The sequence below is a fragment of the Megalobrama amblycephala genome, linkage group LG22, assembly GCF_018812025.1.
Source record: "Megalobrama amblycephala isolate DHTTF-2021 linkage group LG22, ASM1881202v1, whole genome shotgun sequence".
NCBI lineage: Eukaryota > Metazoa > Chordata > Actinopteri > Cypriniformes > Xenocyprididae > Megalobrama > Megalobrama amblycephala.
In genome coordinates, this window is record NC_063065.1 from 21,544,543 (window position 1) to 21,616,631 (window position 72,089).

Consider the following 72,089-nt stretch of genomic DNA (forward strand, 5'->3'; position numbering starts at 1 on the left):
GTATTATATCATAGAGACTTTTAGGGTTAGGGTTAGTAGAATAAGTTGACATGTAGTTGCAAAGTTACTTATAGTCAATAGAATGTCTGTTGAGGACCATAAAAATAAAGTGTTAGCAGATATTAAGCAGAAGGTCTATTAATACTCTAATAATCCAATGAGATTTAATTGACAGGTAGGTGCAATATTACTTATAGTCAATAGAATGTCTAAAGCCGAATTCAGACTGCACGATTTTCAAAGTAGTCGGGTCATTGTTCTTTTCACACTGCATGACTACCTTGGCCAGCATTCAGTCGCTGCTGTGTTCACACTGCACAATGGATCGGCGACAGAGAGTTTCACACTGCATGACTTTACAATAGGAAGAATCGCCGACAAGGAAACAACGCGATATCACGCGTGCAAGACCGGAGTTCTCACGTGAGACTGGGATTATTATTAAAAATGGTAACCCGCAAGAAGCTTTCAATACGAATTATCTGTGCGCTGATTTGCAGCGAAAACAAGAAAAAGAAAAGAAGAATATGAAACGAAGCCATGCTTGCTGATATTGTGGTCTATAACTTCTCCCCGAACTCCCTGCTGCTCTGTATCTTGCTCTCTCATTGGCTGTCGGTCATCGGCGATGTAGTTTTCAGTCAGAACACTTTTCACACAGCAGGATTTTGAACCGCCGACAGGTCCAGATATTTAGCATGCTAAATATCTCACGGGCATCGGCGACTTGTCGGCGATTCTCTCAGATCGTATCTTTGCTCATTCACACTGCGTGATTGTCACTTGCGTGAACGAGCACCGATTTGCCTGTGATTTCGGGCATTTGTCGGCGATTTCTCAAAACCTGTCGGCGAGCCAAAATCTGGGCTAACATCCTGCAGTCTGAACTCGGCTTAATGCCGATTTTCAAAGTAGTCGGGTCACTGTTCTTTTCACACTGCGTGACTATCTTGGCCAGCATTCAGTCGCTGCTATGTTCATACTGCACGATGGATCGGCGACAGAAGGTTTTACACTGCATGACTTTACAATAGAAAGAATCGCCGACAACTCTGTCTGGCACGCAAACTACGTTTCACAACCAAACACACGCGAGACATGACAAGGAAACAACGCGCGCAAGACCAGAGTTCTCACGTGAGACTGGCCCTGTGTCTCAATCAGCTCCCTAGCTCCCTAGGTCGTGAATCAGTATATAATGAAAGCGAATGTGGCTGATTCCCTGATCAGTGCCCTGACTGCTGAACTAGGGAGCTGATTGAGACACACGGTGGGATTATTATTAAAAATAGTAGCCCGCAAGAAGCTTGAAATACGAATTGCCTGTGCGCTGATTTGCAGCGAAAACAACATAAAGGAAAGAAGAATATGGAGAAGGAAATGTTTGGGGAGACGCGAAGAACAAGGATTGTGTGTTCTGCAACGACAGTTGGAGCAAAATACATAACTTTTCAATGTGCTGCTGTTGATGGTCAAGCAAATGTTTGTGCTTTGCTTCTGTATGATAAAATTGTAATGTTTATCTGAAACGAAGCCATGCTTGCTGATATTTTGGTCTATAACTCCTCCCGAACTCTCCGCTGCTCTGTATCTTGCTCTCTCATTGGCTGTCGGTCATCGCCGATGTAGTTTTCAGTCAGAACACTTTTCACACTGCAGGATTTTGAATCGCCGACAGGTCCAGATATTTAGCATGCCAAATATCTCACGGGTGTCGGTGACTCGTCGGCGATTCTCTCAGATCACGTCTTTGCTCATTCACACTGCGTGATTGTCACTCGCGTGAACGAGCACCGATTTGCCTGTGATTTCGGGCATTTGTCGCCGATTTCTCAAAACCTGTCGGCGAGCCAAAATCGGGGCTAAAATCGTGCAGTCTGAACTCGGCTTAAGATGGACCATCAAAATAAAGTGTAACCCATATTTTAAGTGAAATTAGGTATTTTTCATGAAGATGGAGTGTTACACCGTGGTTTGCTGTTTGTCACATGACCATACTTTTGGATAGGCTATTCAAACACAGCAACATATAGGCTAAATAATTCATGCTTGCTGAGGTAGTTGCTGGGGGTTATTTTCTCCATCTTATTCAGCTTCTCTAGCCCAGATACACATAGATCAAGCCACTAGATCGCCAAAAAATTAAGAAAATGTTGGCGTTCGCTGACGAAAAGCAAAAAATAAGTAATAGATAAACATAACATCTGATGTTAAAGTTTGTTTTTAGGACTCGCCACCATCTCAGAAGTGACGTCAAATGATGCATCTCACTGAGGTCAGGGTTGATCGATCTGCCCTGAGTTCACAGGTTGGATGTACGACTTGGAGCAGCGTTCCAGATGTTTTTCCCAAGTAGGAGATAGGGAAAATCTGAGTTCCTTGTTGTTTGGAACTCGGATCTGACATCTGAATTTCTCCCAACTTTTTATTATCATCTACAACTTTAACACATTAAAACTGTTCTTACGAGAATACTCACAAAAACCGGACATTTTGACAATTCTGTGTGTTTTGTACACACAGAACCTGTTAAATTTATGTTTGTATTTAACATAATTTAACATTGTCCATTGTAGAGCAACCTAAATTTGGGTCACAAAATCCTGATCTCAAGTTTAATTCAAAACTGTGAAATGTAAAACTAATTAAACAGACAAGCAGTTTGGAGATATGATGGATTGAATGGATGGTTCTAATTGAAAATCCTTTTTCTGTTGGAAATGAAAGCTCTAGCGTAAGTTCTGACTCTAGTAAGTAAGACTCTATTGTTACGTCATTCATTAGATCAGATCTAACCAATCATTATTGAAAACTAAGGTATAAAGCATCGGTACTTACACTTATCTGAGTTCGCAGATGCTTACGCCAATCTCCACCTCCATCCTCCCCACCACCACCAGGATGGTCCCTGTCCATATCCCTGTGGGGGGTCGGCTACGCCCCTGCCTTTATTCCGGGCAGCATATGCTGAGCCTACAACCCTTCGGATGTGTGCTACGGACGGGGCCTATGCCAAAGAAATTTATCTTATTGTATAGCTTTCTGGTTGTTAGTAAATTTCATCATTATGTTATTTTGCTCCCCCGAGTCTTTCTGGTAGAAATACTTCACTGAAAATCTACTGTGAATGGGGTTTCACAACAACTTCATTTCAGTTTATTCCATTATATTTAACTATATAACTCCTTGTTAGTCAAAGGTTCTGTTGAGTAAATTTCTAATCTGATTTTTCACTTGCCTCATTGTTTCATAGGCCTCATTACACTTATACAGTACAATACAGCCCTGTTTTGCTTCAAACTCTCAGGTCAAAATGACCAATAGTATGCATTATAAAGTCCAGCTCAAGTGGAAATTAAAGTTTCATGTCTTTAAACAAGAGGCTTCTTGGACCCGAGACTGTAGCTGCAATAAAAATGCCCCACCTGTGTGAATTACAAGATTCACTGTGCACTTGTTTGTATTCAACAAAATCTATTTGACATGATCCATTTTAGAGCAACCCAAATTTGGGTCACAAAATTCCAATCTCATAGTGCAAAACGGCACATTTTAAAACTTTTTCTCATGAAATACAGAAACATTATGGCTTTTACTTGGAAGATGTGAAGAACAGGTGATAAATTATAAAAGTATGTGATCTTTCAGCAATTTCTTTTTTTCTTTTGCAAACATGCCCTCATACTCTTCCAGCTAAACATCAGGTGAATGGCTGACGGCAGATCAGAAGAAAGATCCAGTGTGTCTTTGGCTTGAGACTATGCATGACAGACCAACAACCTGCTGATGAAAACTTGGCTCCCGCTCATTTTCTTTCATGTCTCCCGGGAGCCATCACAGATAGCATTTTTTAATTCTTTGTGTGCTTTTTCTCTTTCCCTCTGTCTTTGCCATTCCCTCTGAGGAACCCACAACAAATCTGTTCGCTCGACAACCGTCCCTCCTCCCCCTCTCCCTGCGCCTCCTTCCTCTCATCTGAGGTGGCTAAGTTCAGACTGGCCTCTACTGTCCTCAGCCTGCCTCTTCAACACTGTCCCCACTTTCCATGACTCTTGAGAAAAAAACAGCTGTTCATCATAATAGAGCTTTAAGCTTAACATAATGCCAAATACAGCTTGGAAGAAAGCTTGTAAATGCATTTATGGACACTATCAAAACTCACCTTTTAATTCTTGGGGGAAAAAGAAGAAAGGAAAAAAAAATAGTTGAAACGGAGGATGACCGAGTCTGTGGATAAAGTCCTGCATCTGGTGCACTCCACAGCTAGATCTGGTCTGCTGCAAAAGCAACAGAAAAGACTTTAAACATCCCCTGTGCAATGCCAAACCATCTCTGCAAATGCAGATGCTGCAAAGAGCTGAAAGTGTTAAAGGGACAGTTCACCAAAATATGAAAATGTCCCACCTGTTTGTGATTCCAAACCTGTATGACTTCTGTTGTACACAAAATATATTTTGAAAAATGACTTGAAAAAACAGTTGAAACATTCTTCTAAATATATTTTAACTTACATTATGCTACATATCACGTAATGTTATCATTAAAATGGTTACTGTTACAATGATTAACTTTTAAACAACAATCAATACTGTGGTTAAAGTATCAAATTATAGTTTCCTCTCAAACTGAAGCAACATATGGAAGTTAGTGAAATATTTTGAAAAAAAAAGAGCATTTATTTTTTGACTGCAGTTTATACTGATCACAAGATAATAACCCTTTACAATGAGGTCCCATAGTACATGCATGACATGCTGCTGCATATATGAATTATAGCGTACATATATCATACATGAACATCAATGTAGCATACAGGATTTACCCACAGCAAATCTATACAGGTGTAGCTGGGGAAGGTGGGGGGTTTCTGAAAGCATGCTGCATCTGCTACAGCAAATGCTGACCAAGTTTGTGAAGGTTGAGCAATGAGCTCATTGCTAATACAGCAGGAACCAATCTGCCCTATAGAGAAGGATGTGACTGCAAGCAGATTGAGTTAAGGACCTATCAGCCTACGCCATCTAGAGTTTCATGACAGAACTTTGTATTTTTACAGCATTTATTAACCTTTTCTAACGTTAGTTAATAAAAATGTTCATGTTCATTCACAGTGCATTAACTAATGTTAACAAATACAACTTTTGATCCTAAAAATTTATTGCCAAATTATTAACATTCATGAAGATTAATAAATGCTTTAGACGTTTTGTTAATTCTTAGTTCGTTAACTAAAGTTAACAAATGAAACCTTACTGTAAAGTGTTACCATTAATCTTAACAGATACAACTTTTGATTTTAGTAAAGTTTTGTTAAATGTTGATATTAACATTAACTAAATTTAATAAATGCTTTAGAAGATTTTTTATTATTATTATTTCCTGTGTAGTTGACTAATGTTAACAAATGGCTCCTTGCTGTAAAGTGTTACAGATAAACTGATAAATTTTGCAAGCCTTTGTTTAGGAAGCATGCTGGCAAGAAAAAACAACAACAGAATGAGTCGTTGAAGAAAACCGAATGACCCCCGTATCGGAACCAGGAGTGAAACAACTAAAGCAGAGGTTCTCAACCTGGGGTCTGGAATCCATGAGGGGGCCTCTGCAAACTTCCAGAGTGATTAAAGTGACCACACTTGATGTCGTAATTATGACTTCCCAACTCGTAAATATAAACTTCATAATATGAAGACTTGAATGCACAAATACCTTCACATGCTGAGCTGTGAAGAAAAGACAAGGCAAGAATGTGCTTTTAAAGCAACACCATGGAACATTTGCTCACGGTTCCCCCATGTGGTTGATAAGTGCAATACATGTGAATTTGTTGACTAAGCTGACAGAACTGGCGAATGCAGAAACCGTGTTTGGAAATCATGTCCACCGACCAGGTAAAGTAGCCCGTGTTACAACCTGTTGCCTCTTTCAGCTTGTGCCACCGAGTGTAATCCCGTCCAATATTGATTCGTGTTCGGGCTCGTGTCTGATCACTCTCTCTCTTTCTTTTCTTCACTTCCTCAGACAAAACCCACTTTGGTTTATTTGCTGGCTCTGCCATGGCGTTGGTTTTGAGACTTGCATATTAGACCATTTCGTCTTATAGTTGGCTGTTGGCTAACTCCAGGCTACATGTAAAATATGTGACGGATGCCGTAAAGCAGGTCGCACTCTTCCATTGGCAGTTGATGGGTGGGGCTGTGTGTACCGACCCGAGCACGAAACTTGAAGAGAGTGGTTGCAGCTGCTGGGAGGCTGCTCAGGTAGCATAATTTTAGAGACATTATTTTAAGGTAAAAAAACTACATAGTGATGCTTTAAGAGCTCTCAAAAACAAAACAAAACTTGTCTCTGATGAAACTTCTGCAATAAAATAATGAAATATTTGCAATATTTTCTAAAAAAGCACATCTTGTCAGAATATACAGCTATTTTTCAAAAGATGACAATGGAGACAGATGCTGTTTGGCATTAGAATGGTGTTAGCATGAGGGCTAATGACTTAAGCTAGCAACCAAAGACACAGTACATGGAACTACTGTGCTGACATGATTACAGCAATTTAGAAGATATTTAATGTTTAATGTAAATGTGAAACTGGTTAGGACAGATTTACAAGAAACAGCTTTTATTGCTTGTCACTTTGTCACATGCTGTTTGTCCCCCTTAGCAATGAATCATGCTGATGAAAGTCTGAGGAGGACTGTTGAAATTATAGAACTCTGTTTTGGTGGTTTATGATGGCTGTGTGAATTTGCACACATCTGTTTGACAGATAGCGAGGGCTCTGACTGTTTGGAGTTCCTCACAGATGTTGGCGCATGGTTGTTAAAAGGTTCTCAGTTGTAAATCTGCAAAGTTTGGTTAGATAGCACTCAGAATCCGTTCTGAGGATGCAACCTAGTGAGCTGTGTCTGTTTTCAACAAGAAAAATAAGCCGTGGGCAGTTTCACCATACATGGTGACATGTCATCTACTTCATGTTGTTTGCTTAAGCCTGCTCTCTCATAACACAAAAGCAGATCAGTCTGTTCTTTAGCTGAAATGGCCCATGACATCCGGCGATGGAACTTTTAGATAAATCTTGTAGGCTTGGTGTGATTTCTTAATAATTGTAAATTAACAAATGAGATGATAGACTTTAACATTTAGATAATATGACCTTAAAGTCACTATGAAATCAAAATTGACAATTCAAATTTACAGAATGTTGCACAAGTATGACTATTTAACTATTTAGCATTTTTCCAATCATGTTTTTTTTGTGTGTACGTGTGTGTGTGTATGTTCACATAAGTCACAAAGTTTCAAACTATTTCAATAAAGTTATGTTTTAAAATCAAAACATAACATTTTGGGGTCAAAAGTTACCCAAAGAGCACCATTCGGGTTAATCAAAATGGTATACAGTAACTTCTGATGAAAATGTCAGACTTTTCTGTGACATAATGCAGGACTTCAGTCATTTAGGCTAAGTTCCACTTCACTTTTTTATGCCCTTCCCTCACTAACTGCCCTCGTTGACTCGGATGTACGTCATGCTTACGTTGCATGAATGCACACAATTGGCGGAACCCTTGATCACTTTATCACTATGAAACTGATTTATTTACTTTTTTTCTCATTAAGAATTTGTTTGATGCATCATTCTATATGCCTGTATGTATGCTTGGGCTATTGGAGAAAACAAAATAACACAAACTATTTAAAATATAAAAATAAAATAATGTATCAAACTATGACCGTGTAACAAACAATCAATTTAAGACAGCAACAAGTATTATGAGATTACAAATTTATACATTACATTAGAGCTGTGTAGGATGGGAGTAACTTAAGGCCTTGTGTTCACCAAAGAATTTTTTCCTAAGTCCAGCATATTATCAATTGGTTTCAATGGGAGCGCTGCGTATTTAGCAACGTTTGTCATTTAAAATGTATTTGACTGTTTCTTTTGTAAACTTAACTATATTACGAACTTCATTAAGCTTTTTTTTTTTTTTAATAATTGACCCTTCGCAAAGACCTGCCCCCCTTAATTACTGTTGCTTTGTCCGACAAGCCGTGGCGCTGTCACGCCACACGCAGTGAAAAATACATTGTGGAGTGAAGAGAACACTGACAACACGTCGACAGACAAGACAAAGCAGGTTACTTATGACATTAAACAAAGTCCCGGCTTTCAAACTGTGTAGTTTTTTAAGAAATTCAAATAATAAAAACCATTTTGTGGCTCTTTAATGTGTCGTGACCATGGTCGTGATAGATTGCTGTAGCGCCTCAGCTCAAGAGGCTCGTAAACCGATCATCTCTTCCTACTAGTTCATTTATAGCATCAAATAAACATGAATGAACATGAGAAGGAATGTTGTTTCAAACACGGAAAGACATAAATACAGACCATTTTTCAAGTTTAAGTCCACCTCCTGACTGTTTTGTCGGACAAAATGGCGGATTCTGCATTCTGATTGGTTAGATCGCTTGTCAATCAAACTTCCGGCAAAGGGTCAATTGTTTGTCTTTTTTTCTTTTTTGGCAACCTAGGGTGCGGCCTGTGTCCCACCCACCGCAACCTTACAGGACGCACCCTAGTCCTTACTCCAAGTGTTACTTGGGGTGAACTGACAGCTTTGCCAAAATATCCAACTGGCCAGGGTATGCAATGCGCAGAGTGCGCTCTTGGTCCATTGCTAGTTGTCCTGCACATAGTTCAGTGCCACAACTTCCCTACATTCCTGTCCTGAAAGGGCAGCTTTTCCCTAATGGTACAGGCGGTTAAGAGTTTTCTGGATTAGCAGACTACAACTGACTGCGCGATGGGCACATAGCTGGTCAGTCCTGCCTAGAGTGCTGCACCAAAGCTAGGAACCGATATAAGGAAAAGGCCAATTCACCACAGATTTCATATTTTAAAATCATTATATCTCCGCATTAGTTTTGCTTTGTCACTTGAAAATGTGTTTGACTATGTTTCATTATAAATTAAACTATTTCAGATTTCATTTAGCTTTTTTAAATAATTTTTTGTCATTTTTCTTGGCAACCTAGGGTGCGGCCTGTGTCCCACCCACCGCAACCTTATAGGACGCACCCTAGTCCTAACTCCAAGTGTTTACTTGGGGTGAACTGACAGCTTTGCCAAAATATCCAACTGGCCAGGGTATGCAATGCGCAGAGTGCGCTCTTGGTCCATTGCTAGTTTCCCTCACATAGTTCAGTGCCACAACTTCCCTACATTCCTGACCTGAAAGGGCAGCTTTTTTCTAATTGTAAAGGGCGGTTAAGGGGTTTTCTGGGTAAGCAGACTACAACAGACTGCGCGATGGGCACATAGCTAGTCAGTCCCGCCCAGAGTGCTGCACCAGAGCTAGGAACCAATATGAAAAAAAAGGCCAATTCACCACAGATTTCATATATTAAAATAATTATATCTGGGCATTAATTTTGCTTTGTCACTTGAAAATGTGTTTGACTATGTTTCATTATAAATTTACCTATTTCAGATTTCATTTAGCTTTTTAAATAATTTTTTTGTCATTTTTAGTGGCAACCTAGGGTGCGGCCTGTGTCCCACCCACCGCAACCTTACAGGACGCACCCTAGTCCTAACTCCAAGTGTTACTTGGGGTGAACTGACAGCTTTGCCAAAATATCCAACTGGCCAGGGTATGCAATGCGCAGAGTGCGCTCTTGGTCCATTGCTAGTTGTCCTACACATAGTTCAGTGCCACAACTTCCCTACATTCCTGACATGAAAGGGCAGCTTTTTTCTAATTGTAAAGGGCGGTTAAGGGGTTTTCTGGGTAAGCAGACTACAACAGAATGCGCGATGGGCACATAGCTGGTCAGTCCCGCCCAGAGTGCTGCACCAGAGCTAGGAACCAATATGACAAAAAGGCCAATTCACCACAGATTTTGTGTTTTAAAATAATTATATCTGGGCAATAGTTTTGCTTTGTCACTTGAAAATGTGGTAGAGTACGTTTCATTATAAATGTAATTATTTCAGATTTAATTTATCTTTTTTTTAAATAGTTGTTTGTTATTTTTTTGGCAACCTAGGGTGTGGCCTGTGTCCCACCCACCGCAACCTTACAGGACACACCCTAGTCCTAACTCCAAGTGCTTACTTAGGGTGAACTGACAGCTTTGCCAAAATATCCAACTGGCCAGGGTATGCAATGCGCAGAGTGCGCTCTTGTTCCATTGCTAGTTGTCCCGCACATAGTTCAGTGCCACGACTTCCCTACATTCCTGACCTGAAAGGGCAGCTTTTCCCTAATTGTACAGGCAGCTAAAGGTTTTCTAGATAAGCAGACAACAACAGACTTCGCGATGGGCACATAGCTGGTCTGTCCCGCCCAGAGTGCTATACCAGAGCTAGGAACCAAAATGACAAAAAGGCCAATTCACCACAGATTTCATATTTTAAAATAATTATATCTGGGCATTAGTTTTGCTTTGTCAATTGAAAATGTGTTTGACTATGTTTCATTATAAATTTAACTATTTCTGATTTCATTTAGCTGTTTTTAAACAATTGTTTGTCATTTTTTTTTTGGTAAAAAAAATTGATGATGTGACGGCAGCCATATTGCACCAGAACACCTACCACACATCAGCTTATTGGTGGCGAGGAGACAGAGTGATGAAGCCAATCAGTATATGGGGATGATTAGGAGGCCATGACTGACAGAGGCCAATGGGCAAATTTGGCCAGGATGTCGGGGTTACACCCCTACTCTTTTCGAAGGACATCCTGGGATTTTTAATGACCACAGAGAGTCAGGACCTCGGTTTAACGTCTCATCCGAAGGACGGTGCTTTTTGACAGTATAGTGTCCCCATTACTATACTGGGGCGTTATGACCCACACAGACCACAGGGTGAGCACCCCCTGCTGGCCTCAGTAACACCTCTTCAACAGCAACCTACTTTTTCCCAGGAGGTCTCCCATCCAGGTACTAACCAGGCTCAGCCCTGCTTAGCTTCAGTGAGCAAAGTCTTGGGCTACAGGGTGATATGTCTGCTGTTATAGTTCAGTGCCACAACTTCCCTACTTTCCTGACCTGAAAGGGCAGCTTTTCCCTAATTGTACAGGCGGTTAAGTGTTTTCTGGATAAGCAGACTACAACACACTGTGCGACGGGCACATAGCTGGTCAGTCCCGCCCAGAGTGCTACACCAGAGCTAGGAACCAATATGACAAAAAGGCCGATTCACCACAGATTTCATATTTTAAAATCATTATATCTCGGCATTAGTTTTGCTTTGTCACTTGAAAATGTGTTTGACTATGTTTCATTATTAATTCAACTATTTCAGATTTCATTTATCTTTTTTTTAAATAGTTGTTTGTCATTTTTTTTGCCAAAATATCCAACTGGCCAGGGTATGCAATGCGCAGAGTGCGCTCTTGGTCCATTGCTAGTTGTCCCGCACATAGTTCAGTGCCACAACTTCCCTACATTCCTGACCTGAAAGGGCAACTTTTCCCTAATTGTACAGGCAGTTAAGGGTTTTCTGGATAAGCAGACTACAACAGACTGCGCGATGGGCACATAGCTGGTCAGTCCCGCCCAGAGTGCTGCACCAAAGCTAGGAACCAATATGACGAAAAGGCCAATTCACCACAGATTTCATATTTTAAAATCATTATATCTCGGCATTAGTTTTGCTTTGTCACTTGAAAATGTGTTTGACTATGTTTCATTATAAATTCAATTATTTCAGATTTCATTTATCTTTTTTTTAAATAGTTGTTTGTCATTTTTCTTGGCAACCTAGGGTGCGGCCTGTGTCCCACCCACCGCAACCTTACAGGACGCACCCTAGTCCTAACTCCAAGTGTTTACCTGGGGTGAACTGACAGCTTTGCCAAAATATCCAACTGGCCAGGGTATGCAATGCGCAGAGTGCGCTCTTGGTCCATTGCTAGTTGTCCCGCACATAGTTCAGTGCCACAACTTCCCTACATTCCTGACCTGAAAGGGCAGCTTTTCCCTAATTATACAGGCGGTTAACGGGTTTTCTGGGTAAGCAGACTACAACAGAATATGCGATGGGCACATAGCTGGTCAGTCCCGCCCAGAGTGCTGCACCAGAGCTAGGAACCAATATGACAAAGAGGCCAATTCACCACAGATTTTGTGTTTTAAAATAATTATATCTGGGCAATAGTTTTGCTTTGTCACTTGAAAATGTGTTTGAGTACGTTTCATTATAAATGTAATTATTTCAGATTTCATTTATCTTTTTTTAAAATAGTTGTTTGTCATTTTTTTGGCAACCTAGGGTGTGGCCTGTGTCCCACCCACCGCAACCTTACAGGACACACCCTAGTCCTAACTCCAAGTGTTTACTTGGGGTGAACTGACAGCTTTGCCAAAATATCCAACTGGCCAGGGTATGCAATGCGCAGAGTGCGCTCTTGGTCCATTGCTAGTTTCCCTCACATAGCTCAGTGCCACAACTTCCCTGCATTCCTGACCTAAAAGGGCAGCTTTTCCCTAATTGTACATGCAGTTAAGGGTTTTCTGGATAAGCAGACTACAACAGACTGTGTGATGGGCACATAGCTGGTCAGTCCCGCCCAGAGCTGCACCAGAGCTAGGAACCAATTTGACAAAAAGGCCAATTCACCAAAGATTTCATATATTAAAATAATTATATCTGGGCATTAGTTTTGCTTTGTCACTTGAAAATGTGTTTGACTATGTTTCATTATAAATGTAACTATTTCAGATTTCATTTCGCTTTTTAAATAATTTTTTGTCGTTTTTAGTGGCAACCTAGGGTGTGGCCTGTGTCCCACCCACCGCAACCTTACAGGACGCACCCTAGTCCTAACTCCAAGTGTTTACTTGGGGTGAACTGACAGCTTTGCCAAAATATCCAACTGGCCAGGGTATGCAATGCGCAGAGTGCGCTCTTGGTCCATTGCTAGTTGTCCCGGACATAGTTCAGTGCCACAACTTCCCTACATTCCTGACCAGAAAGGGCAGCTTTTCCCTAATTGTACAGGCGGTTAACGGGTTTTCTGGGTAAGCAGACTACAACAGAATACGCGATGGGCACATAGCTGGTCAGTCCCGCCCAGAGTGCTGCACCAGAGCTAGGAACCAATATGACAAAGAGGCCAATTCACCACAGATTTTGTGTTTTAAAATAATTATATCTGGGCAATAGTTTTGCTTTGTCACTTGAAAATGTGTTTGAGTACGTTTCATTATAAATGTAATTATTTCAGATTTCATTTATCTTTTTTTAAAATAGTTGTTTGTCATTTTTTTGGCAACCTAGGGTGTGGCCTGTGTCCCACCCACCGCAACCTTACAGGACACACCCTAGTCCTAACTCCAAGTGCTTACTTGGGGTGAACTGACAGCTTTGCCAAAATATCCAACTGGCCAGGGTATGCAATGCGCAGAGTGCGCTCTTGGTCCATTGCTAGTTGTCCTGCACATAGTTCAGTGCCACAACTTCCCTACATTCCTGTCCTGAAAGGGAGCTTTTCCTTAATTGTACAGGCGGTTAAGAGGTTTTCTGGATAAGCAGACTACAACAGACTGCGCGATGGGCACATAGCTGGTCAGTCCCGCCCAGAGTGCTGCACCAGAGCTAGGAACCAATATGACGAAAAGGCCAATTCACCACAGATTTCATATTTTAAAATAATTATATCTCGGCATTAGTTTTGCTTTGTCACTTGAAAATGTGTTTGACTATGTTTCATTATAAATATAACTATTTCAGATTTCATTTAGCTTTTTCAAATAATTTTTTTGTCATTTTTCTTGGCAACCTAGGGTGTGGCCTGTGTCCCACCCACCGCAACCTTACAGGACACACCCTAGTACTAATTCCAAGTGTTTACTTGGGGTGAACTGACAGCTTTGCCAAAATATCCAACCGGCCAGGGTATGCAATGCGCAGAGTGCGCTCTTGGTCCATTGCTAGTTTCCCTCACATAGTTCAGTGCCACAACTTCCCTACATTCCTGACCTTGAAAGGGCAGCTTTTCCCTAATTGTACATGCATTTAAGGGTTTTCTGGATAAGCAGACTACAACAGACTGCGCGATGGGCACATAGCTGGTCAGTCCCGCCCAGAGCTGCACCAGAGCTAGGAACCAATATGACAAAAAGGCCAATTCAGCACAGATTTCATATTTTAAAATCATTATATCTGTGCATTTAGTTTTGCTTTGTCACTTGAAAATGTGTTTGACTATGTTTCATTATAAATTTACCTATTTCAGATTTCATTTAGCTTTTTAAATAATTTTTTTGTCATTTTTAGTGGCAACCTAGGGTGCGGCCTGTGTCCCACCCACCGCAACCTTACAGGACGCACCCTAGTCCTAACTCCAAGTGTTACTTGGGGTGAACTGACAGCTTTGCCAAAATATCCAACTGGCCAGGGTATGCAATGCGCAGAGTGCGCTCTTGGTCCATTGCTAGCTGTCCCGCACATAGTTCAGTGCCACAACTTCCCTACATTCCTGACCTGAAAGGGCAGCTTTTTTCTAATTGTAAAGGGCGGTTAAGGGGTTTTCTGGGTAAGCAGACTACAACAGAATGCGCGATGGGCACATAGCTGGTCAGTCCCACCCAGAGTGCTGCACCAGAGCTAGGAACCAATATGACAAAAGGCCAATTCACCACAGATTTTGTGTTTTAAAATAATTATATCTGGGCAATAGTTTTGCTTTGTCACTTGAAAATGTGGTAGAGTACGTTTCATTATAAATGTAATTATTTCAGATTTAATTTATCTTTTTTTTAAATAGTTGTTTGTTATTTTTTTTGGCAACCTAGGGTGTGGCCTGTGTCCCACCCACCGCAACCTTAAAGGACACACCCTAGTCCTAACTCCAAGTGCTTACTTAGGGTGAACTGACAGCTTTGCCAAAATATCCAACTGGCCAGGGTATGCAATGCGCAGAGTGCGCTCTTGTTCCATTGCTAGTTGTCCCGCACATAGTTCAGTGCCACGACTTCCCTACATTCCTGACCTGAAAGGGAGCTTTTCCTTAATTGTACAGGCAGCTAAAGGGTTTTCTGGATAAGCAGACAACAACAGACTTCGCGATGGGCACATAGCTGGTCTGTCCCGCCCAGAGTGCTATACCAGAGCTAGGAACCAAAATGACAAAAAGGCCAATTCACCACAGATTTCATATTTTAAAATAATTATATCTGGGCATTAGTTTTGCTTTGTCAATTGAAAATGTGTTTGACTATGTTTCATTATAAATTTAACTATTTCTGATTTCATTTAGCTGTTTTTAAACAATTGTTTGTCATTTTTTTTTTGGTAAAAAAAATTGATGATGTGACGGCAGCCATATTGCACCAGAACACCTACCACACATCAGCTTATTGGTGGCGAGGAGACAGAGTGATGAAGCCAATCAGTATATGGGGATGATTAGGAGGCCATGACTGACAGAGGCCAATGGGCAAATTTGGCCAGGATGTCGGGGTTATACCCCTACTCTTTTCGAAGGACATCCTGGGATTTTTAATGACCACAGAGAGTCAGGACCTCGGTTTAACGTCTCATCCGAAGGACAGTGCTTTTTGACAGTATAGTGTCCCCATTACTATACTGGGACGTTATGACCCACACAGACCACAGGGTGAGCACCCCCTGCTGGCCTCAGTAACACCTTTTCAACAGCAACCTACTTTTTCCCAGGAGGTTTCCCATCCAGGTACTAACCAGGCTCAGCCCTGCTTAGCTTCAGTGAGCAAAGTCTTGGGCTACAGGGTGATATGTCTGCTGTTATAGTTCAGTGCCACAACTTCCCTACTTTCCTGACCTGAAAGGGCAGCTTTTCCCTAATTGTACAGGCGGTTAAGTGTTTTCTGGATAAGCAGACTACAACACACTGTGTGACGGGCACATAGCTGGTCAGTCCCGCCCAGAGTGCTACACCAGAGCTAGGAACCAATATGACAAAAAGGCCGATTCACCACAGATTTCATATTTTAAAATCATTATATCTCGGCATTAGTTTTGCTTTGTCACTTGAAAATGTGTTTGACTATGTTTCATTATTAATTCAACTATTTCAGATTTCATTTATCTTTTTTTTAAATAGTTGTTTGTCATTTTTTTTGCCAAAATATCCAACTGGCCAGGGTATGCAATGCGCAGAGTGCGCTCTTGGTCCATTGCTAGTTGTCCCGCACATAGTTCAGTGCCACAACTTCCCTACATTCCTGACCTGAAAGGGCAACTTTTCCCTAATTGTACAGGCAGTTAAGGGTTTTCTGGATAAGCAGACTACAACAGACAGCGCGATGGGCACATAGCTGGTCAGTCCCGCCCAGAGTGCTGCACCAAAGCTAGGAACCAATATGACGAAAAGGCCAATTCACCACAGATTTCATATTTTAAAATCATTATATCTCGGCATTAGTTTTGCTTTGTCACTTGAAAATGTGTTTGACTATGTTTCATTATAAGTTCAATTATCTTAGATTTCATTTATCTTTTTTTTAAATAGTTGTTTGTCATTTTTCTTGGCAACCTAGGGTGCGGCCTGTGTCCCACCCACCGCAACCTTACAGGACGCACCCTAGTCCTAACTCCAAGTGTTTACCTGGGGTGAACTGACAGCTTTGCCAAAATATCCAACTGGCCAGGGTATGCAATGCGCAGAGTGCGCTCTTGGTCCATTGCTAGTTGTCCCGCACATAGTTCAGTGCCACAACTTCCCTACATTCCTGACCTGAAAGGGCAGCTTTTCCCTAATTATACAGGCGGTTAACGGGTTTTCTGGGTAAGCAGACTACAACAGAATATGCGATGGGCACATAGCTGGTCAGTCCCGCCCAGAGTGCTGCACCAGAGCTAGGAACCAATATGACAAAGAGGCCAATTCACCACAGATTTTGTGTTTTATAATAATTTTATCTGGGCAATAGTTTTGCTTTGTCACTTGAAAATGTGTTTGAGTACGTTTCATTATAAATGTAATTATTTCAGATTTCATTTATCTTTTTTTAAAATAGTTGTTTGTCATTTTTTTGGCAACCTAGGGTGTGGCCTGTGTCCCACCCACCGCAACCTTACAGGACACACCCTAGTCCTAACTCCAAGTGTTTACTTGGGGTGAACTGACAGCTTTGCCAAAATATCCAACTGGCCAGGGTATGCAATGCGCAGAGTGCGCTCTTGGTCCATTGCTAGTTTCCCTCACATAGCTCAGTGCCATAACTTCCCTGCATTCCTGACCTAAAAGGGCAGCTTTTCCCTAATTGTACATGCAGTTAAGGGTTTTCTGGATAAGCAGACTACAACAGACTGTGTGATGGGCACATAGCTGGTCAGTCCCGCCCAGAGCTGCACCAGAGCTAGGAACCAATTTGACAAAAAGGCCAATTCACCAAAGATTTCATATATTAAAATAATTATATCTGGGCATTAGTTTTGCTTTGTCACTTGAAAATGTGTTTGACTATGTTTCATTATAAATGTAACTATTTCAGATTTCATTTCGCTTTTTAAATAATTTTTTGTCGTTTTTAGTGGCAACCTAGGGTGTGGCCTGTGTCCCACCCACCGCAACCTTACAGGACGCACCCTAGTCCTAACTCCAAGTGTTTACTTGGGGTGAACTGACAGCTTTGCCAAAATATCCAACTGGCCAGGGTATGCAATGCGCAGAGTGCGCTCTTGGTCCATTGCTAGTTTCCCTCACATAGCTCAGTGCCACAACTTCCCTGCATTCCTGACCAGAAAGGGCAGCTTTTCCCTAATTGTACAGGCGGTTAACAGGTTTTCTGGGTAAGCAGACTACAACAGAATACGCAATGGGCACATAGCTGGTCAGTCCCGCCCAGAGTGCTGCACCAGAGCTAGGAACTAATATGACAAAGAGGCCAATTCACCACAGATTTTGTGTTTTAAAATAATTATATCTGGGCAATAGTTTTGCTTTGTCACTTGAAAATGTGTTTGAGTACGTTTCATTATAAATGTAATTATTTCAGATTTCATTTATCTTTTTTTTAAATAGTTGTTTGTCATTTTTTTTGGCAACCTAGGGTGCGGCCTGTGTCCCACCCACCGCAACCTTACAGGACGCACCCTAGTCCTAACTCCAAGTGTTTACTTGGGGTGAACTGACAGCTTTGCCAAAATATCCAACTGGCCAGGGTATGCAATGCGCAGAGTGCGCTCTTGGTCCATTGCTAGTTGTCCTGCACATAGTTCAGTGCCACAACTTCCCTACATTCCTGTCCTGAAAGGGCAGCTTTTCCCTAATGGTACAGGCGGTTAAGAGTTTTCTGGATAAGCAGACAACAACAGACTGCGCGATGGGCACATAGCTGGTCAGTCCCGCCCAGAGTGCTGCACCAAAGCTAGGAACCAATATGACGAAAAGGCCAATTCACCACAGATTTCATATTTTAAAATCATTATACCTCGGCATTAGTTTTGCTTTGTCACTTGAAAATGTGTTTGACTATGTTTCATTATAAATATAACTATTTCAGATTTCATTTAGCTTTTTCAAATAATTTTTTTGTCATTTTTCTTGGCAACCTAGGGTGCGGCCTGTGTCCCACCCACCGCAACCTTACAGGACACACCCTAGTACTAACTCCAAGTGTTTACTTGGGGTGAACTGACAGCTTTGCCAAAATATCCAACCGGCCAGGGTATGCAATGCGCAGAGTGCGCTCTTGGTCCATTGCTAGTTTCCCTCACATAGTTCAGTGCCACAACTTCCCTACATTCCTGACCTGAAAGGGCAGCTTTTCCCTAATTGTACATGCATTTAAGGGTTTTCTGGATAAGCAGACTACAACAGACTGCGCGATGGGCACATAGGTGGTCAGTCCCGCCCAGAGCTGCACCAGAGCTAGGAACCAATATGACAAAAAGGCCAATTCAGCACAGATTTCATATTTTAAAATCATTATATCTGTGCATTAGTTTTGCTTTGTCACTTGAAAATGTGTTTGACTATGTTTCATTATAAATTCAATTATTTCAGATTTCATTTATCTTTTTTTTAAATAGTTGTTTGTCATTTTTTTTGGCAACCTAGGGTGCGGCCTGTGTCCCACCCACCGCAACCTTACAGGATGCACCCTAGTCCTAACTCCAAGTGTTTACTTGGGGTGAACTGACAGCTTTGCCAAAATATCCAACTGGCCAGGGTATCAATGCGCAGAGTGCGCTCTTGGTCCATTGCTAGTTTCCCTCACATAGCTCAGTGCCACAACTTCCCTGCATTCCTGACCTAAAAGGGCAGCTTTTCCCTAATTGTACAGGCGGTTAACAGGTTTTCTGGGTAAGCAGACTACAACTGACTGCGCGATGGGCACATAGCTGGTCAGTCCCGCCCAGAGTGCTGCACCAGAGCTAGGAACTAATATGACAAAGAGGCCAATTCACCACAGATTTTGTGTTTTAAAATAATTATATCTGGGCAATAGTTTTGCTTTGTCACTTGAAAATGTGTTTGAGTACGTTTCATTATAAATGTAATTATTTCAGATTTCATTTATCTTTTTTTTAAATAGTTGTTTGTCATTTTTTTTGGCAACCTAGGGTGCGGCCTGTGTCCCACCCACCGCAACCTTACAGGACGCACCCTAGTCCTAACTCCAAGTGTTTACTTGGGGTGAACTGACAGCTTTGCCAAAATATCCAACTGGCCAGGGTATGCAATGCGCAGAGTGCGCTCTTGGTCCATTGCTAGTTGTCCCGCACATAGTTCAGTGCCACAAATTCTCTACATTCCTGACCTGAAAGGGAGCTTTTCCTTAATTGTACAGGCGGTTAAGAGTTTTCTGGATAAGCAGACAACAACAGACTGCGCGATGGGCACATAGCTGGTCAGTCCCGCCCAGAGTGCTGCACCAAAGCTAGGAACCAATATGACGAAAAGGCCAATTCACCACAGATTTCATATTTTAAAATCATTATACCTCGGCATTAGTTTTGCTTTGTCACTTGAAAATGTGTTTGACTATGTTTCATTATATATATAACTATTTCAGATTTCATTTAGCTTTTTCAAATAATTTTTTTGTCATTTTTCTTGGCCATCTAGGGTGCGGCCTGTGTCCCACCCACCGCAACCTTACAGGACACACCCTAGTACTAACTCCAAGTGTTTACTTGGGGTGAACTGACAGCTTTGCCAAAATATCCAACCGGCCAGGGTATGCAATGCGCAGAGTGCGCTCTTGGTCCATTGCTAGTTTCCCTCACATAGTTCAGTGCCACAACTTCCCTACATTCCTGACCTGAAAGGGCAGCTTTTCCCTAATTGTACATGCATTTAAGGGTTTTCTGGATAAGCAGACTACAACAGACTGCGCGATGGGCACATAGGTGGTCAGTCCCGCCCAGAGCTGCACCAGAGCTAGGAACCAATATGACAAAAAGGCCAATTCAGCACAGATTTCATATTTTAAAATCATTATATCTGTGCATTAGTTTTGCTTTGTCACTTGAAAATGTGTTTGACTATGTTTCATTATAAATTCAATTATTTCAGATTTCATTTATCTTTTTTTTAAATAGTTGTTTGTCATTTTTTTTGGCAACCTAGGGTGCGGCCTGTGTCCCACCCACCGCAACCTTACAGGATGCACCCTAGTCCTAACTCCAAGTGTTTACTTGGGGTGAACTGACAGCTTTGCCAAAATATCCAACTGGCCAGGGTATCAATGCGCAGAGTGCGCTCTTGGTCCATTGCTAGTTTCCCTCACATAGCTCAGTGCCACAACTTCCCTGCATTCCTGACCTAAAAGGGCAGCTTTTCCCTAATTGTACATGCAGTTAAGGGTTTTCTGGATAAGCAGACTACAACAGACTGTGTGATGGGCACATAGCTGGTCAGTCCCGCCCAGAGCTGCACCAGAGCTAAGAACCAATATGACAAAGAGGCCAATTCACCACAGATTTTGTGTTTTAAAATAATTATATCTGGGCAATAGTTTTGCTTTGTCACTTGAAAATGTGTTTGAGTACGTTTCATTATAAATGTAATTATTTCAGATTTCATTTATCTTTTTTTAAAATAGTTGTTTGTCATTTTTTTGGCAACCTAGGGTGTGGCCTGTGTCCCACCCACCGCAACCTTACAGGACACACCCTAGTCCTAACTCCAAGTGCTTACTTAGGGTGAACTGACAGCTTTGCCAAAATATCCAACTGGCCAGGGTATGCAATGCACAGAGTGCGCTCTTGGTCCATTGCTAGTTGTCCCGCACATAGTTCAGTGCCACAACTTCTCTACATTCCTGACCTGAAAGGGCAGCTTTTCCCTAATGCTACAGGCGGTTAAGGGTTTTCTGGATAAGCAGACTACAACAGACTGTGCGATGGGCACATAGCTGGTCAGTCCCGCCCAGAGCTGCACCAGAGCTAGGAACCAATATGACAAAAAGGCCAATTCACCACAGATTTCATATTTTAAAATAATTATATCTGGGCATTAGTTTTGCTTTGTCACTTGAAAATGTGTTTGACTATGTTTCATTATAAATTTAACTATTTCAGATTTCATTTAGCTTTTTTAAATATTAAATAGGTATTTGTGAAATCTTACTTTTCGGTGACTCTTCTGTTATCTGTTGCAGTCTCATGCCTACTTGTCTTGTTATTGTAGCGATACTATTTCTTACTTTCCACTTGACTGAAGTTCTCGTTGCGCAAATATGTGACCAAAATTATATTATTCCATAACAGTTGAAGAAAAACAAAATCTGTGCATGAAACGCAAGTTACTTGTGAATGTGATCCATATATGTAGCCTACGCAACGTCGAAAGACTATCTCCAAAGGGAACTGCGAAACACTCTAAACTAATGCACTTTATAAAGGTTTTTCTGCTGTGACGTCACAATGAAACAGGCCCCGCCCATAAGTCACGACAGAAACCAATAAGCACTTGTGAATGTGATCCATATATGTATGCAACGCCGAGAGACCGCGAAACATTCTAACGCGCTTTATTTATAATGTTTTTCTGCTGTGACGTCACATGGAAACAGGCCCCGCCCATAACTGGTGACAGAAACCATTAGCTCCTCCCCTGAGTGCGCTGGCTGTATATGGTCCTCTATGATTTTCTCCTTGCTAGAGAATATTTGGGCAAGAAATTGGTGCTAAAGGTATTCAGACAAGAGCAGTGAGTAATTTTCTGTTTTTGATTCTCATAACAGAATAGGGCTGTGTTTTCCATAAAAAGACGTCGTCTGTACGATCAATTTAGCTCAATGCTTTTGAGAAATGCAGCCTAGGATGTGCTACCAACACTATTTTTGCATTTTTTCACTATACATTAGAAGTTTGAATTGATATGGCTTTAAAACGCATGCAAATAATACAAACTCATGAGTGGCCAATTCACCACAGCAATGTCACGTGAGCTTATATAGATGATATTCAAAAACAAACAGATGTTTTGTTTGTTTTTGGCAGAGAAAGAAATCTTATATTATTTCCTTTTTTACAGTCTATGATCTTCTAGCTTTATACATTGCAAAAATAATAATAATGTATTAGCAGATACCTAAAAACAACCTAAAAAAACAACCTGAGTATACCTACTTAAGTAAACATTAAGTTTCCTTTGTAAAACTATTATATAACATTATTCAAATGTATTTTAAACAGTGTTTCCCCCGCAATTTAGGCAAAACTTGACCCCTGCACACCATTCTCCATGGCAGCTTCACTCTGTTGACATATTTTTGTGGTCAGTCTAAAAAAATATAATATTTGCTGTTTGAGTCCTGAAGAAATCCATGAGTTGCTCAAAAATGAAGCGGCATTTTCATTGTTGGCCCTCATTGTAGTTGTCTGTTGTCTTTCTCTCTGTCTGTTAGATGATCTATGACCTATGAAAATAGATGATCTTGTCTTTTGAAGGCTGAATCCAGTATCCAACAGTTTTACACAACACAATTCCCATAGACGAAAAAAGTTTTTAAACAGTATATGCCTTATGAGATTTTGGTTGTTAGGACTTTTGACTTATATCTTTTGTTGTTTTTAATATTTTATAGGCTATACTTTATATTTTGCAGGCAGAAATTCTTTTAAAGAAATGGTTTGATTTCATGTGATAGGCTGGGATGTTAATCATGAATGAAAACCATTTGGCTATTGACATTCTGCTTTTGTGACCTATGGAGCAAGTCCTCTATCAGCCTTTAATGGCACTGCTTCTTCATTCATTTCACTGATACTGGCTCTGTGCCTCTAAATTAATTCAATGATGCTGCAAATATTTTATGATAAGCAAGAAATTCTTGATTTCTGTAACAGTCATTAATTATATGGTCATAAATTAATTTTAATTGTTGTTTAACTGAAATACTTTGCAGTTTCAGAAGTGTTTTAATAAACCCATGAACGGGTTATTTTGGTATTTCAACATTTTGCTGGCATAGTTAAATGTAATTAGGGTCTAAGACTTTGCATTGTCATTTACAGAATCAAGAAGTCTTGCTCTTTGTGGGACTCTTTAGGAAATCAAGACTTTCTAATAAAATTAACACATTTACAAAATTAATTTTGAACATAAATTAATTTAGTGGACTGATAACAGTGTATTTTGTTTTTCATCTCTGGGGTGACTGTGTCAGACATCGGAGCAATATCCAATATTATTCAGGGACACACTCGACTCCTCCCAGTCCGCATGGGTCTTCTTTGGGTCAGAAGTCGCAGTCGCTTCATCAAGGTTTGTACCTTAATGTCGGTCACATGACCAGCTGTGCCATGCATTTGTTACTCACAATAAAATAAAAAATAATATTTTTCATTCATGAACCATTTCTTATCCCAAGATTTTAAACACAAACTTGTTTGAAACAGAAATCTTCTTTAACATTATAAATTTGTTTACTGTCATTTTTTTATCCATTTAATGCATCTTTGCTGAATAAAAGTATACATTTCTTTAAAAAAAAAAAATTTTCTAAACCCAAACTTGTAAAAAGTATATGTCATGTCAAAGGGAATTTCAAAGTGTTTATTTAGTTCATGTCTGACAACCAGTTCTCAACATATCAACTTTAAGGCATTAGCCTACAATGAGTTTTGTCCCAATAGGAAGCTGATTTTAAAGGCAAAATGGGCCTTCAATAAAACTTGGCTGCCTATACAGTAGAAAGGTGAAAAAAAATTGAAATCGGCACTATCTAAATAGACAAAACAGAGAAAAAAAAAGACTGTTGTCTTCCCTTTTGCCAAAAAGGTAGGAAAACTTCAACACTCATAATGCGCTTGTTGCAGTCCAAGGCCACTCCCACCAGTCTGCTTTGGATACGATTACCAGAGTCAAATACTTCCTTCTGTGCATTGCTTTGGTAGGAAATACTTATTAGCAAACTTTTAGTCATAATGGTGATGAGTTGTATTGTTCCCGGGCACAAGAATATAAAGAGTAAATGTTTAGCGGGAGTGAGTTACTTTCGGTTTCTAGTGAATGATCCAGCTCATTATAGGCAGCAGCCTAAAGGCTGCAAAAAATCATAAATGTATAGAGAACACTGTGACGGAAAATCTAAAAAACCCCCGTAAAACTCTGTGTTTGTAATCAACATTTCAAGCTGGATGTACATAAGTGTTTTAGGCTAAACAGAGAGGGAAAAACTGAAAGAAACTGCCGTTCTGTCAGTGTAGGACGTGCTCTATAAAAATATAAATAAGGCGGTCCTTGTTCCATGTGCCCTCCCAACCGTTCAGAAAGATTTCCAGTGCTTTCCTTGTAAGAAATCGTTACCTGTGCTGGTTGGAATGAACACTTATTCAGATGCAGATTCAGCAAAAAATATCAGAGACACCAAATTAGGTACTTTCCTTTTTCTTTCTTTTTTGAATAGTGCTTTCTAATATTTTTTTTCTTCTTTTGCCCACATAGTGCAGACCTGACTGATCAGTCATCAAATTCATTGACTGTTTTTATTAATAAATTTTATTGCTGCCTCGTTGTATCCCTAGAGCACATTAAATCTGCTGCATTAAAATGTGATGTGCCAGATTTTTATGTCAAAAGTTATTGCATGATTATTAGCAGAGTGGAGCTGCATTAGGACAAAAATTAGGCAAGATTGCCATCTTCTGGTGATTCATCACATATCCATTAAAAAGCTAATTTAAAAAACATTTACTCTTTCCAACCATCCAAGAACTAATTTAGCAGTTGAAACCCTGTGTTGCAGTACTTACTGTAACAATGGTAATTAAATATGCATATTGAATTTTGGAAAATTATGTACAGCCGTGGCCAAAAGTATTGGCAGTGACATAAATTTTGTGTTTCGCAATGTTTGCTGCTTCAGTTATTGTAGATTATTTGTTCGCATGTTTCTGTGGTATACTGGAAAAACTTTAGTTAAGCATTTCATAAGTTTCAAAGGCATTTATTGGCTAAAATATCCAATAAATGCAAAGAGTCAGTGTTTACAGCTTTGACCCTTCTTCATAACCTCTGCAACTTGCTCTGGCATGCTGGATATCAGCTTCTGGGCCCAATCCTGACTGATGGTGATCCATTTTTACCGCATTACTGCTCAGAGTTGATCACAATTTGTGGACTCCTGCTTGTCCACTCGCCTTTTCAGGACTGACCACAGGTTCTCTAGTTGCATGGCCACATATCCAAAATTTCAATGTAATGATCTGCGAGCCACTTTATTATCACTCTTGCTTTATGACATGGTGAAAATCATGTTGGAAAATGCATAAATCATCTCCAAATTGCTCTTAGGTCATTGGGATAAGTTGCCCTTGCAGGACGTGTTGATACCATTCTTTATTCATTGCAGTAGAGCTGTGCAATTAATCGTTGAAAGATCGCGTTTTCCTAAATGACAACGATTTTGCTATGTATAATAAATCTTTAACAAGTATGATCACAGCTAACATTCAAATCTGCGTTTGCACTGTCTTTGACCCAGAGAGAGCAGTTGTCATGTATAGGTATGAAACAATTTCATAAACAGTCTTTTCAACCACGCAGTAATTATTTCTGTCTTAAAATAATTCAAATTATCACAGAAGTACTGGGATATAAGTTTATAGTTTGGATATAAACACTGATGTCTACGGTAACGATCAAAATAGAGTAAATCACCTTTTGAAAGTAACTTGATGCTTCAAATAAAGATGGTATCGATTACATCATTACATACCTATTATCTTCTAAATGCAAATTTTGTCATTGTTTTGGAGCACACTAGCTTATAGATAATCTTAAGGCTAACATATCCATACTAAAAGCCAAAAAACTTACATTTTGATTTAATGGAGACTTTAAAATGCATTTGATCATTCTGCTCAATCTTGAAACAATGTGAATCAACATACAGCAACTGAAGCAGCAGATTTTGCAAAACACAATTTGTTACTGCCAATACATTTTGCCCATGGTTATAAATTGTGACAAATTATGTAAATTGTTACTACTATTAAAAAAGATTTTTAAATTAAAAAAAAAATCCTAACACTTGCTGAAACCCTGTACAGCACTTCTTTTATATACTTAGGACTGCACATTACATACTGTAGCAAAGTATGCATTGTATAATTTGGAAATAGTATGTAAATTTTGTGACAGATAAGTAAATGGTTGTAAATGTATCAATCCATAAAAAATATGGTGATACACTGGTACATGATAGAAGTAACAACAGAACCCGCTGTGTGTAGGTATAATTCCACCTAAAAAACGGTAGAGGGAGATATTGAGCAGTTTCTGGTCTTGTGTTTACAGTATGGGTTCATCCAGTTTATTGGGAAGTAAATATAGACAGGACACTAACTTAAAAACTTGTCTCTCATCAGCCTTACAGCACATGTACACTTGGGAAGGAAGGGGGGATTTGGCTAGCCAACAGAGGGAGCCAAATAAGAAAAAAGTGCAAACAGACTTCAACCAAACCAGCAGTCTGGTTCTACTGAACTGCCATGCTTATTTTCTAAATTCATGCAGCCTGTGTATTTGTTACGCGTAGAGCAGCCATCACTCTATACTGTGGCTAATGAATTATTGTAGTGTTTTGTGGCGGGCTCTCGCTGGCACTCAAAGCACCTTGGCATTTCTATTTCAGTTGTGGACAGTCTTGGTCTCTTCACACAGTTATCCATTCTGATGTCTGCGGTCACGGCCCCACGCCACTGACCTACACAACCAGCCGCAAACTCTGGTTCATTGCTGTTTCAGATGTGGTAGGTCATGCTGTAGAGGCTCATTATAACATTAAGTGCAAAGTAAAGCTGTACTCCAAAAACCTCAGCTTCTGGTTTGGACAGGACAGAGATGCTAAATATAAATTTGAGAGTCAGCAATAAAACTGGATTGAGTTCAAATGTACCAGATAGAACAGTGATTTGTATTAAGATAAATACAGTGTGAGCTCTGCAATATATAACATATAGGGAAAATTCATATTCTGGCAAGTTCATTTGCCAAATATCTAAATATAAATGGCAGTGTTGGTTAGGTCAAATAATGATGGTAGTGTTATGAAAACTCCTGTATGTAGCAGATAATTATATTTCTTGTTTATTTTTTAAATGCAGTTTGGCCCAAAGCTCTAAATGAGATGCAAGGGTTTTTGAGGTAAAAGATAAATTAAAATGAACATGAATTTATCTCTAAGTTTGTTCAAGACGTGATGATCATGCTTTTCAGCATTATTATGGAATCCAAATAGAAGCAAGAAAATGTAACTTTCTGTGCAAAGGAGTTCATATGGTCAGTGTCACAAATTTGCTTATTTGATTAGTGACCTATTGCATAATCTTCTTGATTTTATGTCTTAAATGAAATATGCTCCTGGGCGAAAAAAAGCCATGCCCAAAATGGCTAAACACTAAGCTTTTAATTATCTTAACCACAAATTAATTAGCAAAATTTAAGCAAATGCACTTAAAGGGTTAGTTCACCCATAAATGAAAATTCTGTCATTAATTACTCACCCTCATGTCGTTCCACACCTGTAAGACCTTTGTTTATCTTCCGACACACAAATGAAGACATTTTTGATAAAATCCAATGGCTCAGTGAGGCCTCCATTGACAGCAAGATAATTAACACTGCTTCATGAAGCTTCGATGCATTACAAATCTTTTGTTTCGCATCGGTTCAGAGCGTGTATCAAACTTCCAAAGTCATGTGATTTCAGTAAACGAGGCTTCGTTAAGTCATAAGTGTTTTGAAATTCCAATGGTTTCCAATGGGGGTGTGACTTTGGCAGTTTGATACACGCTCTGAACCACTGATTTGAAACAAAAGATTCATAAAGCTTCAAAGCTTCATGAAGCAGTGTTTTGAAATCATCCATCACTAGATATTGTTGAATTAAGTCGTTATTTTGTTTTTTTGGTGCACAAAAAGTATTCTCGTCATAACATTAAGGTTGAACCACTGTACTTACATGAACTGTTTTAAATATGTCTTTAGTAGCTTTCTGGGTATCTGAAAGTGTTAATTATCTTGCTGTCGATGCAGGCCTCACTGAGCCATCAGATTTTATCAAAAATATCTTAATTTGTGTACCGAAGATGAACGAAGGTCTTACGGGTGTGGAACGACATGAGGGTGAGTAATTAATGACAGAATTTTCATTTTTGGGTGAACAAACCCTTTAAGAAGCCATTGTCTCAGAAGTTTTTGGCAGAATATGGGAAGTTGTGTGGAGTGATGAATCACAGTGAAACACGAGTTGCATGGTGATGCTCCAGACTGTAAAGCATGGATGAAGAGGTGTCATGGTGTGGGGAGCCTTTTTAGTTGCTGGTATGTGTGAGCTGCTTCACTGTGAAAAGCCATTTAATGCTTTGGAGAACAGGAGAATGTTGCAAAATGGCTTGCTTCCCACAATTGAAAAGATGTTATCTAAAGAGAAATGATCAGATGTAATTTTTCAACAAGATTATGCCCAAATTGGAAAGACAACCAAGAAGTGGCTTGAGAACAAGTTCATCAGGCTCAGGTTTTTGCCTGGTCAGAGTCCAGATTTTAACCCTATAGTGAATATTTGGTCTCACATTTTCAGCTATGAACTGTTTGAAGCCATCAACATTGAGTTCTTCCTGTAAAAAGCTGTCTGCAAGTTTACCCACACAGTGTAAAAACAAAGGGGAATGCTATTCCATGCTAAGTTACTTTATCTGTGCAATTCTTTCTAATTTCCTGACCAGTGATTTGTGATTAAAATGGTTGAGACCATTAGAAGATCACTAAATATTTTGCCATTTTTGGCTTGGCCGATTTTTTTTTTTTTTTTTTTTTTTTTTGTCCTAGAGTGTACATAAATGTATAAAAATAAATGTATCTATGACTTTAACTGCTGAATGATTTATAGTGCCACACATGGTTGAGTATACTGCTGATCTTCTGGGATTTTCATGCACAACAGACTCTATAGAGGACAGTGCAGACACAAAATAACAACTAGTAAGTGGCATTTTGTGGGAGGGTTGGAGGATATGCTTTATTAATGAGAGAGGTGAGAATGACCAGGCGTGCGTTTCCCAAAGCGAACTCGCAAGTACCAGTAGAGTTGGGACTTACAACCATAGTTGACTAACGATGCTTTCGGGAAACGCACCCCAGGCTGGTGCAATCTGATAGAAAGACAGCAGTGTGTGAAATATCTGCTGTGGTAAAGAACATCTCAGACCACACATCGAACATGGCAGCAGAAGACCATTTCTTTCCAGGTTCCTAAACCCAGGTACCATTCCAGGCTATAGGCACCTGCTGAAAACTAGACAATGTTTCCTAGTATGAGTTTGGACTCAAATGGCTTCTAGACTTCAATCCAACAAGTCATTTTGGGATACAAAAATGCATGATGCCATCATGTCAACATTGTCAGGAATGTTTCTAGCAGCTTGTTGAATTCATGCCACTTAAAGTCCATGCTTAACTGGATAACAATACGGACGGTGCAAAATATAAGATACATTTTTTGATTAGTCTCTCCCACACAAGAATTTGTTTACACCGTTTGTAAATAATATTCCTTTGAATCCAGGTTAAACGGGTGGTTTGACTGAAACATGGGAGGCGTGGTTTGCAAAGAAATTCGAAACTGCGTCAAAGAAGTTGAGTTTGGATTTAAAGAGATGTTGTAGTCTGTCCCACATAGGGGAACCGAGTCTCCCCTGCACATTGATGATCGTGAAATTGCATTTATGAGCATGCTTACAGATGCTTTGGGATCTATGGATGAGCATTCGCAAAACATTACTGTCACAAGACTAGCAGTTCTCATAAGCCGGCTGAAACTTACAGCAAGTCTACAGAAAAGCTGAGTGAACGTTTATTCGCTGTACCTCAGGTAATCAGCTTCAAATATCTTCCACGAAAACACTTGGTTCGAAGTCTAATTAATGGTTGCTTTATTATTGTTGTCTGACCGTGTCAAGTTTTATCAAAGACTATAAATACATATAGCTACTGTTATGTCTTAATTTACTTTATGCAGCTGCAAAAGAGTTGACTATTTTATATTTTGTATAGCCTATAGGTTTGTGTTTGTTGTTCTATGTGCATCTTATAACGCGCGTTTTTGTCGCTATTTTATTTGCTACGTCAGACAGAAATCTATATCTTTAAATTAAACATAGTTTTCAATCTTTTCTAAAGCGTTCAGTTTCATTCCGGTGCATTCCGTTTGACACTTAGCAGCGTGAACAAACCGGTCGAATCATTTCAATGACTCAGGTGAACCGATTCAGTGAACCGATCTGAACCATTCGTTCACGCGGACTGAATCGATAAGCGAATCAACAACTCGACGAAAAGTAAGTTGCTTTAAAATATCAGAAATATTACAAATAAAAGGTACTGGATATGCATTTTTACAGAACATACGAAACATTAACAAACGTTTGCAGACGAGATGTAAATTATTTTTTTGTATTTAACATGAAGTCAAATCTTTAGGTTTGATTTAAACTTTATACTACTTTTATTAACTGAATCGTGGCTGCAACAAACTGAACGTGAATACATACAAATACAACAGCCTTAAAAATAAATGATGATGTAAAATAAGTTATGAACTGATTCAGTTCTTTGAAAAGTTTAATCAGCCTTTTCTTTAATAGTTTTAAACGCAAAAAGTGCTCTTTGTAAAACATGCAAAATGGTGTTCCTTGTAGCATCCTCATACTGATGTTGAATATGTAAACAAAAGCTTGGTTGAATTTTTAGAAATGTTTTTGTCATCATCCACAGCAGGCCCTTCCCTATCTCTTTCTTTTTATTTCTCAGCATTATTACCTGAAAGCTCTTCCTCTTCTCAGCAGTTACCCTCAGACCCTCAGACGTCATCATCACGTCATCATCAGAACTCATCCACCATGGGTCACTTAACTTCTGCATTACTGAGGGGCCTTTCTCTCATGCTGGTGACCCGGGGTGTGTTTGCCATGGTGCTGTTTAATGCCACGGATCTTGGCATTCTCTTGGATAAGTACCTGGATGATGACAGAGACTGGATGGTGGAGAGACAGCGAGGCAAGAGGGCCATCACTGCCAGTGACATGCAGGCCATCCTGGACCTTCACAACAAACTTAGGGGGCAGGTCTACCCACAGGCTTCAAATATGGAATACATGGTAAAATGTCTCTACTCTACTACAAATAATAAAATATGGCAAATAACACAAATTCTATCTGCTTTTTTGGGAAAGGATTTGAAAAAAAAAACAATGCTTAAAGGGATAGTTCACTCAAAAATAAACAATTTTCATCATTTACTTACCCTCAAGTTGTTTCAAGTTTCTTTGCGCTGTTGAACACAAAAGAAGATATTTTGAAGAATATTACTGCAACTTTAGAATCTGTTGAGGGTGAGTACAGTTTCATTTTTGGGTGAACTATCCCTTTAAGTACCTGGTCTTTGTTTGCAAAGAGAATAGTGGGACTCCAGGAGGGTTAAATGGGGGGGGGGGGGGATTGGTGTCAATGCAGAATAGAAGTAAGGTAACAAAATAATAAGAACATTGAAACATTAGTACAGCTTGACTGAACTTATTGCTTTGTCTAATGTTTGATAGTGGCATAATTACTTTTTGATGTCTTTGCTGAAGCACTGCCAGTTTTCAATGAGCTGTTTAAAAGTGGACCACACACTTGCACACACTCACCACCAACCTTACTTTAGTCTGCATGTAAAGCACATATATTTTGTTTTGTCTGAAGGATCATTGCCTAGATGGAAGATAAATTATTATTCCCATTGTTCTTCCGGTCTGTCTGTGAAACTGACAAATAACCCTTCAGCAGAATGTTGACTCATGGATATAAACCAGCAGAATGTCAGTATCTGTAGTGTTGTAAAACAAATGCAGTTAAATATTGTTTCAGAAGCAGTGTTTCCTTATGCTTCCTCAGACTGGCTTAGCATGAAACATTACAACTCCCTTGAGGTATTAAAAGAATAGTCATAGTTCATTCAAAAATAAGCAATTTGTCATCATGTACATCCTTATGTTGTTGGCACATTCTTCAAAATATCTGCTTTTGTGTCCCCAGATGAAGAAAAAAAAAAAAAGACAGAATTTTCATGTTTGGAGGAACTATCCCTTTATGGTGTGTCTAAATTTACTCTGTTTAACAATACTGGTCAAAAGTTTGGAATCATTAAATTTTTAATTTTTTTTAATTTAAGTAATCTCATGCTCACCAAGATTGCATTTATCTGATCAACTAATAATAATAATAATAATAATACAGTAAAAACAATAATACTGTGAAATATTATTACAATTTAAATTAACTGGTTTATATTGTAATATATTTTAAAATGTAATTTATTCCTGCGATGGCAAAGCTGAATTTTCAGCATAATTAAATGCTGATTTAATGCTTTAAGAAAAATGTATTATTATTATCGACGTTGAAAACAGTTGTGCTGCTTAATATTTTTGTGGAAACTGATTTTATTTTATTTTTTCAGGATTCTTTGATGAATAAAGTTAAAAAATAACAGCATTTATTTTAAGTAGAACTTTTTTGTAACATTTATTAATATATTTCATAAATGTCTTTACTGTTACTATTTTTTGATCAATTTAATGTGCTTTTGCTGAATAAAATGATTACTATCTTCTTTTTTTAATCTTACTTAAACTTATGAATGGCAGTGTATCATGATTTGCACAAAAATAAAACAAAATAAAATGAAATATTAAGAAGCAAAAACTGTTTTCAACATTAATAATAATAAATATGATCATAGAACGATTTTTGAAGGATCATGTGACACTGAAAACTGGAGTAATGGTTTTACATTGCTATTACAGGAATATATATATATATATATATATATATATATATATATATATATATATATATAAACTTCAATAATTTATATTCAATTATAAAACAGTTATTTTAAATTGTAATAATATTGAACAATATTGATGTTTTTCTTGTTGTTGTTGTTGTTGTTGTTGTTGTTTTTTTTTTTATCAAATAAATGCAACCTTGGTGAGATTAAGAGACTTCTTTCTGAAACATAAAAAAAACCTTAAGTGTAAAGAACCAAGCTAAAATTAGGATAGAATTTAAAGCTGGGTTTCCTTGCATACTAAACGAAACAGTACCATGAGACTAACCCAGCTTAGACCTTTACTTCAGAAAATAGATAAATAGAGAAATAGGTGCATGGCCATCTCGAACTGTAAGACCCCATTTATATTACAGCTTTTCAGAAAGACAGGCAATAGTTTGAGAGACGCCTTGCCGGGATTGTTAACTGGGCGTCGGGAGTGGAGTTTGGGCAGCTCAGCAGAGTGAGAGTAATGCGACAGGTGTGATGGATGTGGAGACATGGAATGTGATGATGCGCTGCTCCAGCCCTCTACAGCCTCTTACAATAACCGGTTCTGAATTCTAGGCAAAACAGCAGAATTCCAGACTGCAGCAGGGAAATCAAGCAATCAACAGACCCTCATTTCAACAAGAACACACTCATATTCCCACACACACGTTGTACAGCAGATACATTGACTCTACGTTCCTTTCACTGTGGCTCTTTTGCCACTTAACAGAAAAAATTAGTTCCTGAGGGACGGTGGAAATTTTTCACTTTCTTGGAATGTGACCAAATGACAAAAAACATGCAGCTGATGAGGTGTCAAATGAAGTAAACAATGGTGTGTGAAAGAGTATGAGTGTCTGCACTGACTGGACGTGTTTTCCTTTACTGGTCCTGTCTAAGTGCGGTCGGATTCTTTGGGGCCTCCCCTACCGAGAACGCTGTGTAAATAGAATCAGTTTACCCTTTTTTCAGTTTACAGGTTTTGAAGGATAGACCATTCATTGCTAGAAATACAGTACTAGCTGGCATTCGGTTTTGGATGAGAGCTTTCTGATTCCCCATAGAAAGCAACGCAATTACCATTTTCAAGGTCCAGAAAGGTAGTAAAGACATTGTTAAAAAGGTCCATGTGACTACAGTGGTTCAACCTTAATTTTATGAAGCGATGATAATACTTTTTGTGTGCAAACAAAACAAAATAAAATCAAGAATGATGACATTATTCAACAATTTCTTCTCTTCCATGTCAGTCTCAAATGCTTTTTCATATTGTAAACACAGTGCAGCGCTTCCAGGTTCTATGTCAGAATATATTGGCCGGCTCCTGCGTCAGCATCACATGCATGCGTCATGGTGCTCATGTGAACAGCAGTTTTTTTTTTTTTTTTTTTTGCAAACAAAAAGTACTCTTGTCACTTCATAAAATACACTGTAGTCACATGGAATATTTTAACAATGTCTTTACTACCTTTCTTGGCCTTGAAAGTGGTAGTTGCATTGCTGTCAAAGGGGGATCAGAATGCTCTCGGATTTCACCAAAAATTCCTTAATTTGTGTTCCGAAGATGAACGAAGGTCTTATGAGTTTGGAATGACATGAGGGTGAGTAATTAATGACAGAATTTTCATTTTTGGTGAACTAACCCTATAAGATGACACTGTTACAGTGTAATTACACAAATAAGTACCGAGTCATATTAATTAACTACATGTACTTACTATAGGGTTATGGCTAGGATTGGGATTTGGTTTAGGGTTCATTGTAATAATGCATAATTTTCTGTTATTTCTATAGTGACTACATGTAACATGTAACTATGTTACCTTAAAATAAAGTGTTAAGGGTACTTACAATGGAAGTGAATGGAGCCAAATTTTTGTATAAAAGGTGCTAGATAAAGATTATTATGTTATTATTAACCTTTTCCTTGTAAAGTTTTAACAATGATGCTAAACACAGCTTTCTCTAGTGGTTGTCAGTGCGCAGTGGTTTACCTGCACAACTCTCACTATCTGGCCACCGTTACACAGGCAATACAAGAGTGGATGTCTGTTTATCACAGCTGAAATGAGAAATAAGACACAACAACGTGCAACAAAATGCTTCACAAAAAATAAAGTGCAGTTGATAAATGCATGACATGGAAGCACAAAAAATGAATGTACAATACACAAGAGTACAAACCTGATTCCAAAAAAGTTGGGACACTGGCAAATTGTGAATAAAAACAGAATGCAATGATGTGGAAGTTTCAAATTTCAATATTTTATTCAGAATACAACATAGATGACATATCAAATGTTTAAACTTAGAAAATGTATAATTTTAAGGGAAAAATAAGTTGATTTTAAATTTCATGGCATCAACACATCTCAAAAAAGTTGGGACAAGGCCATATTTACCACTGTGTGGCATCCCCTCTTCTTTTTATAACAGTCTGCAAACGTCTGGGGACTGAGGAGACAAGTTGCTCAAGTTTAGGAATAGGAATGTTGTCCCATTCTTGTCTAATACAGGCTTCTAGTTGCTCAACTGTCTTAGGTCTTCTTTGTCGCATCTTCCTCTTTATGATGCGCCAAATGTTTTCTATGGGTGAAAGATCTGGACTGCAGCCTGGCCATTTCAGTAGCCAGATCCTTCTTCTACGCAGCCATGATGTTGTAATTGATGCAGTATGTGGTTTGGCATTGTTATGTTGGAAAATGCAATGACTTCCCTGAAAGAGACAACGTCTGGATGGGAGCATATGTTGTTCTAGAACTTGGATATACCTTTCAGCATTGATGGTGCCTTTCCAGATGTGTAAGCTGCCCATGCCACACGCACTCATGCAACCCCATACCATCAGAGATGCAGGCTTCTGAATTGAGCGCTGATAACAACTTGGGTTGTCTTTGTCCTCTTTAGTCCGGATGACATGGCGTCCCAGTTTTCCAAAAAGTACTTCAAAATTTGATTCACGGTGGATTGTGTTCACCGACAATGTTTTCTGGAAGTATTCCTGAGCCCATGTTGTGATTTCCATTACAGTAGCATTCCTGTATATGATGCAGTGCCGTCTAAGGGCCCGAAGATCATGGACATCCAGTATGGTTTTCCAGCCTTGACCCTTACGCACAGAGATTGTTCCAGATTCTCTGAATCTTTTGATGATATTATGCACTGTAGATGATGATAACTTCAAACTCTTTGCAATTTTTTTCTGAGAAACTCCTTTCTGATATTGCACCACTATTTTTCGCCGCAGCATTGGGGGAATTGGTGATCCTCTGCCCATCTTGACTTCTGAGATACACTGCCACTCTGAGAGGCTCTTTTTATACCCAATCATGCTGCCAAATGACCTAATAAGTTGCAAATTGGTCCTCCAGCTGTTCCTTATATGCACATTTAACTTTTCCGGCCTCTTATTGCTACCTGTCCCAACTTTTTTGGAATGTGTAGCTCTCATGAAATCCAAAATGAGCCAATATTTGGCATGCATTTTAAAATGTCTCACTTTCAACATTTGATATGTTATCTATATTCTATTGTGAATAAAATATAAGTTTATGAGATTTGTAAATTATTGCATTTCTTTTTTATTCACAATTTGTGCAGTGTCCCAACTTTTTTGGAATCGGGTTTGTAAATACAAACAAAGAGTTTGTTGTTAATCGCCAACAGCACAGCAGCTCCAGACAATCAATGACACTCAAACACAGTTTTACTCACATGTGAAGCGGATTCAAAGCAGACTCTGTGTCTATTTTCAGGCCTTCCCGCTTAGCTCTCTCTTGCGCTGGAAAGCTTTTCTAATATTAACGCAAGTCTTAAAGTGCTTGCCCAGTCATAAACCTTCATTCCAGTGATGTTCTTTTGTGCTGTTTTGTATTGTGTCTCATTTCTCTTTCTACGTTTTTTTTTTCTTTCAAATCTCCCTCTTGCTCATTCTGTCTCCTTGACCGTCATACGCCCCCTAATGCTGATTGGTTAGAAATTTGTTGTTGGTGTCGGCCCGACTAACTTCCAAACAGAGTAGTTGAAAAAATACATACCCCAGCTTTAACTTATACACAAGTTGCTCTCGATTGAGCTTCTTGTGTTGAATGCAGAATATACCTTTAACTCTGCAGTATAAAGGCCCACTTTGATGGGTGGCTTTGCAAACCAAGCAGACATCCTGTTGGCAGGTACTCACTTCAAGGATTAATGTCTCAGGCAATTGTTTCAGCTATTTTGGGGACCTTTTTGGGCCACATTTACCGCTGGACTGTGCTTTGGGACTTTTGGGAAAAAGTGTAACATGAATGGGCAGTGACAGGGCAGATAACTCCCCAGTCACTCCCGCCATAATTCTGGTTCAAATTTCTCTCCAACCTTGAGTTTTGCATGCTTTCCATTCAAGGTGAAAGTGCCGTTTTGCTTTTCCAGAATAATGAGATGTTTTTATTAAACAGCAAAATGTGGGTCAGATAGACAGAAAAAAACAATTAGATTTGTGAGTGGCCTTGAATGTTGTAGCATGCAACCAGAACTAGGAACAACGAGTAGAAAATACAGAAGACAAAGACATATGGAGAACATTACTTTATCCCAGTAATTCTCAAAGTTTTCCATTTAAACCCCCTGCAGTACCTGTGCGCCCCAACCCCCCTGGCAGGCGCGCCCCACACTTTGAGAGCCACTGCTGTATCCAAAAAATTATTGTGCCTTTTTGAATCAGTGCACAAGAAAAATAAACCAAGAGGTGGACCAGAGAGAAACCTGGTTCTTTATACAGCCTGCAGCACTCATTGATTTGAAGGCCAGCTAAAGTGAACTTCAGCTGCAAAAACTATCATATTGACCAAAACAGCCATTGACTTTAGCAGTATTTCACTGGACCAAATCCTTTTTTCTGTTAACAACCTTTTAACCAAGTCATAATTAAAACTACACATACAAAAGATTAAACAGAAAGCTTTGTTTCTGTAGTGCTCTGCTTGCCACCTATTTCCGTTTGAATCTGAGCCCTGTCTCTGTATTTCTTTTAGGTGTGGGACACTGAACTGGAGAGGAGCGCTGAGGAATGGGCAGAGACCTGCCTGTGGGAACATGGCCCAGCTGGCCTGCTGCCTCAGATTGGTCAGAACCTAGGAGTGCACTGGGGAAGGTTTGATTGTGCTTTGTTGCTTTAGCAATGTGAGCATAATAGTCAAAACATATGTTATACCTGTGTTAAAACAACATGTGATATCTGAACTACTATACAGCTAGAATAATTCAGCTTTATTAATACACTAACACAAATATTTAAAAGTTTTGGATCGGCAGAAATCATTTTAATATGCTAATTTGGTGCTCAAGAAACATTTGTTATTATTGTAAATGTAGAAAATATTTGTGTTGCATAATATTTTGTTACAGTTAGCAGTTTTGAAGAACTTTTGAAGTTGTCATCAGATCTTTGAAAGATACTTAGAGTTTTGTTTAAGGCACTTACTAGCAATTTAATTTTTTTCAACTGTTTTCAACATAGTAATATTAATGATAAATGTTTATTGAGCACCAAATCAGCATATTAAAATGATTTCTGAAGAATCACGTGACACCAAACACTGGAGTAATGATGCTGAAAATTTTAAAATATATTACAATAGAAACCGTTCATTTATGTTATAATAATATTTCTCAATACAACTGTTTTACTATATTTTTGATTAAATAAATGCAGCCATGGTTTCTTTTAAAAACTTTAAAAAATCTTATAGTTCCCAAACTCTTGAATGGTAGTGTAAATGTCAGTTAAACAATCTTCTGTTCTACGTGGACCGTTCCTTGCTAGAGTACATTGTGGACCACCAGACCATATGATGTTTTGTCAAAGGCCTGGCTATGCATGACTATGTATACATGCTTGCAATAGTCAAACTGTTGGTTTTATTCTTCATTAGACAATGCATGAATTTTAAGTTACTATTAATGATGCTTTTTTTCACGTTCACTCCAGGTATCGTCCACCTACTTCTCATGTACAAGCCTGGTATGATGAGGTCAAAGACTACTCATTCCCATACCCCCAGGAATGTAACCCTCACTGTCCTTTTAGGTGTAATGGTCCAGTCTGTACCCACTACACTCAGGTAGATATAATTACTGGAACATACCTCATAAGTATATCACATGTGTATTTAGGTGCAAACACATTGATGGATTTGACAGATCTGAAAACAGTTCTGAAATTTATGAGAAGGCAGTGATAGAATTTTAATTAGGGCTGTCAATAGATTCTTTTTTTTTTTTTTTTTTTAATCGTGATTAATCGCGCACCCTTAATTGCGATTAATCACACACTTATCATAAAATTAAGCATACACCATTTATCTTGTTTAACACATCCATTTTGCCATCATTGCCTATATCCAGCAAAGTAAACCATCAGATTAAAGTGTGATTTTCACAAAACTGTTTTTTTTCAGCTTTTTTCAAGGTAAATTTCTTTCCAAGGTAAGGTCTTTCCATAAAAAGGACAGCAAATAACCAAATTATATGATTTCATATAATTCATACATTTATGTAGGCTACACCAAAACACCCATAAAAAAAAAAAACGTAATCGTCTTTATTTTGATTGCAATCCTCATCCATCAAAACTTTTATAGCAAGACGCTGGTTTGCTTTATCCATAATCATATCATCAGCGGTGGGATGTTTCGACATTCCGTTCAGACAGGAGCAGTGCGATGCGCTCTTCAGATACAATGACAGAATATGACAGAGAGTTTGTGTTTAAAGCGAAACAGACACCGGAATGAATAATTCTCTCTCCCATCTCTGATATAATCAGCAAGGACTTCAAGATCATCTAACTGCATGACGTAAATTACGTTATGACGCAATTTCACATGCTTCCGTAATTTTTTTTGTGTTAAACATGCGTTAAATTATTTTAATGCGTTAAGGATTTTTAATTAATCGCATGCATTAACGCATTAACATTGACAGCCCTAATTTTAATACCAATGTAATATGTGCTTTAGTCTGCTACCAGTGAACATGAGTGCCAATATCTCTGTGCCTCTTTGACAATGGTTCTTAGATGTTATATGGCAGTTGTAGTATCTGTGAATTTTAAAGTGGCATATCAAAAGTCAATATCAAAGAGGTCTCAAGAACATCAAAAGTTTAGCTGAGCCACAGCCAAATGGCAACAAAAAATTTCAACTACTGAACAGTTAAGCACTACCAAAACTAACAAACAATTAAAGTCTAATTTAAAGTAAAAATTCACCCAAAATGAAAAATCTGTAATTAACACAAAAGGAAGAATATTACCCCAACTATTTTTCATACAATAACAATTAATAGCGACCATGATCTTAAAGTCTGTTAAACTCCAAATAGAGCAAAACACCATTAAGGTAGTTTATGTGGCTCATGCACTGTTTTCCAGGTCTTACTTATAGTCAGATATAATTGATTGACTGTTTTGCTTCCTTTCTTATTCCAGCTTGTTTGGGCAACTAGTAGTCGAATTGGCTGTGCGATCAATGTGTGCTACAACATGAATGTGTGGGGCCAGATTTGGGCAAAAGCAGTTTATCTTGTGTGCAACTACTCACCAAAGTGAGTTTCTTACTCATTATTCTTCATTTATTATTAAATACTGTATTCATTCTCTGTCATTTGTATTAGGATAGCTTCTCAGTGTTGTCTCTTCTTCTCTGTGTTTTGTTCTGTGCAGGGGTAACTGGTGGGGATATGCGCCATATAAACATGGCACCCCTTGCTCTGCCTGCCCACCTAGCTATGGAGGATTTTGCAGAGAAAACCTTTGTTATAAAGGTTTGGAGCTTATATTGCAGTTGCTTCCAACTTTTTCCATACATACACTACTGTTCAAAAGTTTAGGGTCAGTAAGATGTGTTAACATTAAAATTGTTACAAAAAAGTTGTTCATCACCAACTCCAAACTTTTGAATGGTATTGTGTATACATTGTGTTTAATCATTTATAGATTGCTTGATGAATAGGATCAATTTTTCAAATGTACCATAACTTGATGTAGGCAAAATGGAAGACTCATGTCTTCGTTTCATTTTCAGGTGATGGAACAAATAGACAAAGCCCACCTGAGGAAACAGACGAAAGAAATTCTATAGATCCTGAGGCCCCTCATAGCCCTAGACCCCGTTTACCGGCCCCAAGTCCAACCAGACGCCCAAATGCAGTTGTGAGCAAAGAGCAGATGTGTAAGCTGTGGTTCACTGATTATACTTTTTAGAGTCATGGGGAACCACTTTCAGAAATAAAAGTTCTGTTTCATCTAAAGACAATACATTTTCTGAAAGTGTGCGCCAAAATATTGCTGGCTCTTAAACGTATTTCTGTTTGACTCAGATTGTTTTGATGTTCACCAGGCATGGATCTGTCAATGAGTTTTTTTTTTGTTTTTATTTTCAAATGTATATTTAATGTTGCAAGTCACTTTGTGCAGCAGGGAGGGGTTTTTTTTGTTTTTGTTCTCATAATGGTGATCTCCCTGCTGAGTATGTTTGCTTTGGGGATGATGAATACTTGTGGGTTTTAAATTGCTTCCTTTGCTGAAAGGGGGTTTGGACTGAAAACTGAGATCTCCTGCTGTTGGCCACCATGAGCTCCTGCTGGAATTCCACAGCTTGCTTTTACAGAACTGCAGGAACAGAGCTGTGCATTTCTGCAGGGCTGCTAAACTATACAGCATGTCTAAACATAAATGAACCACCTGTGTTTCTTTCCTCCTTTGTGCAGCACAGATTGTGACATGTGACACAAAGCTAAGAGACCAGTGTAAAGGCACCACATGTAATAGGTGAGATAAAATAATAATAATTAAAACGTCGTATAGGCCTTTTTGTTGACACTAATAATAATCATTCTTGACTATACTTATCTATGAGCCACAATTCTGTAAATTGTTTTTCCATTTGATGGTCTGTATCCAATTTTATCTTTTAATTTCTGCAATTCCACCCCCAAATTATTTTTTGGCCTCTGTAAAGGTACGAGTGTCCTGCTGGTTGTTTAGACAGCATGGCGAAAGTGGTTGGAACAGTGTATTATGACATGGTAAGTGTGGCATAAAGATTTTTTTTCAGTTTATCATGTCATGTGTAGTCTAAACTTCATGCTGACAATATCTTCGCCCTCAGCAATCCAGTATTTGCCGTGCAGGCATTCATTATGGTGTCATTGACAATGATGGAGGCTGGATGGATGTCACAAGACAGGGCAGAAAGGACTTCTTCATCAAATCATACAAAAATGGACTTCAGTCCCTTGGGTAAGCAATCTATTCAAGATTGACTTTCATGTGCATTATAGAAACAACTCCATCTAACATAATGAAAATGTTACAGGAAGTACCAGAGTGCCAATGCCTTCACAGTATCCAAAGTGACAAGTAAGTTTTAAATGAGTTTTTCAGTTTTTCTAATTAAATATATTAGAACTATATTAAATATATTACTACACACTGCAGTACTTAGTTTTGATTTAATGGTTTTTTTTTTTTTTTAGCAGTTATTACTCCAGTCTCCGGTGTCACATGATCCTTCAGAAATAATTCTAATATGCTGATTTGGTGCTCAAGGCAATCTTGTTATTGTCAATGTTTTTTTTTTCTCAAATTTTTACATTTTTTTTAGGATTCTTTGATGAACAGAAAGTTCAAAAGGACAGCATTTATTTGAAATAGAAATCATTTATATTCTTTTGACATTATAAATGTCTTTACTGTCACTTTTGATCAATGGATCCAATGCATCCATTCCTAAAAAGTGTTAACAACTAAAAAAATTATCTTTTGAACAGTAGTGCAGGGCCTAAAATTAACACTCGCCAAGCACCAAATGCAAGTAAAAATTGGTGTTGGCAAGTATATGTAATGGTGTCATTCGCCAGTTGACCGCTAACATTTTTATGAATTCTAGCAATGCGATAGTGATAACATGAACGTGAACAATGCTTGAAACAGTTGACGGGGCAGTGCTGTATCATCATGAAAGTCTTGCCAATTATATAAATATTCAAGTGCAAGAAGACACAAAAGAGAATTCAGTTTGTTACTTCGAAGCATGCATCCAGAAATTCACATCTCAAACAGTGCACAAATACTGAATAGAGTCTTTTTGCACTTGAACAGACATTTTCAAACAGAATTGTCAAAATGTCCATCTTGGCAAGTATCCTAGTAAACATAGTCAGTTATGTCTTAAGTGAACGTAAAGAGTTGAGAAAGAAAACTCATGTGTAACAGTATATTGGATCTGTGCATTAGCTCTTAAAGTGACAGCAGCCTGATATTCTAGCTGCTGTCTGTTTTTTTAGTGTTAATCAGACAACAAAAGACAAAGAACACTCATTGCTCTTGACTGAATAACTTTTGTAACTTTAAAAAGGATTAATATATGTTTTATGGCTGGTAAAAAATATTTATGGTAATTTTTTTTAAGTCACCGGCTATTGGCAGGTGTGGCAAAAAGTTAGTTTTAGGGCCTGAGTGTTTGCTAAGTAGCTGAGTAAGATGTATAATAATGTACAGCCAATCAGTTATTATTTCAAAATAAACCCTGACATAATTGATCAGGACCTCGATGCGAAACGGGGGTCTTGTATCATCCTGAAAGTGTTACATAAAGTACCTTTGCTATTAATTTCATAATCTTTCCTTTTCTTTGCAGTAAAAGTTATCACATGTGAGACTACAGTTTCTGTGCTGTGCCCTTACCAAAAGCCTGCAAGACACTGTCCTAGGTAAAAATCTGTAATTAACCAAACCTCCAGTTGAAAAGTTTTATCTTGACTGTTTTGAAATTAAACTTGCCAATAGCATTTGAAACTGCTATTATTACAGTTTCAAACATGAAACTTTACAACCTGTTTTGTCTTCCCCAAAGGATTTACTGTCCTCGCAACTGCCTGCAAGAAAATCCCCACCTTTCTCGAGTCATTGGCACCAGTATTTATTCAGATGTAAGCTTTTTTATTTTGCAAAATCAAACTTAAATAGGGATAGTTCACCCAAAAAAATTCTGTCATCATTTACTCACCCTCAAGTTTTTCCAAACCTCTATTTCTTTCTATACAAAGGAAGATATTTTAAAGAATAAGGGTAACCAAACAGCCCCAGGGTCCCTCTGACTTCCTTAGTATAAATACTGTACTATGGAAGTCAGTGGGGCTCATCAACTGTTTGGTTACCAACATTCTTCAAAATATCTTCTTTTGTATTTAGCAGAAGAATGAAATTCATAGAGGTTTGGAACAACTGAAATGAATTGGAACAAATGTAAATGATAGCAAAATTTTCATTTTTGGATGAACTATCCCTTTAAAGCACAAAATTGCTGTCCAACTAAAGACTTCAATGCGTTATTTTTCAGAAATCTAGTATATGTAGGTCTGCAATCCATGCTGGCGTCTTAAGCAATGGGTCAGGTGGTTATGTTGACGTGATGCCCACAGACAACAGGAAGCTGTACATTTCCTCATACCAGAATGGCATAGTCTCAGAAAGGTAGGTTTTATCCCCAACTGGCCCATGTGCACTCCGTGTAAGGCAGAGTATGGGGCAGCCTGTCTCTCCTTAAGCTTTTGAAATCACAGGCCTTTTTTGAGAAAGCTGATTAGGGTAGAGCTGTACCAGTGGTTCCACTCCAAGCGTGGTAGAGTAAACTTTGCAAGTCACTTTGAAGGTAGGCTTGCTAATGGTAGACAAAATCATGGATGAATTGACATGCGATACAATTATGTTTATATCACAATGACTTTTATTGACAAAATGAACATACCCATCCCATCAAATCATCACAAAGGATTTGTCACAATATCATAAACATCTTACACTACATAAGCTTTTCACCAAATGTTGTTATTATAAACACAATTATGTTTAAGGGTTGGGAAACATTGCTTATTTACCCTCTGTGTTCTCTCACAGCCTGCAGAACCCCACGGGAGGCAAAGCATTCAGAGTATTCGCAGTTGTTTGAGCGTGTGCTGAAATCGCGACCACTCATCAACTCATTCTGTTGATTAGGCTGTAATAGTGGCCATTGAGAGGCCTTTTCTTCTCTAACCAGCCTATGCTGTATTTCCTTTCACACAAATGTTGACTGAAGAAGAATTTGCTGTATAGATGGAGACCCTCTCAAATGCATCAAGCTGATTAGCAATTGTATTGCTTAAAAAGCATGTAATTAGAGGATTATTCAGGGAATATGGTGTCTGTATTGCAAAGAAAAAGCACTTAAGTTGAGTTTTAATCTTCCATTATTTTCATAAAGAACATTTCAGAGACAGTTATAGCATATCTTTGTATATATTCTAGTAACATGTTAAGGAAATTGTCACTATAATAACATAATATAATATACATAATATAATAACATAATAAAACACTATAATAATAATAATAATAACACACACATATATGTATATATATATATATATATATATTATACTGTATATATGTGTGTGTGTGTGTGTGTGTGTATATATATATATATATACACACACACAGTGGAAAAAATAATAATGACAATTTCCTTAAAACACACACGCACACACACACACACACACATATATATATATATATATATATATATATATATAGCTTTAGTTTAGGGCAAGAAAGGACTGCTGATAAGGTTTTAAGGTTTTTGCAGATTATTGTGATGATAATAAAGAATGTGGATATAATCCTGCAGGGCAGGAGTTTACGTCTAAAAACATTCAACAAAACATTATATGAAACGTCCACATTAGTAAACACTGTAAATAGCTCGTTTTGAATAGCTTGTCTTAATAGTATTAATTGTAATGAGGTGCTGTATTCATGTGTTGTGTAACTTTATTATCATTTAATGATTTTTATAGGTTACTAAAAACTAGCTTTTATATGATGTCCAAATGAATTTGAAGTGCTTTTTTGTTTGTAATTTTTTTGAACATTTGCATTTCCTTAAAGGGTTAGTTCACCCAAAAATGAAAATTCTGTCATTAATTACTCACCCTCATGTCGTTCCACACCCGTGAGACCTTTGTTCATCTTCGGAACACAAATTAAGATATTTTTGATAAAATCCGATGGCTTATTGAGGAATCTTTTGTTTCGAATCAGCGGATCAGAGCGTGTATCAAACTGCCAAAGTCACATGATTCCAGTAAACGAGGCTTCGTTACATCATAAGTGTTTCGAAATTTCAGTGGTTCACCACTGGGGGGAGCTCCGAACCACTGATTCAAAACAAAAGATTTGTAAAGCTTCAAAGCTTCATGAAGCAGTGTTTTGAAATCACCCATCACTAGATATTGTTGAATAAAGTCGTTATTTTGTTTTTTTGGCGCACAAAAAGTATTCTCGTTACTTCATAACATTAAGGTTGAACCACTGTAGTCACATGAGCTGTTTTAAATATGTCTTTAGTAGCTTTCTGGGTATCTGAAAGTGTTAATTATCTTGCTGGCAATGGAGGCCTCACTGAGCCATCAGTTTTGATCAAAAATATCTTAATTTGTGTTCATAAGATGAACGAAGGTCTTATGTGTGTGGAACGACATGAGGGCGAGTAATTAATGACAGAATTTTCATTTTTGGGTGAACTAACCCTTTAAAGTCGACATGAAACGGAATTTGTGATAGACTTTTCTTCCCTATTATGATGTATATCTGAGTGAAACAGCTTTTCAAACAAGAAAAAATGTAGGGCAAGGCTTGATTTTGTCCTTTGGGAATTAATTGGATCATTGTGGTTTGTTATTGCTGTAATGTAAGTGACAGGTTGTGCCATCCTCGTACCAGTAAACACAATGTCGTTGCAAGAGAATTGCTGTCAATTGACAAATTTGATTTCATGGTGACTTTAATGCAGTGGTTCTCAATTGGTGGGTCACAACCCAAAAATGAGTCGCAGGTTTGTTCTGATGGGAAAACAACTAACCATATAATTGTGCATATTTAGGGAAGCCAAATAAATATGCGTATCAAAAAAAGTGTATATTTTGTTGTTAACATCAAAGGCATTGGTGCATCCAATCAAATCCAGTTGTTTACTGCTGCCTTAAAGGGTTAGTTCACCCAAAAATGCAAGTCCTTCTTTTATCTTCAGAACGCAAATTAGGATGTTTTTGATGAAATCCGAGAGTTTTTTTTTTATCTCCCATAGAAAGTAAAGACAACGTTAAAAAGTCAACGTGACTACAGTGGTTCAACCTTAATGTTATGAAGTGACGAGAATACTTTTTGTGCACAAAAACAAAACAAAAATTATTACTTAATTCAATAATTTTTCCTCTTCCCTGTCAGTCTCCTATACAGTTGAGACAGTGAATGCAGTGCGGCGCTTCCGTGTTCTATGTCCGAACGCTATTTTTTAAAGCTACAGTATATATTATTGAAAGCTTGAGGTTGAAATGTGTACTGCAGTCTAAATTCAAAATATTGGAGAGAGTTGTTTCTCCTGCCCCCTCCTCCTCAGACTCGATGCTCACGATTTTTATAACCCGAATTCCGGAAATGTTGGGACATTTTTTTAAATTTGAATAAAATGAAAACTATAAGACTTTCAAATTACATGAGCCAATATTTTATTCACAATAGAACATAGATAACATAACATGTTTAAACAGAGAAATTTTATCCACTAAATGGCTACTACAGGTCTCAAAAAAAGGGGGCAACAAATGGATGAAAAAGCAAAAATTTTTGAAAAGATTCAGCTGGGAGAACAACTAGCAACTAATTAAGTTAATTGATATCAGATCTGTAACATCATTAGCAATAAAAGGGATGTCTTAAAGAGGCAGAGTCTCTTAGAAGTAAAGATGGGCAGAGCTGTGAAAGAGTGTGTAAAAGGATTGTGGATTACTTAAAAAAAGCAATGTTCCTCAACATCAAATTGCAAAGGCTTTGCAAATCTCATCATCTACAGTGCATAACATCATCAAAAGATTCAGAGAATCTGGAGAAATCTCTGTGCATAAGGGACAAGGCCGAAGACCTTTATTGGATGCCCGTGGTCTTCGGGCCCTCAGACGACACTGCAACACTCATCGGCATGATTGTGTCAATGACATTACTAAATTCCCAGGAATAGTTCCAGAAACCACTGTCAGTAAACACAATCCGCTGTGCCATCTGCAGATGCCAACTAAAGCTCTATCATACAAAAAGGAAGCCGTATAAAGTTCATTTAAACTGTTTCAATGTGGTAAAGTGTTCTATGGTCAGACGAGTCGAAATTTGACATTCTTGTTGGAAATCACGGAAATGTCCTCCGGGCTAAAGAGGAGGGAGACCTTCCAGCATGTTATCAGTGTTCAGTTCAAAGCCAGCATCTCTGATGGTATGGGGGTGCATAAGTGCATACGGTATGGGCAGCTTGCATGTTTTGGAAGGCACTATGAATGCTGAAAGGTAAATAAAGGTTTTAGAGCAACATATGCTTTCCTCCAGACAACGTCTATTTCAGGGAAGGCCTTGTGTATTTCAGCAAGACAATGCAAAACCACATACTTCCGCTATTACAACAGCATGGCTTCATCGTAGAAGAGTCCGGGTGCTGAATTGGACTGCCTGCAGCCCAGATCTTTCACCTATAGAGAAACATATGTCAAAAACAACCACAAACTCTTCAGCAGCTGGAAACCTATATCAGGCAAGAATGGTAAAAATTTCAATACCAAAACTCCAGAATCTCATAACCTCGATGCCCAGATGTGTTCACACTGTTTTGAAAAGAAGAGAAGATGTTACACCATGGTAAACATGCCCCCGTCCCAACTATTTTGAGACCTATAGCAGGCATCAAATTTGAAATGAGCTCATTTTGTGCATAAAATTGTAAAATTTCTCAGTTTAAACATTTATGTTATCTATGTTCTATTGTGAATAAAATATTGGCTCATGTGATTTGAAAGTCTTTTAGTTTTGATTTTATTCAAATGTAAAAAACGTCCCAACATTTCCGGAATTTGGGTTGTAGATGGATGCAGAGGCTTATTAGGTCGCATGGAATCTGCAGTCTCTGACGCAGTTTATTTGCTGGCTTCTATGTCTGCAATATGCTGTGTTTTCCACCAACTGGCAACCCGGGATGTTGAAATACTATTGGGTAAATTGGCAGTGGGTGGAATCACACAGACCTAAACAAAAACTTAACAAGATCTTAGTATGTTTCCTAAATATCTGCAAACACATCATGGTATTTTTATGCTTTAGTACAGTCAAATTATATGCAGCAAATGATAAATTATAGTAAATTATATGCAGCACCTAAGTACAGCTATTTTCTGCTTGAATGGGGAAAGATTGAAATTTCCAAAACTGATTTCTGGTGGTGATTGGCACTTTTAATTGTCCTCCCCTTACAATGTCTGTTATAATGGCCTTGTATAATGTATGCATATGGTTGTACAAATTATTTGTTTTCTACCTCACATTGTTTAAGAAACATTTTACAATAAACGTAATCAATCTTTTTTATGCCTTTTTAACTGAAAATATAGTGTTTTCAGCTCACAATGTGATTTTTTTCTTCCTAATTTTTTCTTTTTTGGAAACCCTGGACTGGCACAATGCATGGAATAGAGAAATGATTGAGGCCATCTGTCTGTAATGAAAACCAGATGGAATAATTTTCAGTGTTTACTGCTCTCTCACCCTCAAAGTAACAGCTGAAACAATTCCCTTATGGATTATAGAATCATTTTATTGAGGAACACACTTCCACATTACTTTCATTCATTCAGGTTGATAGATGCTGTAGATCTGATTTGGTAGAAGAATTAAATGTCTTCTTGGTAAGAAGAATGGGTAAATATAACTACTAAAGCGGGTGCTGCTAGTGAATATTAAACACCTGCAGTTTCAGACACCTCAAGTTTTCTTTTAAATAACTTGTTTATTAGTTAGAAGTCCACTTTGTCAATGCTGCCTGGCTATTTTCAGACCTGCCACAGTCACAGTCTGCCGTGCCATAGAAAGCCAGTATTTATGGCTAATGTCCAAAACATCATTCTCCATCCAGGTTGTGTTCCACCTGGATGCCTGCAGTCCAGAAACACAACTCAAGTGTAATTACCAGCCACCACACTGACATCATAACAAAACAGAGTAATGCAGGGTGACTGCCACACTAACATATGTTTATAATATAAAGTGCCACTAACATATAATGACATGATTTCAACACCTCGAAGAATAACTTTGCCTGTTTATTGGAGTTAGGTGCCTTTGGATGGAAATCACTCAAAAAAACAATAACGTAGGACATGGAAATATTAGTGTTACCACTGCTTTCTTACATCATAATCGGCAAAAGTAAAACAGATACCCACTCTATTTAAGGAAAATGAAATACAGAAATACTTAAAGTTTATATGTTCAACTGCTCTTTTTTAGCTAAGTGAGAACAGACAAAGAACAACACTGTGAGCATGTCAGAATCATTCTGGCCATTGGACCAAATTGGAGCAAGTTGAATGACAAGGTCTTTTCTTGTGTATTTATGAATATTCATTTACATGTCTGCTATGTAATTTTACTTCTAAAGTTAAATGTATGAACTATGGTATAATTACAATCAATCGTTGCTTAGAAGAACAAATGACAACTCTGTTTGTTTAAATTGGTCTTTGTGCATTTGTATTTGTGGGCTTTATTCCATTTCTATTAGCTTTAAAGCCTCTATATATAATGTAGGAAAATGGTCCAAAACTATTGCTGACTCATCCTGCACTACACAGATTTTTGTCCAATCAAACAGTCTCTAGAATAAAAATGTCACACCCCCAAATATTATTTGCAATTATGTTAATATCTGTGCTGTAACTAAAGCGAAAGTGCAAAAGACACTTTCTGGAAGTAAAAATTACTAGTATTACTATTAAAAATATTAGTAAAACTATTAATTTTCTCCATAGAGAAATTATTTTTTATCAATAGCATATAAACCTTTTAAAGACAGACCTGTGAGCTACACTGAAAACCCGAATAAGTTGAGCTAACTCAAATTGTATGTAATCAGTTACATCAATTTTTTTTAGTTATGATGTTCCCGATTTTAAGTAAGCATAACTATCAAGTTTTGAGTTTGTAGTACTCATGCTTGTTAATTGCTCCTAACTTGAAGTACTGAGTTAGCTAACTCATACATTTTTATTGTTCTTAACTTGAAATATTTGAGTACACTAATTTATATATTTAACTTAAAATTATCAGGTTATCTTTATGTAACTATTTTGCATCAATAGCATGGTATAGCACTTACTGAGTACAGCAACTTAAAAGGTTAGTTCACCCAAAAATAAAAATTCTGTCATTTATTACTTACCTGCATGCCATTCCACACCCGTAAGACTTTCGTTAATCTTCAGAACACAAATTAAGATATTTTAGTTGAAATCCGATAGCTCCGTGAGGCCTCCATAGGGAGCAATGGACACTTCCTCTCTCGAGATCCATAAAGGTACTAAAAACATATTTAAATCGGTTCATGTGAGTACAGTGGTTCAATATTAATATTATAAAGCGACGAGAATATTTTTGGAGCAGCAAAAAAAATTCAATAACGACTTATTTAGTGATGGCCGATTTCAAAACAATGCTTCAGGAAGCATCAGAGCACAGATGAATCAGTGTGTCGAATCTGCTGTTCGGAGTGCCAAAGTCACGTGATTTCAGCCGCTGGCAGTTTGACACGCGATCTTAATCATGATTCAACACACTGATTCATCTTTGCTCTGCTTTATAATATTAATATTAAACCACTGTACTCACATGAACCGATTTAAATATGTTTTAGTACCTTTATGGATCTTGAGAGAGGAAGTGTCCATTGCTCCCTATGGAGGCCTCACGGAGCTATCGGATTTCAACTAAAATATCTTAATTTGTGTTCTGAAGATTAAGATTAAGGTCTTACAGGTGTGGAACGGCATGAAGGTAAGTAATAAATGACAGAATTTTCATTTTTGGGTGAACTAACCCTTTGTAACTTACCTGCTCTCAAACCAAGCCACATGCACCACTTGTCACCATGAAGGCAACTCTCCAAAAACACATTAACAGAAACTCTTCTAAATTAGCATAACAAAACATTAATCACTACTAAATCTCCCTTACCATTAATCTTGTATTAAAATTGCATTATATAACACTTAATTTTAGCATTTACTCTCCCTTTCGAGTGCTATTGCAATGCATGCTGGGAAATAGAAATCCCAGCCTAGTTTCACTTAGCCTAAACTTAAGTTAGTCTAAATTAAAAGAAATTAGTTCATACAACTCAAAACAGTGCTGTGAACTCAAAAGAAAAAGAAAGTTCTAAATATTCAGTTAATTTAACTAAACTAATATGTTTAATTTAAGTTTGTCCTACTCAAATCAATTAAGTATTTTGAGCATTGGGGTTTACAAAGGTTGTTAATTAACGGAATATGCTTTCGTTGAAGCCATGAGTCTGCATTATTTCAGCATAATTTTTTCAATAGTTGAGTTTAACAGTGGAATTCCTGGTGAAAAACTACATTTCCCATGATTCCGCAAAGAAATGTCCACCATTTGGTGAATTGCAACAATCAAATTGCACTAAAAGAACTGATTGATTTTGTCATTCGCAGTGTTTAATAGTTCTTTCCCTTATTAAAGCCATTAAGCACACAGTCTTGTATCAAGTAATTTTTTGCTTCAAATCAAAGTTTATATTGTTTTGATTCACCACATAGTTTGGTTCATGGATTATAAAGCCAGTCTCTGCTTTTGAAATCTCTTTCTAGTATTTTATGCACCCCAAAAGGTGTTATTTACTTCTTTACACCCAAATAAAAGCCTTCTTTAGCTTGCAGATGGTATTTTTGTCTCACACCAAACTCAAACTTTTCATATAAGCCCAAACAGAAGGTTGTGTGAAAAAGAAAGTAGTTCATTTGACTAAATAGAGCATAAATGACTGTCTTTGGACAGCAAGGTAGCAGAGGTTCATGCAGGACAAATGAGGCTGGGAGTTGCCGCAACTTTCCATCGACACATGCAGCGGTTGGCAGCAGCAGATTGAAGACTGAAGATGTTTGTGTGTATGATGAAAGACAAACCTTAAGACTTATGTTTTCTGAGAGTCATTTGAAATAACAGTCACCATTAATAACTTTCTAAGCTGCAGTTTGATGAACTGAAGGCAGCATATATTCACTGCCTGGCAAGAAAATGTTAGCCTTTTCTCTTTCAGTCCTTTGGAACATCTTCAACAATCTTACTCAGTCGTTTTTCTATTTACATGTGGCATTTTCCTAAACCTTTGAAAACGATTCAGTCTGGCAACCACAAGGTTGTTGACGATGAATTGAAATATTATGGTGACCAGAGGTAATGTCTGCCTTTTTACGCCCACCTTTTCCTTGGCATCGGAATTGAATTTACAGATGAAGGGAAGCGCTAAAAATATGAAACACAAATTGAATACATTTTGAGTGGAAGGAGCTTTTTAGACTTCTCTTGACCTGCCAAATGAGTCTTAAAATTAGAGCTATTTCAGTTCTTTAGACAGAAACCCTATATAAATATAAGACGTGATTTTAAATATTATTTAACACAAGCTCCTGCTTGTTTCTGAACGTTTTGAATCAATATGAATGTGATATGCACGTGAATGAGTGATTTGATTTATTACTTCTGTCACATTAACATGACTAATAACGTCTCACTCTAAGCACAATCAGCATCTCATTTGTTCATATAAAAATGACAGGTCTGTTCCCTATGCAGTTTACACCAAATTTCACATTACGATATTTGTGGTTATTAAAGTAACCAGTCAGTCATGATAGAAAAACAGAAAATACTTCAAATTGCACAAAAGAGAGCAATCTGAACATTATACAGACAGTACTGAACAATCAATACAGGAGATGAGATGTCAGATGAATCTGGAACATGTGCTCCAGTACAGCCAGTATTGAATAAATAAAGCTGTCTTGTTTCCACACTAAATGCAGTCATTTTGTGCTGAGTGAAACTTTTCCTTTAAACATGCATTCTATGCCATCATGGTTAGTTTTTGGATGACATTTTACTCAAATATACTATCACTGGTTGAAATAACAAGATTGCTATTGTTATCTTCATATAAACAAGAAGTTTTGCTTAAAATTTGCACCTAGAAAAGAAAAAGAAAAAAACGTAATTGTTGCCATTCATTGTATTTCATACATGCCAAAACTCCATCAACAAAAGCCCAAGAAAAACATTTGCTCATTTGAGTTACAGTAAAACCAATGTAACATTCTCTTATGAGATGTCAGGAAAACCATAACAAAGTTTTTCTTCAGGTGTGTACCATATGTAGAAGGTTTTCTTTTAAAGCAAGCTCATAAGTATCAAGAACATCCAATATGCAAGATCTTCTCCAGAGATTTCCAGGAAAGCTGCTGGTATTTGTGCATTAATAATCAAATTCAAGGAAAGGTTTATGATGAAAGTCTTGGGAAATGCATGGTGTACTTTTCTAATATGTACAGGTTATTATTATGATCCTGCGACTCAAAAGTTACTTTTTTCTTCTTAAATGAGAACAAGTCTCGCTGTTTTACTTTACTGAAACAACACCACATTAGTGAAATGAGGAAATACCTTTAAATACAGGAACTGCCACAGACATTAGAGCACTGTCTATTTTGGCATTCCTTTGAGAAGGAATCTAGGTCAAATAGGATGATGAAGAATACCGTTATTTTTTCTAATCAAATGGAGAAAGAATTAAGCTAAGATGAGTAAATCCAAAATATCAATTTATGAAGGAAATATGGGAGCTTGTCAGGCATATATATATATATATTTCCACCACATTGCAAAGGTGCTCTATTGGATTGAGATCTGGTGACTGTGGAGGCCATGTGAGTATAGTGAACTAATTTTCATGATCAAGAAACCAGTTTGAGATGATTTGAGTTTCACCAGTTCACACTTACAAATAAGTCAGCACTTACATATTTTGTGTGCTGTCTGGCTCCGAGCTCAGTATTTGGCCCGAACACAGAGTATCCCCACCCCCCTATTTTAGGTTAGGAAGTAACCAAGTGAGCGTGAGGAGACGGGGTGGTGGAGGGATGCTGGAAGATGTTGATTACTGATTGTTGACAGCTGGTTGAGATGATGTGATAATTGGATAGCTTATTTGACTTTGTTCCTCCCGAGCTTTGTTAATAAAACATAATTTTGTGAGATGGCGTGTTATCCTGCTGGAAGTAGCATCAGAAGATGAGTACACTGTGGTCAGAAAGGGATGGACATGGTCAGCAACAAAACTCAGGTAGGCTGTGGCATTTAAACAATGCTCAATTGGTACTAAGGGTCCCAAAGTGTGGCAAGAAAATATCCCCCACGCCATTACACCACCAGCAGCCTGAACCATTGATACAAGGCATGATGGATCCATGCTTTCATGTTGTTTTCACCAAATTCTGACCCCACCATCTGAATGTCGCAGCAGAATTCGAGACTCATCAGACCAGGCAATGTTTTTTCCAATCTTCTGTTGTCCAATTTTGGTGAGCCACTGCGAATTATAGCCTCAGTTTCCTGTTCTCAGCTGACAGGAGTGGCACCCGGTGTGGTCTTCTGCTGCTGCAGCCCATCAGCTTAAGCTTAGACGTTGTTGTGTGTTCAGAGATGAACTGAACTGCATACCATACATACCTCGATTGTAACAAGCGTTTATTTGAGTTACTGTTGCCTTTCTATCAGCTCGAACCTGTCTGGCCAATCTCCTCTGACCTCTGGCATCAACAAGGCAATTTTGCTCACAGAACTGCTGATCACTGCATATTTTCTCTTTTTTGAACCATTCTCTGTAAACCCTAGAGATGATTGTGCGTGAAAATCCCAGATCAGCAGTTTCTGAAATACTCAGACCAGCCCGTCTGGCACCAACAACCATGTTCAAAGTCACTTTGTTCAAAAATCACCTTTCTTCCCCATTCTAATTCTCAGTTTGAGCTTCAGCAGATTGTCTTGACTGAATATATATATATATATATATATATATATATATATATATATATATATATATATATATATATACACACACACTATATTGGCAAAAGTATTGGGACACCCCTCCAAATCAATGAATTCAGGTGTTCCAATCACTTCCATGGCCACAGGTGTATAAAATCCAGCACCTAGGCATGCAGACTACTTCTACAACCATTTGTGAAATATGGGTCGCTCTCAGAAGCTCAGTGAATTCAAGCGTGGTACCGTGTTCCCTGCAAACAAGCCTGCACTGGCCCTTTACAGGCCCACTTAGGGTTAGCGTAAGGGCCCCGAGCAGGGCCCCTGAGAATTTGCTCGTTAGCAAAATGTTGGCCCCTTAGCCCTGGCCCTGCACGGGCAACCCTCACTTAGTACCCCAGGAATCCCTCACTGGGCCCACACAGGGCCCACACTATTAATCTACAACAATAAATCTGGCAGCACAGATGCCAAACGTTTACCATTGATGAAAATAATGGTTAAAGATCGTTAAAAAAAGAAATGGTTAATGACTGGCAGAAGCATCTGCCAAACATAAATATCCTAAATCATACTCTGTAAAATATAAATCTCTTTGAATCTCTTTGAGATCTCATCAATAAGTAATCAAATTCATCTAACCAGAATTTCTCTTGCAATTTTTGCTATAACCAATGTGTCTAAGAAACATAGTTACAGCAGCAATTAATCTTGTGAATTTTGATCTTCAGTTCCTTCCACAAATGCTCTGTTGGGTTTAGGATTGGTGATTTACTGGGAGATTCTAACAACTTTAGTATTTATTTTTTTTTTATATAAAACCAATTTAAGCTCACCTTTGCAGTGTGTTTTGAATTGTTGTCCTGGTGGAAGGTCCACCAATGTCTCATCCTCATTATCCTGGTGGATGGCAACAAATTCATCTCAAGAATTTCCCAGTACATGGCTCCATTCATCTTCCTTTTAATAATATTAACTCTGCCAGTACCATGAGAAGAGAAACAGCCCCATACCATGATGCTTCCACCTCCAAACATTACTGTTGGTATGGTATTTTTAGGGTCATATGCAAAGTCATTTCTCCTCCAAACATGGCATGTGATATTGTTTCCAAAAGTTCAATATATATATATGTATATTGGTGTATGACATCAAAGTACCGCGAGTGCGATTCAAAAGCATAAGGAGTCGTCTGATCTCCAATCGCTCTCGCGGTACTTTGATGTCATTCGCCGATCGGTCTGCGCAGCGCCGATGCATCTCGAACAAGCCTAGTGTAACGCGCAATATGGCGGAATAAGTCCCGCCTTCTAAATAAGAGCCAATCGCCGACTGGTAAAGTCTTCGCGTCACTTCAGCGGCCGTTAGAATCACCGGTTTCTATAGAAACAGTCAGACGCGCGCCTCCGAAGAGACGCGCATTTATGTCTGCGCATGCGCATTAGCTTGATCCAGCCTGAAAAAATAATAATTTTTTTTTGGCATGATTCAAGCGTTTAGAAACTAAATTTATGAGCCGGTTGTTGTTAGATTTCATTGGTGATTTCAAATATGAAATTTAATCATAAGGTTGGCGAACAGTTTTGGAGAATTTGATATTTCCCCATTCAAAGAGATTGCATGCCCATGATGCCCGAGAGGCGTTTCAAAGATGGACGCTGAGTGAAATGACTTGTCTTTAAGGGACTTTGTATACACTCACACACACACAGTGGGGGAAATAAGTATTGAACACGTCCACATCCATGCAAAGAAGTTCCTTGCAAGATTTCTGATCTGAGTACCCCAAGAGCCAAGGACCACTCGGAAAGAGGCCCAGAAAGTCTTGGAGGCAGCAAGTACAGTTGTCACAGAGAAAACAATAGAAAACGCACTCCACTGCCACAGCCTCCATGTATGCTCCCCACAGAAAGCTTCATTATTGAAAAAAAGGCATGTTGAAACTCATTTGAAGTTTTCTACACAACATTTGGAAAGGTCTGAATTACTGGGAAAATTTAGTCTGGTCAGATAAGACAAAAAAAAAAAAAAATATATATATATATATATATATATATATAGGCTATATATATATATATATATATGGTCAGTTTATATGGTTCACATCTGTTACAGCAACATACAGGACGCAGTTAAGGTTACAAACTGTGGTGAGAACTAGGGGTTGTCCTACGCATCCACGTCACCACTGACCTTTCTCTGTTTATAAAATGGATTTCATTTCGCTTCTTTTTCCATGTCCACACATGAGCCGTTGTCAGTACCCATGGGGAGGTAAAAGAGTCACTTTGTCTTAATGAAATGGCAGCAGCGGCCACACATGTTTCTGCCAAAACCAGCCAAGATTCAGAGCTCCACAAACTTCACCTGTTTTATATTAAACCTGATTAAATGAGTGAGCTGATAAACTTCTGTGAATACAGTGTGAGCCAAAACACACGCCTCTACCCCCTCGCTGGCCCTAGTTTCCAGCTGATCAAATGAATGGTTCTAAACAGCTCACTTGCAGTGACAGCTTGTGTAATGAAATCTGGTCTGAAGTCAGCAACAGTTGCTTATTAATCAATTAATTTCCCCTCCAGTTGATTAATTAATACAGCAATAAACATTACCGGATAATCAGTACTTAAGTGAGTCTTACACTGTTGCATGCCCGAAAACAATTAATAACCTACAACAGTAAATCAAATGAAATCAAATAATATTTAGAACAATGCCCAAATACAAATACTATTTGAATATATAATTCATTCTCACTTTAAAACCACCACTTTAGAGATTGAAAACTCTTGATTCTTTTAAGGCACATAAAAGCCATACCAAAATAAGCCCTATATGTAAATTCAATACAGCATCAGTGCAGCCTTAAAGGGTTAGTTCACCCAAAAATCAAAGTTCTGTCATTAATTACTCACCCTCATATCGTTCCACACCAGTAAGACCTTTGTTCACCTTCGGAACACAAATTAAGATATTTTTGATAAAATCCGATGGCTCAGCACTGCGCAGACCAATCGGCATATGACATCAGAGTACCGCGAGAGCGTTTGGAGAGCTACGACTCCTTGTGCTTTTGAATCGCTCTCACGGTACTTTGATATCATATGCCGATCGGTCTGCGCAGTGCTGATGCATCTCAAACAACCCTGTTATCAAACTGCCAAAGTCACGTGAACCATTGACATTTTGTAATGTTTCGAAACACTTATGACGTAGCGAAGCCACGTTTACTGAAATCACGTGACTTTGGCAGTTTGATATGTGCTCCGAACCACATTCGAAACAAAAGATTTGTAAAGCTTTGAAGCTTCATGAAGCAGTGTTTTGAAATCTCCCATCACTAGATATTGTTGAATAAATTTGTTTTTTGGTGCACAAAAGTAGCTGTAGCTGTTTTTTGTAAAATAATTTTGTCAGATAAATAGCTTAGAGTTTTGTTCTTCTCTCATATTTAAAATATTTAAAAATATATAAAATATTTTTCTCGTATTTTGAAGGTTTAATCGAACTTGTAGGGTCATTAAAATCCAATATCCCATTTTTGGCCACTACTGAGCATTTTATGAGCTGAACTGAAACTGAGCATTTAGTCTCAGTTTAGTTACTTTCTACACATCATTATCAACTGGAGAAAAAAAAAAGTACAAACTGAAGTCAAGACATATTCTGGTCTAAACAAAATGAAGATCTGAGAAAACAAAATAATTAACCAAGCCAAGTTATATAAGTCATAAATTCATTCACTTTGTTCCCTAGTATTGAGAACGCACAATCCAGCCATTGAGAGAATAACTGATCAAACATCCGAAAGTATTGACGTCATAAGTGCCCTGTCCTTGGCACGATTGTTTGTTGAATTTGAGGGGAGTAGAGGATGCCGACAATTGATGAATTCTTGATTCTTGTCTGAGGCCCATGAGGACCAAACTCTCCACAGGCCCAGCAGAACAAAACAGCCCAGCATCATCAAGGACAGCAGAAAAACGATTACGAGAATCACTGATATCTAGCAGTTATCAACATCACACCACCTGCAAAACATTTGCCTGTGGTGACGTCAGACACCCAAACTGAGAACAGCAGAACTTGTGTGTGATAGAGGATGCCGGTAAGCGGTTTTCTATAATTAGCACAGGCATTGCAGCATTAATACCCTGATGGTATATTCTTGCATGACTTATTTTGATGACCAATTTTGAAGCCTTACTGTTTTAATTCATAATTGATTCCAGTCTTCAAACAATTCATTAGGCAGAGCATTGTTAATTGCATATAAATATTTATGACTCCAAAAAAGCAAACAAATTGTGTCTCTGGAGAGGGTTGTTTTATTGAAATGACGAGGCACTCTCTGAACACTCTATCTGTACTCAGTTTCACTGCTCCGGTGTTGTCTAGTTTGGGTTTGTATTTCAAGGTCAGACATTACTGTGCAATGGGAACAGATGTAACATATGTTGGATTTCATCTACTAACAGTGCATGTGCACGTACTGTATTTTTCTAGCTGTGGATGTGCAATCCCTAATAATCTGGATTCATCAACAATTAGAAAGAGGGTTAGCACAAATTTAAGTGTGTACGCACCTATATGGAAAAATTTTGTGTGCAATTTTCCTGTGCACATAATCAATATTTTAGTGGATAAGGCTCATTGTCACATGAACATAACTTGGATGAATATAATTTAGTAGTTTTATACATTTCCTCTCAGATTTATACTGGCTCTATTTTTATATTGAGATTAAAGACCCTATAATGCCCCTTTTACAAGATGTAATATAAGTCTCAGGGGTCCCCAGAATGTGTCTGTGAAGTTTCAGCTCAAAATACCCCACAGATCATTTATTATAGGAAAATTGCCCCTATTTGGGTGTGAGCAAAAACATGCTGTTTTTGTGTGTCTCCCTTTAAATGCAAATGAGCTGCTGCTTTCCAGAAGAGGGCGGAGCTTTAACAGTTCCTGCTTCAGTTGCTCAACCACAACAAAGCTGGAGAATCTCACTCAGCCAAAATGAGGACTGTCAGCAACGGTGTTCAGCCTTACATTGTTCAAACCGGAGTCGGATACTGATGGAGAGACTCAGGAAGAAGTTACAACTTATAGAATGCAACTGGACGTTTCTGAACGGTTAGTGGATAAATTTATGTAGTAGCTGTGGAGTTGATTCAACTCGTCGACTAGCATGTGCCGTAATGTTAATCTTTTGTGCAAATCCAGCATTGAATTGACCCTTGTTTGTGACGGCATGGCAACAACACTCTATTAACAACTCTTCCTCTTCTTTAAAGCAACCCAACATGGCCTCACCCTGTTTGGGTAAGGTTTATGTAAATTTTATGGTAAGTGATGTCACAAACCCAGGAAGAAGCTTGTTGTAGTCTCTACCAGCCATTTGTTGTAGTCCTTAAACAGAGAATTCTTTAAAAGAAAATATCTCCCTTTGAATTGAACTTTGAGCGTCATAACTTTGCAGAGGTTTTTATGTTCAAACAGCAACATTACACACTAACTAAAGTTAAAAAAGTGAAATCAGAATCAACCACCACTTTAAATTATTTCAAACAAACCTAATGTCATAGTATTATTAAGATACTATTATTGTTTTTAAATGTTTTTTATTATTTACATTTTTCATTTAAAAATGTCTTTTTTGATTTTAGTTTTAGTTATTTTAGTGCATCAAGTTAAACAAAGTGAAAATGAGAAATGTTGCCTTGGCAACTAAATAAAATAAAATAACTTTATACTTCAGTTAATGTTTATTTAATTTTATGTAAGGAATATTTTCTTTCTTTCTTTCTTTCTTTCTTTCTTTCTAAGAGACTCAATCATGTAAAGTAAGCATTCAAATTATAGCCTATGAAATTTTCTTGGGTATAAATGGCTGAAATATTGCAGGAGCTCAGCTAAGTGACCATGTGACAAGTACTGGCATGTACTAGGTTTCTTACCACATGCATCAAATGTAACATTGCCATCTAATGGACAATAGCAGCTGTGACAGCTGACAGTGCAGGTGTATGTCATATCACTCATGTTTCTAGATCACAGGCAAATTAAGTTGTTTTTTTTTAGGACAATTTAATTTAAGAATGTTTCACCATCTATTGTAAATGTTAATAGCCAAAAGCTGCTGATATTTAATTTATTGCCAAAGCTCATATTAAAGAGTAATCTTTAAAGTCGGCATGAAATGGAAGTTGCGATAGTCTTTTCTTCTCTATTGTGACATATATCTGAGTGAAATGGCTTCTCGAGCAAGAAAAAATGTAGAGCAGGACTTGATTTTGTCCATTAGGAAGTGATTGGATTTTTGTCATCAGAGAAAAGAGATGACTCTACAAGAGGAAGGGGAAGTTATTTAAATTAAAGATTATGAGTGCTCATGAATAAAAAAAAAAATAATGATGTGCATGGATAAAATCAATTATAATACTGCAATACTCAATTAAAGGGGTCATGAATTGAGAAATCAACTTTTCCTTGAGTTTTTGATATAAGAGGTCATCGTACTAGAACTGAAAACTTCCTTGTTAGTCCAATAACAGCTTTTTTTGACACCAGGCCCAGCGAACGAGTCTATAGATGGGTGAAACGCTGCCTCCGCCGAAGAAATCAACACCTACTTCATCATTGAAACATTAGCCCCACCCACTGGAGTTTTAGTGAAATGACGAGGAGAGAAGAGCGATACAGGACTAAAAATAACATTACCTTTCAAAGGATCCTAATGCTATGAATATGGTTATTTATTTTCAACAATGTGAATGTCTCAGTTGAGCACTATTTATTTGTCTTCAGTACATTATTTGGTAAATGAATCACATTTCAGTGCAGGCTTTGCAAACAGACTTTTACGATATGGACTCGACAGTAATGCAACAACATGTAAGTAACTGTGTTAATTCTAATGCCTGATCTGATATGTAATGATTCATGTACAGTTAGATGTTTTTTGTCTATGTGTCAGTAAATCAAACCAGTGACTAAACGGCCAACTTCACATTGTTTCTCTTAGTAGAATGAAAATAATCTGTTATTCGAATGGTTATATATAGAAAGCGATCAAAGAACGTTCCTTTTACAGTCGCTATAGCTGTCAATCAAACAGTGTGAGTTAATCAGTAACTGAGTTCTGGACTCGCGGCAAAATTTTTATTCAACAAATATCTTAGTTAAATCGAGTTTGCACTGTTAGTTATGATGAAAGCATTCGTTAGTGTGCAGGAGTTGAGTTGCAATGACGAGATCACTGCTTTCATGCGCTCAACAACATGTCTGTGATTGGCTACAATGTTCATCACTGCAACCTTTCATGCCACGATCTAAATATAATGCCATAGATCTAAATGTAATGCTAATCAACACTTTTCACAATTAGTTAACCTTGACAGCTGTAATAGTACAAATGTGCTAAAAGTTTTCGAGAGAGTTATACCTAGCTATTTTATAGGCAAAGATGTTAGCCAATCACAGTCTCTCAGCAGACACGCCCCTTTAAACAGTGTACAAATAAGAGGGCTAAAATCAGGGTAGAAATAATGCATTTTATTTCTAAATTATGACAATTTTTGATGTGAAAAGCATACTAACATTATGTGCACCACAGGAAACATTATAAAACAATAAAACAATGCAGTTCATGACCCCTTTAAAAACAAGAATTGAATTCGTAGTGACTTTAATGGCTTTCCTATACAGCAAAAAATCATTTAATAACAGAGAAAAAAAAAATACTAGATGTTGAATGAAAATAGTCATCTGTTTAGAATGTGCTTTCAGTTGAGTTATCAAGCATCAAACATGCAGTGGCAGTGAGAGTGTGACATTTCACATGCACGGTGTGTATTTGTGTGCATGTGTGAATGAGTGTGACAGTTAGAAGTGTGACAAGGCACACATTTTTTGACAATAAATCTCAATATAGCACAGCCAGCCTGTGATTAATAGTTTGGAGTTCACACTTCACACACTGCACAATGAAATGTGTGAAGTTTATTCCAGCGGAAGGCTTTGTTCCATCTTCAAATGAAGCCTTTATTGTCACCTTTAGTGACAGCTCTCAGACTCCTTGTACATCGAGGGTTACATTTTGTAGAGCTTTCATTTATTGGTGAGTTACCTATGTCATCAGCAGGGGTAAATTACTTCAAAGGCAGCTGGGCTGCTAAAGTATGTTACCTCAAAAGTGAAGGTCAAAGAAGCCCTCAAACCATTTCCTATTTAACAGTTATGAATAAATCATAACCATGACACCAGACTCCTCTGGGTGGACAGTGAAGATTTCATTTTTTATGCATTACAGTAAGTGGAGTGCTTGCAAATAAAGTTGCTGTGAAAGGTACTTCATCTGAGGGTTGCATGTCTGTTTAAAAAAAAAAAAAAAAGATGAAATGTTGGTTGTGAGACTTGAATGCAAAATGATCTGCTTTCTTAACACATAATGAATAACCTGAAGTTTTGTAGAGGTCAAGGTATCATTGCTTTATTTTGCCAATATAGCGGGTATGCACATGACGTCACCGTCGACCGTTATGACTGCGGTTACGCCCACTGAGTGGCAAAAGACTGAGTGGCAGCATTGGTTTAAAGCGTGAATGCTGCGAAAAACACACAAAACACATCCAAAATGGGAAAGAGCTTTGTGATTGACTGTACAAATAGCTTTGACACAAAACCTGAGGTATATTTTTACAGACTGCCGAAAGCTACAGAAAAAAAGAAGCAAATATGTTGCTGCAATTCACAGAAACAGCTGGACTCCAGGCATAGAAAGATGTTTTGCAGTTATCTTTTTATGTCAAAATGTTGGATTTTGGGGTAAAATCATACCCTTTATATTGTATTGTTATATATTGTGTTGATAACTCATCGATTAAATATTTACCATCTTATATTTGACATAATTGGGTGGTTTTAAATAAACACTGACAAAAACTATACAAGTTTTAGGGCTGGACGATATGACGAAATATATAACATTGATATAAGTGATTACTCCAATTTAAACCTACCTATATTGTAGTTAGCCTATATAAAGCGTTCACAGGCAGATTTGCTTGATGTATTTCCCTGGCGTCAAAATCAGGCACATATAAATGTCAGGAAACACGATTCCTGGCTGCATGTCAATATCCATGGATTAGGTTTCTTTGACATGTTATAAGGAATACTTTCAAGCCCAACCTTTAGAGTAATCATTTGTTTTACTCGCGTTTTCGCAGTTTCCCAATTGCAGGTTCTTTTGCCACTCAGTCCAGCTGAGGGAGCGCGTTCCGGCGGGAAAGTGACGTCGATGCATACCCTCTATAATACACTCGCAAGACACTTTATTAGGTACACCTGTTCAACTGCTCGTTAACGCAAATATCCAATCACATGGCAGCAATTCAATGCATTTAGGCATTTAGAAATGGTCAAGACGATCTGCTGAAGTTCAAACTGAGCATCAGAATGGGGAAGAAAGGTGATTTAAGTGACTTTGAACAAGGCATGGTTGTTGGTGCCAGAGGAACTGGTCTGAGTATTTCAGAAACTGCTGATCTATTTTCACGCACAACCTATAGCAGAGGTCCTCAACCCTGGACCTCGAAATCCACTTTCCTGCAGAGATTAGCTCCAACCTGGATTAAACACGCTTGCCTACAACTGTGTAGTAATCCTGAAGACCTTGATTAGCTTGTTCAGGTGTGTTTGATTAGGGTTTGAGCTAAAACCTGCAGGAAAGTGGATCTCGAAGTCCAGAGTTGAGGAGAATTTACAGAGAGTTGTCCGAAAAGAGAAAACATCCAGTGAGCGCAGATCTGCGGGTGAAAATGCCTTGCTGATGCCAGAAGGGAATGGCCAGGTTCGAGCTGACGGAAAGGCAACAGTAACTCAAATAAACACTTGTTACAACCAAGGTATGCAGTTCAGTTCATCTATGAACAACACGTCAAAACTTGAAGCAGATGGGCTACAGCAGCAGAAGACCACACCGGGTGCCACTCCTGTCAGCTGAGAACAGGAAACTGAGGCTACAATTCACACTGGCTCACCAAAATTGGATAAGAGAAGATTGGCAAAATGTTGCCTGGTCTGATGAGTCTTGATTTCTGCCGCGACATTCAGATGGTAGGGTCATTATTTGGCATAAACATCATGAAAGCATGGATCAATCCTGCTTTGAATCAATGGTTCAGGTTGCTGGTAGTGTAATGGTGTGGGAGATATTTTCTTGGCACTCTTTGGGCCCCCTAGTACTCAGGCTACCTGAGTTTTGTTGCTGACCATTTCCATCCCTTTATGACCACAGTCTACTCATCTTCAGATGGCTACTTCCAGCAGGATAACATGCAATCTCACCAAGTTCAAATCATCTCAGACTGGTTTCTTGAACATGACAATGAGTTCACTATACTCAAATGGCCTAAAGTCACCAGATCTCAATCCAAGAATGGAGCACATTTGGGATGTGGTGGAAGGGGAGATTTGCATCATGGATGTGCAGCCGACAAATTTGCAGCAACTGTGTGATGCTATTATGTCAATACAGACCAAAATGTCTGAGGAATGTTTCTAGCACCTTGTTGAATCTATGCCATGAAGAATTAAGTCAGTTCTGAAAGCAAAAAAAAAAAAAAAGGGGGTCCAACCTATTGCAAGGTGAGTTTAGATTGTTTCACATGCATTTGGCAGATTTTATATGTAACATTTTTTGTTGGTTTCATGCATTTTTGATAAACTTTAATACCATTTTCAGCAAACGTTTTGAAAAATGCCAGATGTTGTAACAATCAATTAGAAATTACTAACATGCTTTCCTTATATTAGATCCATGTCAGTGTACCCATCTTAATCATTATTCTCAAATGTTTTTAATAATTTAAGGTAATATATTACGCAACCTTAACATGGCTGACCTCAAAAATATCAAAATGACTAATTCAGAAAGGTTAAACATGTTCTTCAAGAGGTGTTTTCAAGTCATTGTATATGCATGAAATGATTAATGTTTTATGAGTGATTAATGGTTTAATTAAAAAACAATGTTTTATAGTTTAATATTTCAAAAATGATGGTCATGTCATTGGACAACTTTTGTTTCACTCATTGTCTCATATAAAATGTGTTGCCATTAAGTAACAAATTTGTCTTTAATTTTTTAATGTTTTAATGTATTTAATGTAATTTTCAGGGCCAAGAGAAATGGAAAAATAATTGAGAAACAGTGGTATAATGTTGTGCCTCAGAACAAAATAACAAATAGGAAATGACAGCTCTCAAATTAACTAGTTCCCAATGACCTTCTTCTTTTCTACTCCTGCGGTGGTGGAATGGAAGTATGAAAACACGGTAATATAGACAGAGAGACAAATTAATAAATACTTTTATTTATACTGAATAGATCAAATTATATCACCCATGTGGATTATATGCCTGATCCATCTTACCATATGACTTTAGTAATGTGGGCGATACATTACATCTTTCATTGTCACGAGAGATGCAGAAAACCCTCTCACACGTGTAACTGTGTCATCAGCTGTATCAAATTGGTTTTGGCATTTTTCCACAGGCAAAAGGGTGTCTCATAAAGTAGGATTAAAGGAGGAGGCTTTTGCAGGCATTTTCAGCATTTGTGTCAGTGGAGCTGCAGCATGCTCTAATATATGAATTTAACATCTCATCCATGTCTTTTTTTTTTTTTTTTTCATTTGCTTTTGATCTGCTTTGATCTTTTAATCCCAAGGATCCAATCAACAAAACAAATCTCCTATCCACTAGTTATCACCACCCTTTTATTGTAGAAGGATAATTCCCATATGGAAGTATTTTTGCTAATGAATGAAAATGAAGTCTCAAAATACATAGTTAAAAGATATCACTCACATAGCACATGTAGTTAGTTAGATGTAAATCAGCAGCAGGACTTTTTTATGTCTTAACGTGTCGGATTACTTTGTGTGTTTTACAACATGGTAATAATAACATGCAACCTCACAAAACCATATTTCATATTTCACCCTGTTTTTAGGACAATTAATAATTTATGCATTGTGACATTAGTTTCAAGGCAGAATTCTTTCCCCAAAGATACCATTCTTGTAATCAATCAATCAATCAATCAATCAATCAATCAATCAATCAATCAATCAATCAATCAATCAATCAATCAATCAATCAATCAATCAATCAATCAATCAGTCAGTCAGTCAGTCAGTCACTCAATGAATGAATGAATGAATGAATGAATCAATCAATCAATCAATCAATCAATCAATCAATCAATCAATCAATCAATCAATCAATCAATCAATCAATTAAATTTGCTTTGTGGAGCTTTAACACAATTACATAAAATAAAATTACAAGGATTAACAATTAAAAGACAGTAACAGACTAAAAGCCTATATCATAAAGCATTTTAGAAGGACTATTCTTGATAATAATCATCATAATCAATAAATTGTTGCTAAATTTAACTTTTTTTTAGTGTATTACTTTTTATTATTATATGCAACTGTTAATTTCTAAAATCCACATCTAAAGGGAATTTCCTGTGACAGTGAAATTTAACATATTCCCCCCAAAAATCCTCATACTAATCTGTAAATAAATGAATAAAAAACCTTTAATAAATAAATTAACTAATAATAAATACATTTCTTATACTGTTTTGCTTCTTAAATTTGCTTTGTGAACTTTACACATCACATATTTACATTAAAATAAAATAAAGGATTAACAATTAAATACACAGAAACAAATATTTACCAAAATATACCAAAATTTATTCAGACACCTTGAACATTTCATTCATTAATACAGTTTATTCAATGTAGTTAAAAAAATGTAATAAAATATGACAAGACACAAAGAATTACTGTGACTGTGTCAGAAAAAAAAAATCTTATGTCAGATAACACTTAAACAAAAGGTCAAAGTGTCTGAATAATTTTTGGTTCCAAATTTTTTATTCATTTTACTGGTATTCCATTGTATGAAATTTTTTTGGGTATAATATATCACAGTTTACTTTATTTTGCTATACTCACGTACATAAATGAACTTTAGTGTCCTGCAAAAATAGTGAAAAATGTCTATATATATATATATATATATATATATATATATATATATATATATATATATATATGTGATTTTTAATTTATTTTTATGAAAATATATGATGTGTAAAGTTCACAAAGCAATTTTTTTTAAATAAATAGGCCTATTCTTTTATATAAAAAAGAGAGAAACAGAGTAACAGACTAGAACCCAGAAATATCATAAAGCATATCATAATCAATAAAATATTGACAAATTTAACGATTTTGTTTTTTCTTTTGTAGGCCTATTACTTTTTTATAATACTATACAGCTGTTAATAGTGATATCCACACCAAAAGAAAATGTCCTGTGCCTGTTTGAAAGTGAAATTTAACATATTCCCAAAAAATAAACAAACAAACTCCTAATACTACTAAATAAATAAATAATTTCTTTATTCCATTTTACGCAAGTAAGTAGTTCACTGCGTCCACCCCTCCGACAGCCCTCTCATGGTGCATTCCAGGAAGCTGCACTCTTCACTGAATTAAATCATCTGACGCGCGCTGTCTCCCTATTCTCGTGTGGAATGAGCCGTCCGAGCCGGTTGCCCGAGCAGCAGCAGCAGCAGCAGCGGCGGCGGCGGCACTGAGGCAGGTTGTTTGAGGACTGAATGTCGTACTGACTTCTGAGGGGACTCGCAGCCGAGACGGGGGACGAGGACAGAGAGGCTGTTAGGATGGCTTCAAACTTCAACGATATAGTGAAGCAGGGCTACGTGAGGATTCGGAGTAAGAAATTGGGGGTGAGTACAGTCAATATCTGCTGGACGTTACTGTGTGGCCAGTAATTTTGGGGCATCTGTATTTAAAAGAGCTTTAGGGAGCGCGCGAGGAGAGGAGAACATGCTATCAGTGTGCACGAGCAACTCATGCTACTTTTTGTTTTAATCTTAATGACTAGTTATTTCTTTTTCACCATATACTTATTACTCAGTGTATACATAGCCTATTGCTGAAATCCAGTTCTGATGTTATCCATCTGAACAAGTAGATAATTTGAAGCCTATTCTCATTCATTGGTTTATTGCTTGTGCTTTGAGAAAATATGGGTTGTTTAAACAAAACTTGTCACCTTGTTTCACCATAAACAGAGTATTTACTTTGAGCAATATTATTTATTTATTTAAATATGGTTTATTTTTAAAGTTGTAGACTTGCCTTGTCTGTTAAATAGATTTAAGTGTATTACATTTTAAAAAGTTAATCAAGAATCTGCTGTGTTCAGTAGTTTCTTTGCCTATGAGAAGACACATTAGTCAAGTCTACAGATGCAGCATCATCTGTTTATTATCCTCCTGATTCTGCAGCTGTGAACAGAGTGAGTACTGTAGGTCATCAGGTCTGTGTGATACAGCAGGTGAATTCATCCAACCAAGAAAGGTTCACTTTCTTACGCAATCATATGATGTGCTGTAAACTATGCCAATTATAGTTTTATTGCAGCATAAGGGGTTAAATGAGGGTTTTACAGCTGAATATATAGTATATATTGAAGTTTATTGGCCATCTCTTTTATGAAATTTGTTTTGGTGAATTTGGAAATATATACAGTACAATATGAATTTCAATATACAGCACAGTGCAGTAGAGCACATTATAGACAATATAGAAGCAGAATAAATAGTTATAAGAAATGTATATAATTTCATTTATCTATCTATCATCTATATATATATATATATATATATATATATATATTATGTATGTATGTATGTATGTATATACACAGTCAAACCGTAATCTATTCAGACACCTTGAACATTTCATTCGTTAATACAGTTTATTCACTATAGTTTAAAAAAATGGTAAAAATATGACAAGATCTCAGAGTTAAATTGTGTCAGAAAAAAATTATCTTAATTATGTCAGCAAAATATGGTCAGGTCAAAGTGTCTGAATAATTTTTGGTTCCAAATTTTTATCAATTTTACTGGTAGTCCACTGTATGAAGAATTTTGGGTATAATATGTCACAGTTTACTTTATTTTGCTATCCTCACTTACATAAATCAACTATAGTGTCCTGCACCCACTAGTAAAAATATATAAAAAATATAAAAAAAGTCAGAATAATTTTTAGTTTGACTAATATATATATATATATATATATATATATATATATATATATATATATATATATATATATCAATATATCAATATATATTCAATGTTTTTTATTTATTATATTTAATAATAATGGTAAAGATTTTATTCCTTCTACTCTAGTCGTTTTTTTTTTTTTTTTTTTTTTACAAAATTTATGTTATATATTATTATACTGTAAATAAAATGAACAAATAATGAATATAGTGTATTTGTCTTAAGTTTGAGACATGTCTGCTTTAGCAATAAAACAAATATAACTGAAAGTTCCAATCAATACTCAGGGATGTTTGTCCAAGATGGTTTGTTTTTGCTCCTGGACATGGGATATGAGACGTGAGATAAAGTGTTTTTCCACAGATATTGCTTACTCTAAATGCATTATTTGAAGTGCAGCTTCATATTGTGTGTTGATTTTTATTGGTCATGTATAAACTTACCAGCTGCATTTCAGATTCACATTAGCCTGTAAATATACAGTAGTGGTCACATCTCATTGAAACTAAAATAAAGAAAAGTGCTCTGTATTGCCACATCTACTGCATTGTTC

General features: G+C 37.6%; 2 protein-coding genes and 1 long non-coding RNA gene across 12 annotated transcripts in view; 2 read left to right on the forward strand and 1 right to left on the reverse strand.

Moving 5' to 3' along the window:
- Positions 1–3,637: 3,637 nt before the first annotated feature.
- LOC125258529 lies at positions 3,638–21,924 on the reverse strand. Its single transcript, XR_007182648.1, has 2 exons — positions 21,581–21,924; positions 3,638–4,277 (listed from the first exon to the last, which is right to left on the reverse strand). It is a non-coding gene; the product is annotated as an uncharacterized LOC125258529 (long non-coding RNA).
- Positions 21,925–22,010: 86 nt separating this feature from the next.
- crispld1a (cysteine-rich secretory protein LCCL domain containing 1a) lies at positions 22,011–45,746 on the forward strand. Of its 9 annotated transcripts, XM_048175354.1 has the most exons (17): positions 22,034–22,162; positions 23,625–23,722; positions 27,096–27,213; positions 31,306–31,620; positions 38,345–38,463; positions 39,301–39,433; positions 40,801–40,916; positions 41,035–41,135; positions 41,396–41,542; positions 42,081–42,141; positions 42,332–42,398; positions 42,482–42,612; positions 42,689–42,732; positions 44,012–44,084; positions 44,228–44,303; positions 44,714–44,847; positions 45,271–45,746. In XM_048175354.1, the coding sequence occupies exons 4-17, from the start codon at positions 31,363–31,365 to the stop codon at positions 45,320–45,322; spliced, it is 1,512 nt and encodes a 503-aa protein (XP_048031311.1). In that variant the 5' UTR covers positions 22,034–22,162; positions 23,625–23,722; positions 27,096–27,213; positions 31,306–31,362; the 3' UTR covers positions 45,323–45,746. The 9 variants fall into 9 exon arrangements, 8 of the variants coding, with proteins under 8 accessions (XP_048031308.1, XP_048031309.1, XP_048031311.1 ...); XM_048175351.1 differs by lacking the exon at positions 27,096–27,213 and having other exon boundaries at positions 22,011–22,162; XM_048175352.1 differs by lacking the exon at positions 27,096–27,213 and having other exon boundaries at positions 22,011–22,162; positions 31,309–31,620.
- A 24,189-nt stretch (positions 45,747–69,935) lies between these two features.
- Positions 69,936–72,089, forward strand: part of dok6 (docking protein 6) — a 101,942-nt gene continuing 99,788 nt past the window's right edge. Inside the window, exon 1 of one of the 2 annotated variants that reach the window (XM_048174784.1) lies at positions 69,936–70,180. In XM_048174784.1, the coding sequence (XP_048030741.1) occupies positions 70,115–70,180 (66 nt within the window). In that variant the 5' untranslated portion in view covers positions 69,936–70,114. The remainder of the gene's footprint in view (positions 70,181–72,089) is intronic. The other variant, XM_048174783.1, reaches the window with a different exon arrangement.

Bases quoted from the DNA above. Each gene is read 5' to 3' on its own strand.
- crispld1a (XM_048175351.1), top strand. From the start codon at position 23,681: ATGGGTCTTCTTTGGGTCAGAAGTCGCAGTCGCTTCATCAAG. The intron at 41,543-42,080 runs GTAAGCTGTGGT...TCCTTTGTGCAG, and splicing joins TGTGAGCAAAGAGCAGATGT to CACAGATTGTGACATGTGAC. The intron at 44,304-44,713 runs GTAAGCTTTTTT...GTTATTTTTCAG, and splicing joins GCACCAGTATTTATTCAGAT to AAATCTAGTATATGTAGGTC.